This window comes from Taudactylus pleione, unplaced genomic scaffold (assembly GCF_031769625.1).
Source record: "Taudactylus pleione unplaced genomic scaffold, aTauple2 ptg000579l, whole genome shotgun sequence".
Lineage (NCBI taxonomy): Eukaryota > Metazoa > Chordata > Amphibia > Anura > Myobatrachidae > Taudactylus > Taudactylus pleione.
This window is the reverse complement of record NW_028284981.1, coordinates 2,516,200-2,577,147: the sequence shown is the minus strand read 5'-3', so window position 1 is coordinate 2,577,147 and position 60,948 is coordinate 2,516,200. Positions and strand designations below refer to the sequence as shown.

Genomic DNA, 60,948 nt, shown 5'->3' with positions numbered 1-60,948 from the left:
AAACTGCATTTCCAGTACTCCCCCACTAACTAATAACTCATTTGTTTGAATACATAAGCAAACCACTTAATTGTTTTAAAATATTCATAAAATAAATATAGTAGGATGCTGCCTAGGCAGTAAGGTGTTAAAGAGTAGTTGTAAAAAACTGCATCTCAATGAAAGTGTGTCAGGTGGGAGGAAGAGTACACTCTTCCCTTACCAACATGGCCGCCAAACTCCGTCAAGCACGATCACGTGACCCTCTCGCTGCCCATTTGCCAGCACTGCTGGGTGCACCATTGTGACTCTGTGAGTCAGTATAGTTACCGTCATGCCGTGGGACAGTGGTGAGGATGGCGGGCGGCTTCCTCCTGCTGCTACTGGTTGTCCTCGGCTTGGGCTCCGGGTGCTGCTGGGAACTGTCCGCTCTTCACTGCAGCTTCTACTCCTTCTGCGATTGCGGCTTCCGCATAGACCCTAAAGGTAAATGTAGCGTGCATTTTTTTTTTTTTCTACAAACTTTATTCTGACTCTTTTATTTTCTAAACATGAATGAAAATAAGCAACGGGGTGGTATCTCCATTTCAGTTGAGCATTGCTATGTATCACGTGTCTAGTTCTCCCTGTGTTTTCCTAATAAGGCATCCTTTCCATGTAAATCTAATATACAGTATGTCCAGATGCCTAAAGGGCAGATTTATAGAAACTGCCATGGTGGCATATGTCTGGTTTTAGGGAATTTATGGAATTTTTTGCACAGCTACAGATTGCAGCATGCACAGCCATCCTTTGGTAGGTTATAAAGAAGAATTGGAGAGTTTAAAGGCCCCCATACATCAGCAATCATGCAATTTGCAATCGATTGTGTATAATAATCTTTCCTTTTTTCAAACGATTGCAAATTGCACGATTGCTGCAATCAATTGCTGATGTATGGGGGCCTTTAGATTGGCATAATAATGGTGCTGTGCCAGTCCCTAGTCCTTCTTCTTTTTTTTCTTTTTTTTTTTTTTTTTTGTGCAAAATCTGGACACTTGTGAGCTATAACATCACCCTGCAGCATCCCGGCATGATCACCAAGTTACTGAATTAATTATCCTTCTCCCACTTACTGCACCAGGAGGGGGTTGATTAGATTAAGCAAAAGGTCCCACTGTGCGCTGTTGCGGTTATTACGGTACAGTAAGCATTGCTTATTTGTGGTTGCTCCTGTGAGGTGTGGGCGAGAATAAATAAATGTTCCGTACCAGCACTATCCCGCCACACTTCCTGCTTAAATGAATCTCCCTATAGTAGTTGTCCTTTTGTAACTACCCCTGCGTTTATGGAGGTCAGCCTCATAGATCGTCTTCCTTTTTGTCTCCACAGCATTAGAATGTGATCTTGCCTCTAATGTGTTTGGGCAGCACCTGGCAAGGGAGCTGGTGGTGAAGGCCGTGAAAGAGTTTGTGGAGACCGACAACCCCGGGAAGCCTCTTGTGTTCTCTTTCCATGGCTGGAGTGGCACTGGTAAAACCTTTGTGAGCTCCCTGCTGGTAAAACATCTGTACAAAGATGGAAACCGGAGCCCTTACGTTCACCAGTTCTCTCCTATTCTTCACTTCCCTCATGCTCAGTATGTGGATCAGTACAAGGTTAGCAAATTGCCTTATCCGTGTCGCATGTAGAATATTGCAGAAACTATGATGAACAAAATGGCATTTCAAAGTACGAAGAGCTAACACTTCTTTCCAGGTGGCCGCTGATAATTTGTGACCAGGAAGTCTTGCCTTCCGTTCAGTGTATAAAGGAAAGCTGCTCATATAGACAGGACCTTTAGGAGGAGATGTGGGATTCTAGAGTTGGACCATAATTGAATAGACGTTTCCATTCTTCATGTGACAATTCAGTAAAGCCTGGTTACAGATCCAAAGCGTTCGTTCTACGGTCTACTAGGGAAGGTCCAGTACTGAGAGCGGAGGTTAATTGTTGGCAGATCTCGCCTTGGTCTATCACCACTTTTACCAGTCATGTATCATGGGAAGCCAAAGCAATGTATTTAGTAAAAGTTGCTGGAGAGCATGTAAAGACAAATCATTTACAGTTATCTGGAGGTGGGAAAACCACACTTAGATCTACATATGCAGGTTTTACTTGTTCCTGATTGCGGTAATGTTTTGTCCATATTTTTTGGTGGAATTTTTTATATTTTTGTAGCCTCTGTGAAGCTATTTCCGTGCCGGGAATTCTTTCTGTAGGACTACAGGCTGTTACGTAATTCTCCACCACACTAAAGAGGAGCTAGATTGCAATCGCAGTAGATTGGATTTGTAGTGCCTGGTGCACTCGTGTGATGTAAGAATAAGTGTCTCTCAGTGAACATGTTCACCTAGAAGAGAAGCCGCGTCTCTGGTTATAGCTCAAGTGGGATTGCAACTTGAATTTCTTAGTGCATTGTAGGGCAAAAGTGCCAGAATGGAGATGTTGACCATAGTTCAGGGTTCCCATATGCGATCCTCAAGGCTCCCCAACAGTTCAGGTTTTAGAGTGATCCATGGAGGAGCACAGGTGACTTTTAGCACCTCAGTCAATTTGATTTAACCACCTGTGCCCAACCATGGATATCCCTAAAACCTTAACTGTCGGGGAACCTTGAGGCTTTTGGGAACCCTCTGCCTTAGCAACTTGTCAGCTGCTAGCCCGGCGTGCTTTACACCGACTGCGAGTGTCATTTTAAATTTTCACCTCCAACTCTTTGGAAATAAAGTCCTACGTCTCTGATATTTTATTTCACAATAATAATATTAACCCCATGCTCTGTCTGAAGACTTCAACATTTAATGGTCTGGGTCATTCCATGGTAACTCACGTTACAAAGTGACATAACAAACCATTAGCAATTCCTGTATACAGTTTCCGTTTCCAGACTCTGACTCAAAATGAATTTCACATAAATTCCTTTTGCTGTTGATGGCCATGAATATACTTGCTATGTCACTTTGTAACGTGAGTTACCGTGGAATGACCCGTCTCTATGTCTGGGGCAGTGACTGAATCAGCATCTCTTATAAGTAGAGATGAGCCGTTCAGTTTTAGGTTTGTCTCTTCCCACCAAGTTCCGATCTCAGGACGAGGCAAAACGTTGTCATTCTCAGCACAGATGTCCCCAGAAAGCAAAAACATATGTTGTAATATCATTAGATATGAATGCCCTTAGTGCACAAGAACTTATGGTGTAAAGTCCGTCAGATCACACACGAGCCTTGTGTACAAGCACAATCGTACATGGAAAGACCAATCCAACTTCCCTTTATGTTGTTGGTCTTACTAGAATGAAAATGATTGACAGCCTATAAAAGGTGTCTTTATCATGAGTATCACCATGTTGTCTTCTCACTATTATCTGGAAACTCCGGTGTAACAGGTTTTATTAGTGTGGAAAGCTATGAAACATAATGTTGTCATGGGAATATTTGCATGTATATCAAAAAGTTCAAGAACTAACAGCTTTGACTGGTACTTCAATTACTATCCTCCGTGTCAGAGTGGACGTGCAGGTCCTTTGTACTTTTATCATGTCGTAGTGGTTTTTGTGTACAACGAGGCTGCATTCTTCCAGGTCCCCTGAGGTTTACTGCTATTTAATCCATTTTAAGCCCCATTCTCTATTTCCTGTTTGATGACCCTTGTATCGTCATTATGTAGGAGGACCTAAAACAGTGGATCCAGGGCAACCTCACCGCCTGCAGCCGCTCCATATTTCTGTTTGAGGAGATGGATAAGATGCACCCGGGGCTGATTGATGTCATCGTCCCGTTCCTGGGCCCCTCCTGGGTGGTCTTTGGTTCAAACTACAAGAAGGCCATATTTATCTTCATAAGGTAAGTTCGTTATCGCACAATACAGAATTGTATAGCCACACAGTGAGATTGTCATCTTTCTCATATGGGCAGCACAGGGACAATGAGTATCGGTCCTGATCTCCTCAGTGATGGATCCAGAGGGAGGACCATCAGTGCGGTACCACCCTCACCTCATAACACTTCTCACCTGTTCACTACTGCTGGCCGCTGTATAACAGCACAATGGCACATCATGCAGGGAGAGTAAGGAGAGCGGCAGTCACCTCGCTCCCTGCAATTTGTGCTGCTGTACAGCGATCGGCAGTTGTTGGCTGGAGAGAAGTTTTCTGGGATTTGCCGCTGGGTCTCCTCCCACTATAGAAATGTCTGCGAGGAAAGTAAACTACCCCTATGTGTGATATGAGGAGGGGAGCGGCCATTTGTGATTGTAACCAGGGAGGTAATGCCTTTTATTTATTTTTTCAATGATCCGGCTTCTATTGGACTGTAACAAGTAGCCTTTCTCTAGAAGCGTTTATTTTTCAGGTGACCGAAAGAACGTGTCATGAAAACCAGATTATTTTATTTGCATGTACTGGTCATCGTCTCCATTACAGTTGCAGCCCACCCCCCCTCTCCCCTTAGTGCCTGATTTTTATTCCACTCCACGTGTGTAAGCTCTCCATCTGTAAATCCAGGCCTGGAAATTGGGTCTTCTAGGTCTTTGGTATTTTAAAAAAAATATTTCCATAACACCATCTTTCTCCATCATCCACTAGGGATCAATGGAGGGAAACGGTATGAAATACCGACAGTCTGGATCCTGTCTATCAGAATCCCGATGGGGTTAACATACCGACACGTGTTGGTCGGCATGCTAACCCTTCCCCTCTCTACCTACTCCTCCCTCTTTGGTACCTAACCTTGACCTCCCTCCCCTAGTGCCTAAACCTAACCCTCCCCCCAACCCTGTTACTTACCTGCGGCATCCCGGCGGTTGGGATGCTGGCGCCGGTAATGTAAGCATCGGCATCCCGACTGCCGATTATGCCGAACGCATACCCACTGGGGTATAGATGGGTGATGAGCGGAGCCTGGCACTTAAACTATTAATAGTTGGCTCGTCTCTTGGTGAATTTGATGCAAGTCAGAGAGACCATGCAGTTGGGCCCAAAGTTGGATAGGGGAAGGGAGTGATGGGCTGGGTTCCTGAAAGAGACTGCCCACATGTCCTGCTGCTCTTGTTGGCTCTTTGGCACCCGTTCTGTCCTGACCAGTAACATAACAGGCTATCTGTGAGTAAAGCTTGGTGTTATGACTTCTGTTATTCTGGTAAGAGGAAGACCCTGATCCATCAGGGACTGGATCATGTCCTATACGTATAGAGAGACTGTGCCCCTAGTCCAGGCCTACTATACAAGGTTCGTTGAACAACGTGCCAGCCTGACTCTATAGCCAGGTTCCCTCCCCAGCGAGAGATTATCTGGTGTCCAACCATCTATGCGCACACAAGCCTGGAGGAGCAGCACGGGTGCTAGACCCATTTCAATAAATTACCTGACCGGTGATGAGACTACTCCACAGATTTTTTATTTTTTTTTCAAAAATATTTTTATTGAAGTCATCAAATACACTCTGGTACACAAGCAAATATGACAAGAAAACAATGACAGTCACAATTTATAGCATACAGTTCACTTGTGGTTTTGAGGTAATAATTTGGCCACAATTTTCTCTTTTTACCAATCAATAGAAAATTAAGCAGTAATATATCATAGTGACTTCAACCATAATAGAAGAAATGAAGGGGGAAGAAAGAAGATGGGTAGTGGGGGGGGGGGAGTATAAGAAGAGAAGAAAAAAGGAGAAAATAAATAAATAAAAATACTCCACAGAATTAAACACTTTTGCATCATTCCAGGAGGCCTGCTCCCTGGTGGCTATATGGGTATGTAAGATTGGTATAGGCCCAGCATGTACATGCATGTTCATGTGCACGGTTTAGAGCCAGTCTGATCACAGCTAATAATAAAGTAATAGTATCTAGGCTAGAATTTTCAAATATTACTCTACAATAATGATGTAGAGCAGTATAAGGGTTGGGTCCTTTTGCCAAGAACACAATTAAGGCCTCCTACATGGGTAGTGGGCAACATTCAGATGGGAAAGACACATGGAACAGTGTCAAAAGTTGGGATGACACATCCTCATTGGGAGGTCACCTGCTTTACCACTGGGGAAAGACCGAGTGACTTCACCGACCTCCAGCTTTTCTATCAGGGGCCTAGATAGGGTACGGAGCAACACACTGAAAAGATGAGAAAAGGCATTCACCTTACATTGTGTGATGGCTTTAGTGGCTTGAGCGTCAGTCTAGTAAGATTGATTGTCGAGATCACGGATGATTGGTTTGATAAAGACCTTAAATGGGGGAAGCCGGTGGTCTGTCACCCATTAAAAGCAATGTGTGCTATATTATTTTGTGTATTTATTGTTTATAATAACCATTCACTGGTTTATGGGACCTGCTATTAATATTTGCAGTAATTCTGGAGGAGAGGCCATTAATCAGGTAGCGCTGAATTTCTGGAGAGAGCGCAAAGACCGAGAGGAGATCCAGCTGAGTGACGTGGAATCTGCCATCTCTAAAACGGTCATTTCTAACTCTCAGCGTAAGTGTAACTTTTCTGACACAACCATAGATCATTCATAAACGACTGAACTGTATCTACCTTGTTTTTTAGTTTTTCCTTTTGTTTTGTTTTTTTTCATTGAAGCAAAGACACTGCTGACAAGTTGGCAAAACAGAAGCCTATAAATTACACTAATACCCCTTTCAGACATGCCGAGAATCCCGGGAATTTGGACTGCCTCAGCCAAATTCCCGGGTTGCTGCGTATGTCTGAAAGGTACCTACCCGGGAACACGTTCCCAGGTAGCCGACCCTTCAATCGACCAGGGAATGTCCCGGGAAATTAACCTGCTTATGTCTGAATGGTGCTACCTGGGAATTTACTACTCCCGGGCTGCACCAAGCAGGTTTTACATTGATTTGGCAGCGCAGAGCATCCTATAGGACTCTCAACGCTGCTGCTCACCACCCCCAGCGCCGGGGTCACCTGCCGGCGGGTCTCTGCCACAGCGGGCCGCCCGCATTCCCGCTGGACCACCAGGATACATGTAAATAATTTAATAATAAAATAAAATGCCTGTAGTGATTGGTCGGCTGCCTGCTGCATGATGATGACATCATCAGCCAGAGAGGGGATAGGCTAGGAAAGGCAGAGGAGAGGCAGGTAATATTTAAAACTAAAAACCCTGCTTATGTCTGAGAGGGATCTACCTGGGAATTTCCCGGGTAGACACTGTAGTGTGAAAGGGGGGTCTCGACCAAATACCCGTGAATTTGCACAGGAGAAATTCCCAGGTCTGAGCAGTAAATTTCCCGGGTCGTATGTCTGAAAGGGGTATTAGTGAGCATCATATACACTGGTAAATGATATACAATAGACAAAACGTTATGTGCATCCATAGAAACAAAATCAAAGAGACATTGGATAACAATTAAGTACCGGATATATACAATATAAAGACCTATATGTAGCTCAAGGCTTGGATATGAGATAGGCAGGTATACAATATCCGGGTAGTTTTTCCCTCTCTTTATGGGGAATATGTATCAAGCCGGAGGGAGAAGGCCCAAAGCAACCAATCAGCTTCTAACTGTTACTTAACTAGCACAGTCTTTGGTATGACAGTTAAAAGATGATCGGTTGCTCTGGGTGACTACTCCACTTCGGGGCAGATGTACTATAGCAGCACTTATCGTGCCTCTGATCGGGGCGAAGCAGGAGGCAGTAATGCTGGGGTGGGGGAGAGAAACCCCCGCCACCCCCCTCCCCCCTCTGGCGATGCAAGCAAGACCCGCAGCTGATCAGCCTGTGTTTCACCTCCCAGCCGGCCCCACTGCGCGTGCACGAGATCTGGCACATATTCCGAGAACTAATGCGCAGCCTGAGACCCCCACAGAAGCTGCGCGGCTGCTGCAGGTTAACACACATACCGGCTGGTAATGCTTCCGACATGTAAAAATGCGATAAGCCAAAAAAGTGCACTTTATAATAACATCTGAATTATTTTCCGTCGCTGATTAGAGAAATTACTTTTCGCTACATTATCTGCTTTCATACATGAAACTGTCAAATAGGGCTGGTTAAAGTGCATTTGGTACTTAACATCTCTTCTTACATCTCCCCCCTTGTCTCTCCAAGGCATGATAAATCTCCCCTTATAGCTTTCTCTTTACGTATTTTTCGCTCCTATTATTTAACCATAATTGAATTCCCCACTAGTTATACTTTGATTACATTGCTATATGTTTATTTTTTGCAGATGGTTTCTGGCAATCTGAGATCATTAAACAGAACCTCATAGACGTCTTTGTGCCATTTTTGCCGCTGCGTCCCAACCACGTCAGGCAATGCGTGCGAAGCGAGATGGAGCAGCTGGACCTGGCGGCTGACGAAGAGATTGTACGCTCTGTAACAGACAGTCTAGTTTTCTTCCCCGAAGAGGAAAAAGTATTCTCATTGACAGGCTGCAAAACGGTGCCATCGCGGATCAACTATTACTTGTGACCCGCCGCTCTGTGTGCGATTAATAGAGACTTTTTAAAGAATAGACCAGACTCTCATTCCCGGATCAACCTCAGGGTTTCTACCTCGTGGCAAAAATGTGAACAGCCGGCCAGTGTTTACAGAGAATATGGTTTATTAAGGACCGAGTCTTGCAAAGTACAAAGTTCAAATTTGCTTGTATGTCCTTATCCTAGAGCCACGTGGCTAATTACCTGGCTGCTTACATACTGAGGAGGTGGGGGGATAGGGGGATGGATGTGTGTGAACTTCGAGAATCAGTGTATTTAATTTTATTTGCTCCTTAGAGAGCGGACTACTCTTGGGAGAGGCTGGTAATTGCCCTCATGGTCCACTTGCACTTTAAAGATTGAATTTTTCATTCTTTTTTTTTTTATAGATGTTTTAGACCTACTAAAATAAAATCCCAGCTTTAACAAGTTCTTTGAATTTCAAGTTTGGGAACCTGGTGAAAAATAGAGGATTTAGGGGAGAAAATATTATGACTCCTCTGGTGGTTTAGGATCCTTTTGGGAATAGTATTGCTGTAACGTTGCTCGCTCCTTATCTCTCTTCTGCGTAGTCCTTATTGCATCTCGGAATGTAGCAATGGTTCTCTTATAGAAGGGATAGGCTTCAGGGGCCGCATGGAAGGCTCTCAGTGGTTCTCAAACTCTATCCTCAGGACCCTCACACAGGTCGTGTTTTCCAGGTCACCTTGCAGGTGCATTCATTACTCACATTTTAAAAGATCCACAGGTGGAGCTACTTATTTCACTTGGGAATCTGGGAGGAGACCTGGAAAACATGCACTGTTTGGGGTCCTTAGAATTAAGTTTGTGAACTTGTGCTCTAACCTCTTAAAAGGGCCGTAAATTACCCTAAATTTCGGTAGCAAGTTAAAACAACAGCAGAAAAGAGCTTTAGGCAACAATACAGTTATTAGGGGTATTCAATATGGCTGAATTAGTGTAATAATTTGCTCCTTTAAATCACTGTGAGCATTCTTTGTATATATTATAGAGGTTGGTTATATTTTGTCGACATGATTAGAATGTCAACAAACCGTTCCTGCTGGGTCTTTTTTTTTTTTTTTTATAAATGTTGACATTATATCTGGATCCCATGTTACGGTTGTTTGGTTATTTCAGCTGCCTGTCCTGGTCAGTCTGGCTAGAGTAGCTGTACGGGTATGAACTGTGACCTGCAACCTTGGAGCAGACTGCGTAAGGGTGAGATGACCTGAAAGTCCTTTAATTAAGGTGCAGCGCCTATCAATTAAAAAATAAATAAATAAAAAAACAAATGTTACTGATTTACCATTTCACGCAGACATTGAAGGTTATAAACTAGTCTTGCTGAAAACGGACAATCTACACTAAAACAAAACCAACCATACATTAGGGTTGAGTACGGGACCCCGATGGTCAGAATCCCGACACTGGCACCTACTCCACATGTCTACAAACACCTTCACAGGTGGAGGGCGGGACAAGAGCACATGCTGCAGAATGATTGGCTGTGAGGCGTGCACAGTGGAGGTCACCTGACGCGGAAGTAAGCTGCTCCCATTCATACTCGCTTTGATATAAAGCAGATACTAAGTCAGATTGATGACACAGAGCTGGGAACCAAAGTGAAGGCTTGCCAAGCCGATGGCGGCCCATGGACGTGTTGTCCAGCACTAACCTAGGCAATCTGTTTACTCACCTTTTGGATATAACGGCTTTGCTCTTTATTACGTGCATCTACCGTATCCAAGGGCAATGTAAATGGAAAGGAAGAAACAATGGGTAACCGCTCCAATTAAGGATATGTACAAACTAATTAACTGAATGACAACCCTGGCAAGTATCTTCTTTTCTCTTCCAGCACCTGGTATCAGTATTTATTTTATGCTACAGTTTCAAAATCTTTATTTAGCTATGTCCCATTACTAAACTTTGTATCGCGTATAATCTATGAAGATTGGTGTCTGACCTTCTAGTAAAGATAACTATTAGAGAATCAGCTTCCTTATGTCAGGCTAAGCATTATAGTGCACACCTTGCTCATGCACAGTGATACTCTTACAGGAAACTGCAATAGGCAATGGATTAATACTGTTTTATTCCTCCAATAAACATTCATTCAAGGTGAATACTGTGCCGGCAGGTGCCTTACTGTAGTTAGGACCTTCTGCATAATCTCTGCTTATCCAGGGTTTGTCAGTCCTAGCCCAAAGGTCTTCCAATGATGGGGAGTGTCCTTGGTGGGTTTCCCTGGTTGGGGCAGGGGTGGCTTACTGACCCGAGGGGCTGTGGACTGCAAGCGTCCTCGTCTGTTTAGGGCTGCGCGGACCTCTTTTTTCAGCTGCAGTGGATAAAAGCACTCTGTATTCTTATGTAAGCAAGCAAAATGTCCTAAATATACATGTAATATGAGGTGATGTGCCTAGCAGTGCAGATATGATATCTAAGACACAAAATCCAATTAATGACCTCTGTTCCACAGATAACTGGTGATTGATGGCAACCAATCTGATGTTTGCTTTCATTTTATAACTACTAATAAAATGACTCCTGTCCAGTATAACAGGACACCCCCCCCCCACCTTTTTTTTTTTTGCTTTACAAGTGGCATGTGTAATAGTGAGCCCCTATGGGACGTGGACGGTATTGCACAGCCACAGGGAAGCAGATATGTAATACCATTAAACTAACAATTCTAATGAAGCAGAAGGTGCCTGTAGGAAATGGACAACCTCTGCTGGGATCTGTGAGCAGAGTGCAGCGCCCGTTGACGCTGCTTTGTATCACCATCAGCCTGGCTGTCTGAACCCCTCTGCCAGGTCTGGGAAGTCTGCGGTCGATGACGCAGATCCTGGGCTTGGCCCTCCCACAAAACAGAAACGAAACGCCTCCGTTTTGTGGAATGGACCCAGTCGCTGCCCCCCAAACGGCTGCAACCTGTCAATCAGACTATGGCTCAGGGGGCTCTGCGACCGTGATTACTCCTCCCCCCCCCCCCCCCCCCCCCCGGTGATGCGAGCAAGACCCACAGCTGATCAGCCTAGTGTTGATGTGCTGTGTTTCACCTCCCAGCCGTCCCCACTGCGCGTGCGCGAGATCTGGTACATATTCCAAGAACTAATGCGCAGTCTGTGATCCCCACAGAAGCCGCGTGGCTGCTGCATGTTAACACACATACCGGCTGGTAATGCTCCCGATATGTAAACATGTGATAAGCCAAAAAAGTGCACTTTTTAATAACATCTGAATTATTTTCCGTCCCTTATTAGAGAGACCCCTACAGAAGCCACGGAACCTGTAAATTTGATCATGATCATGACAGAGCTATATGCAAGGCACTCATTAGAGTGAAGCTGCATACACACAAAACGATTATTTGAACGATTATCGTTAAACTATATCGTTTAAAAAAATCGTCAAGTCAAACGATGAACAATAATCGTTCATGCGTTCACGCTTGTAGTTCAGTCAGACTTGTCAACTCAACGATTTTCATTAAGGGAATATGCAAAAATCGTTTGTAGTTCAAAAAAATCGTTCATTACACTTTAAAAAAGTCTGACAGATAATCTGACAGAAAATCGTTCATAAAATCGTTGGTAACAAAATCGTTGTGTGTGTATGCAGCTTTACAAGTAAGTTTAAGTATACAGTGCATCCGGAAAGTATTCATAGCACTTCACTTTTCCACATTTTGTTATGTTACAGCCTTATTCCAAAATGGAATACATTCATTTTTCGCCTCAAAATTATACTCACAATACCCCATAATGACAACGTGTAAAAAGTTTTTTTGAGATTGTTGCAAATTTAATTAAAAGAAAAACAAACCTAAGAAATCACATGTACATAAGTATTCACAACCTTTGCGCAATACTTTGTTGATGCACCTGTGGCAGAAATGACAGCCTCAATTATTTTTGAATATGATGCCACAAGCTTGGCACACCTGTCTTTGGGTAGTTTCGCCCATTCCTCTTTGCAGCACCTCTCAAGCTCCATCAGGTTGGATGGGAAGCGTCGGTGCACAGCCATTTTCAGATCTCTCCAGAGATGTTCAATTGGATTCAAGTCTGGGCTGTGGCTGGGCCACTCAAGGACATTCACAGAGTTATCCTGAAGACACTCCTTTGATATCTTGGCTGTGTGCTTAGGGTCGTTGTCCTGCTGAAAGATGAACCGTCGCCCCAGTCTGAGGTCAAGAGCGCTCTGGAGCAGGTTTTCATCCAGGATGTCTCTGTACATTGCTGCATTCATCTTTCCCGCTATCCTGACTAGTCTCCCAGTTCCTGCCGCTGAAAAACATCCCCAATAGGGATGGTATTGGCCTGGCAGTGAGCGGTGCCTGGTTTCCTCCAAACATAACGCCTGGCATTCACGCCAAAGAGGTCAATCTTTGTCTCATCAGACCAGAGAATTTTGTTTCTCATGGTCTGAGAGTCCTTCAGGTGCATTTTGGCAAACTCCAGATGGGCTGCCATGTGCTTTTTACTAAGGAGTGGCTTGTGTCTGGCCACTCTACCATACAGGCCTGATTGGTGGATTGCTGCAGAGATGGTTGTCCTTCTGGAAGGTTCTCCTCTCTCCACAGAGGAATGCTGTAGCTCTGACAGAGTGACCATTGGGTTCTTGGTCACCTCCCTGGCTATGGCCCTTTTCCCCCGTTCGCTCAGTTTAGACGGCCGGCCAACTCTAGGAAGAGTCCTGGTGGTTCCAAACTTCTTCCATTTCCGGATGATGGAGGCCACTGTGCTCATTGGGACCTTCAAAGCAGCAGATATTTTTCTGTACCCTTCCCCAGATTTGTGCCTCGAGATAATCCTGTCTCTGAGGTCTACAGACAATTCCTTGGACTTCATGCTTGGTTTGTGCTCTGACATGCACTGTCAAGTGTGGGACCTTTATATAGACAGGTGTATGCCTTTTCAAAATCATGTCCAATCAACTGAATTTACCACAGGTGGACTCCAATTAAGCTGTAGGAACATCTCAATTATGATCAGTGGAAACCGGATGCACCTGAGCTCAATTTTGAGTTTCATGGCAAAGGCTGTGAATACTTATGTACATGTGATTTCTTAGATTTTTTTTTTTTTTTTTTAAATTACATTTGGAAAAAAATATACCGTATATACTCGAGTATAAGCCGAGTTTTTCAGCACATTTTTTGTGCTGTAAAAGTACCCCCTCGGCTTATACTCGAGTGAAGTGTAGCGCTGACCGGACGGAGTTCGGTCAGTGCTACACAGCACAAACACAGCCGCCGGAGCCGGCAGCTGTGTGTTTGCTGTAATCAGCAGCCGCTGAGAGTCTGTCAGACTCTCATCGGTTGCTGCTACTCCCACTGCGGGAGCCATCTTCCGGCTCCCGCAGTGGGTAATGGGAGAGACGTCATGAGTAATGACGTCTTTCCCATGCAAAGCGGCCGGAGGAGCTGTTAGCGGCGGGACCAGGAGCGGGGGTTTCAGGTAAGTGATTTTTTTTTTATTCTTATTACGTCTCTCTACTGGGCGGCGGGGGGGTTGGGACTACTGGGGGCACTACCAGGGGGCGATTACTACAGGGGGCACTACCAGGGGGGGATTACCACTGGGGGCACTACCAGGAGGGATTACTACTGGGGGCACTACCAGGAGGGATTACTACTGGGGGCACTACCAGCTGCTGCCATTTCCCACCCTAGGCTTATACTCGAGTCAATAAGTTTTCCCAGGTACCTCGGCTTATACTCGAGTATATACGGTATATATATAAAAAAAAAATTTACATGTCATTATGTGGTATTGTGTGCAGATTTTGAGGAGAAAAATTAAGTTATTCCATTTTGGAATAAGGCTGTAACATAACAAAATGTGGAAAAGGTGACGCGCTGTGAATACTATCTGGATGCGCTGTATGTATGACCAAAACCAATTTCTCCTTCATCCACCAGGGGACAATGGAGATGAAGACACTGGGTATAGATGGGTAACAAGTGACTTCTCCCCCTCTGTCCCCAGTTTTAGTATTGTGCCCGAGAGCCGGTCACTTGGGGCTGAGCTCAGCCCACATGTATGACAAAACCAATGTCTACAGGTGCGGTATGACTAATATTGGGAATTGGGGCACCATGTGGCTTCTAATGTATTTTGGGGACACATTGTGGCATATAATGTATCTTGGGGCGCAGTGTAGCATATATTGTAAATTTTCATTGTGTAGTTGACACCCTGATTATATGAGTTCCTGTGTGAACAATTAGAGTATTGCAGTATCTTCGGTGTTATAGTATTCGCATGTATCTACCAGGAAGGGGTGGGGGCCCTGTGTACAGGGCTCCAAAATTTCTGTTGCCGGCCCTGATGTGGTACTGGAATGGCCTGGAACGTGTTCATTGAATGGTTGTAACTATTTGTGTATAGAATCCATGGTTCTCATTGACAGCGAGTGGTTCCCCCCCATGGGTCTCACCTGCCTTTGCCTGTGACCTATGTCTGCAAGCTCTTGGTCAGTCATGCAGACTGCAATGTCCCCCTCTGTCCTAGTTGTGGTTCCGTCCACCTGTTCACGCATAGAATGGCTACAAAGGAAGAAATGGCATTTAATGTATCACAAGTTCTCATCTCCCATCCCTGTCCTACTGGTGTTTTGGTGAAAGGTAACTCACATGCTGTCTTTCCATTTAACCGGAAGATTCACCAGACTCCTCTCTAGGGCGCAGCGAGCGCTGCCGGCCAGTTTGCTGTTTATAATTTCATCCAGTGATTTCCCAGCGAAGAAATTCATCATTGTAGGTGGTGCCTGCCAGGGAACGCACAGGAACGGTAACCTGCTGTAACACTATGTGCAAGTCCAGGGCTAGGACTTTCCTAAGCTACAGCACAGTGGACTCAATTACATCTATGTTCACCATTGTGGAAAATGATTGCCTGCACTTCTCAATGTCAGAGTCTGGACGCAGTGGGACAATTTTTTGCATGCACATCGATCGGTTAGCAATAACGGTGGCAGAGATGATTTATTTGCAAAGCGAGTGTCAGATAATCAGAGTATGGGGCGAGGTGGCGAGAAAAACGTAATGCGTGCTGGGACAGTTTTCTGGGTGAGCTCTAATGAGCCTCCGCAAATATTCGTTCACAGCTGGAGAGGCCCTGGCGACTTATGTGAGGCTCATTCTGAGACAGCCTAGGCTTACTCAGAGGTCCCATGTGCCTCCGAAGTGAGACGCCGGAGGAGGGTGTCCCTGTGCCCAATCAGGCGGCTGAGTCATTAGCATATTTTCGCATGTCCGCTGCATACGGGATCACAGCAGCGACGGGATCGCGTGCGTTCTCTGAATCAGGCTCTCTGTAAGTAATAAGCAGCCGATTCATTCTCAGCTCCCTCATTTTTTTCCTCTGACGTATCCTTTCCTTTTCTAATTAAAAATCTGCTTTATCATATTTATTTGTTTCCAAAGTATTAAAAAAAAAAAGAAAGAAATCTTTGTTACTATTGTTCTTTGAAATACTGGGGAATATACGTTATAGGAATAGTGATATCATCCGTGATAATGGTCCCACGGGAGACTAAAGGACTGATTCTGAGTCTGACGGATCTCTACGTACAGGCGGTGACAATGCGATCTCACGTAGTCACTCTTAACTTGTGGGCGGCTGATGGGAGAGTCCTAGCTGTTGGGCGGCACAGCTTTTCACTTGCAGGCGCATGACTCTCGCATTAGCTAACGGAATCTTGCATAAGATAGTAAATGAGTGTCTGAGTGACCTACCTCATCGCCTTTGGGGTTCAGTAGAATGGATATAACCGCATCTTCCTGCGCGTCTGTGTTGTCCTGCATACTGCGCCTCAGCCGGGCCCTGTGGAGATATAGCTGAGGAAGGAGCGGGTGTTTCCTGATGGCTTCTGAGAAGTGGCGTTCAGCCTGCTGGTACTGCCTGTGAGAGGACAGAGTGCTTAGTGCTTGTGCTGTAACCCATTCACTGCGTAGGCGCCCTGTATCGCCACCCACCTCAGCTGCTGCGCCTGCAATCCCATCTCATCCAGAAGCTTCGCTACGCGAATCCGTATACCCCAATCTCCCTCATCCAACTCAAACGCCTGATGGTAATCTGCCAGGGCAAAGGCCAGCTCGCCCAACTGGAAAAAGCAATCTGTTGAAAAAAGATAGACACAAAATTATATATATATATATATATATATATATATATGTAAATTATAATATAATAACCTGTTAGACTCACTGGGATACACAGGTAACTAGGCAGAGAGGTGATGTGCACAACAACCAATCTTTTTCCTGTTTACCACAGCATTGTCTAAGGCAGAAGTAGGCAACCTGTGAAACAACATATCCCAACATGCCCTGCCACAGCTTTAGCATGCCCTAACAGAGCACCTGTGGCAGGGCATGCTGGGATGTGTAGTTCCACAGCAGCTGGAGTGTCACAGGTTGCCTACCCCTGTTCTATGGCAGTGTTTGGTAACAGGGCAAAATGCTCTGCTTCCGCAGCCTGTTCACAGAGTGGGGGATGGTGAACAAATATTCTCAATGTGATAAAACTAGAGATGTGCGCGGACACCCATGTTTTTAAAATAATGACGTCATTATGGCCTGTTAGCATACAAACGAAGCCAGAGTTCGATTTTTAAATCCGAGTTCCAAACCACAGGAAGATCCGAACCGGGACTCAGTTCGACTCAGTACCCCAAAGTGATTCCGAACTCCGGGCTCTGTTCGACTCGGAACCCCTAAATTTGGTTGTTGTTCTCTGCAAACCAGACTCGTACATCTCTACATAAAACGTGGTGGTAAAGTATATATGAGTACATACTGCCATCATTATAAAATAGTTTACACTGTACTGGTGCAGCCATATGTTTCAGACTAACGCACTGTGCACGCTTGTCCGTTTTGCAGATGGGTCTTGCGATTTTTCACACTGCGCACGTGCCTGGTGAACGCAACCAGGGGCTATTACGGGCGTTTCAGAGTGGTAGGCAGCTCCGTCACATCTCCACTTGCAGCTGAATGGTGTGTAAATGGGCGACGATCCGTATTTAGATCCGAGCAAGCACTGCGGTTAACTGTGCATCATCCCCGGTAGCAACGCCTTTAATGTCTTCGCCCATTTTCCATCACTCACCTCCCCGGTTGATATAAAGCTCCTTCTTGTTCCTCTCCCCCTTCAGAGCTTTGTTCAGTAACAGCACCCCCTCCTGGTAGAAGCCTTTCATGTAGCAATGCACAGCAAAGTTATTGTAGGTGAGCAGTAACTGCCTCTCGGCCTCGGTATACAGCTGCATGCCTTGCCTGCCGTCTCCCCCCTCTGCACTGCAAAGCTGCATGGCCCGTACAAAGTCATCCACCGCTGCACTGAAATCCTTCAGCCTCGTGTACACTGTACCCCTGAAAATTCAAATATGAAACATAAAATATCAGTTGTTCTATACTACCTCCAGGTGCAAGGACTATTAACTGTTATACTGGTCTCATACAGCCATTTGTAGAAACCTGCTTATTTCCCCCAATTTAGTCCTAAATATCGCTGCAAAAAAATTATATTTAGTTCAAAATAAACATACACTTGTATGCACTCAGACTGCACGCCAATTAGAACAGAAACTTTTTGTTGACACTTCAAGGATTTCATAGGTGGAATCACACTCTTATTTAGGAATCGGATAAAATTTGTTTTCTATAAGAGCTAAGCTTTCATTTGGAGAAAAAAAAAAATATATATCCCCCAATATGGATTAGGGCCACGTTTAGCCCGAATGAAAGTAACTTCATGGCACAAAATAGACTCTGTTGCATGTCAGTTGCCCGGCAACTTCTCTAGTTGTCTTTCAGTTGACACCAGAAGACGTCGCTGTTGATGACTAGCTCTCTTCAACGAGTCCTGTACACGCTCTACTGAACGAAGACTCTGTAGGCTCATAAAAAATGCTGTATACTCTGGAAATGTACGTGAAACCATCCTTACATGGTGCGATATACTGTTGTATTGTTGTTCATAAATAAGCAGTAAGTGAATTCCACGGCTTGTACAATCAGCCGGCACACTATACTCTACACTAGCCTCACTCACTATTTTCCAAGTGCTGCAGCCTGGGGAAAGGAACGTAAGTTGGGGGAGGAAGAGGTTTTCCCAAATTAAGTTGATATGACTTCTCCATAAAGGTAACAGAAGCCGGTCTCTCAGTTCCTGGGGAAACTGAAGGTACTGCTGGCCTCCAGGAGCCTGTGGATGTGCAAACATAAATGGTGAATGGTGTTCTGTAAAGTTGTGTTTTGTGGGCTGTTGTCTGCTAGGCTCTCTGTAGAAAACTAGAAAAGCACGTGACTGATATAAGTTGTACTGAATCTGCTGTGTAAAGCTGGGTACACACTGGGCATTAAGGCCCTGATTCAGAGCCGGACGCTCTGACCAGAGCGCTCGCTCTGAATCAGGGCCCACCTCCATAAATATGGAGCGTCCTCCTGGACGCTCGTATAGCTGTGGGTCACCACCCACAGCCTATACGAGCGTGCAGGATGATGGTCGCGATGGTCTTGACCATCGCGACCATCGAAACTGCGAGCAGAAGCCTGCGGTTCAGTTTCTCAACCGCAAGGCCCGGAGTGATTTTGGCTCTATCAGAGCCAAAATCACTCCCACTGACATCACTAGTGATGTCAGTGGGGCCGGCTTCAGACGGTAGGCGTTCCCTTGGGAACGCCTCCGTCTGGCAGCCACGCCCCCGGCTCGCCCACCAAAGGGGGCGTGCTGTCAGTCAACATCGACAGCACACCCCCTTTGATGAGACACTACGAGCGAAGGATAGTCCTTCGCTCGTCGCGTCTCGCGCATGCGCACGACGGAGCTCCCTCCGTCGTGCGCATGCGCAGTGCAGACCATCGACCCACTTGCGAGCGGACAGCCGCTCGCGAGTGGGTCTGAATGACGGCCTAAATCGGTTGCTCAATCGAACTGGCGATAAATCGTGAGTGCGTCGGCGGGTGTGTCCCCCGATATGTCTGTGAACGACATCGTTCACAGACTTATTGCATCTGCAGCACATGGCCGATATATCGGCACATCTGGCTGTGTGTACAGGCTGCAGGGACCGCCAGTGACTGACGGCTTCATTGGGCAGGCAGTTGTGATGTCGGGGAACACACATCGAGCGGCCGATCAGTAAATCTGTATAGCTTACCTGATCGGCCGCTGTCTGCGGATCCACCATAGGCGTATCGTCGGCAAGGTGTGTACCAAGCTTAACTCTATTTGCCCCAGGAGACGGCAAATTAAAAAAGTTAATCCGATTACACATGAAGGAGTCCAGCAATGAAAAGCCACGTCAGTACTAATCTGCACTATTAACATTTAAACTACATACCTGAAAATGTGATACTCTGCTGACGATGGATTGTTCTCTAAGGCGAAAGAGATCTTCTTCACGGCCTCCTGTAGCTTCCCCTGGACAGCGTAGTTCACAGCTTTTATCTTCGCCTCCTCCGCTGTTGTCATCAGTTTCTCTTTTATCCTGAGGGCTTCAGGGTGCTCTGGGTCCAGTGACAGAGCTTTCCATGCATCGTGATAGCTCAGTGTGGCCTGGAGGTTATAAACCATATCTGATGAATCATATTTATGATGCCGAAGGGTCCACAAGCCTTACATATATTTTTACTGCTAAATTGGCAATCGGTAACCTGTCATCCTACAGGGGCCGCTTGGGCAGCCCCCTAATCTTCAAAGGGCCAGACATTACCCTTGATCGCGGTATTCAATTAAAAAAAATACAAAACTAAGGGCCTGATTAAGAGCCGGTCGCTCTGACAGAGCACTCGCTCTGAATCAGGGCCGGTCTTTTTTTTTTTTTTCTTTTTAGAACGGCCTCCTGGCCGCTCGCATAGCTGTGGGTGACCACCCACCGCTATAGCGAGCGGCCATGATGAGGGTCGCGATGGTCAAGACCATTGCGACCATCGGGCTTGCGACGAGACCCTTGTGGTAGGGTCTCGTTGCCGCAAGCCCCAGAGAGGTTTCGGCTCCAACAGAGCCGGAATCTCTCCACTAGCAGAGCCGGCTCCAAACGGTAGGCGTTCTCATTGGAACGCCTCCGTTTGGGCAGCCACCCCCCCGGCCCGCCCACCAAAGGGGGCGTGCTGTCGATGTTGACCCTTTGGTGTGAGACCCGGAGCGACGGATTGCCCGTTGCTATCCGGGTCTCGCACATGCGCACGACGGAGCCGGCTCCGTCGTGCGCATGCGCTCTGGGCCACCATCGACCCGGTTGCGAGAGCTCATCGCTTGCGACCGGGTCTGAATCAGGCCCTAAGTGTAACAAAGAAATATGGCAAAGAAGCAGGAAGGAACTGGGGGGTAGCAGGTGAAGCTTTGGTGACCTGCATGTAGCCAAAGTTGCTCATCATGCTAGTACCGTCATTTTTGTTATCTGTATTTGTTTCAAGGGTTTGGACTGCATTTTGCTAATTGAAAGCTAAATAGGTGAAACTACAAGGAATACCCTTTAATTGGACAGGACCTTAGATGATTATTATTATTATCTTTTATTTTTATGGTGCCACAAGCTTTTCACAGCACTGTACAAGGAATATACTCGTACATAATAACAGTGTAACGTGACATAACAGAAGTACAATACAGTGTAAATTGACAAAACCACGAACAACGTGCAGCGATAAAATGGCAGACTAGTTAGGAGGAGGACACATAAGGGGGGGGGGGGAGGCCAAATCATTATCCTGTGGGGCAAGAGGTGGTAAGTTACAGGGGAGGCAGTCCAGCACTTGATAAGCCTGTACACAAGGTAAAGGCAAACATGCAGTATCAGGACAGCTGGACATTCTTGGAAACCGAAAACAATGAGCACAGGCGGCATGGAAACTGCTAACGGAGAACAAGAGGAGAGAGGGCCCTGCCTGCAGGGCCAGATTAACAATGGGGCGGATGGAGCTACAGCTCCAGGCCTCAACATAAAAATAGGCCCATTGTCATGACAACATGATGTTGACTGGCCATCTGCTCTCCACACAGTCGGCCATAAATCATAAGTAGTAAAATTGGGGTATTTATATTTACCTCACAAAATTAAGCATTTTTTCTCTTTTACATATTTAGGGAGACATTGGGGCTTAGAGTATAGGGGTGTACACGCCCACATGGCACTGGCCACACCCACACAGCACTGGTCACACCTCCTCTGCTTCTCATAATAGGCCCTTGGTCATTTTCAGCTCCAGGCCCATGTGGCCCTCAATCTGGCCCTGCCTGCCTGTCAGAGCTTACCAGTGGCAAATGCAGGATTTCTAGAGGGGGGTTTCCAAATGCTTGATTTTAGAGTGAGTGTGGCCAGTCCATGAAGAGGGCATAATTAGCAATTGTCCAGCTTTAATATGTTACATACAAAGTAAATTGTGTGTCATAATTCCAGCATATACAGGACCAGTGATCGCAGTGAGCCATTAGATGCGGCAGTAGTTCCATCCTGTCTGAGCAGAATGTTTTATTTCAGATGTGGGCACCATTCCTGAGCATTGGAGCCAGTCCGGGAGTCTGAGGGAGCGGCAGAAGAACTCAGCACTGCCCTGGACATATATGTACATATCGGTCTCCTTATGTACTAGATAGTGTATTATTATACAGTATTAATTATTAACCCTATTGATGGTTTATAGCAGTGCACCCCTAGCAGTGCATGTTTTCCACATCTCCTAGTTGGTACACAGATATATAGTATTTATTACTGGCTGACACATTTTTAAAGATCCACAGTTGGTGCCAATCATTTAATTTGTGATACTGAAAAGAACATGCAGCACTAGTAACATTCTATTATATTACTAGTTCTATTGTGGCCATGGTGTGTGCTGGGGAGGGGGGTTTCCAGGCAGACGGAAACCCCCCCCTGCGTTTGCCTATGCTTACATACTAAGGGGAGGGGTGAACAGTTGGCAGGTGAACTGGGATGAAACACACAGTATAATTCAAACCCTCCCAGGCTTTTCTGATTAACCATCTTCCTATATTTTATGAGAATATTATGAATTAATATGGTCTGAGAAGATTATAATGTATATTTATAAATATATAGGGGACGGTCACCAGAAAAAAAAAAAATCTTCAGTATATACCATTATAGCCGCTGTCAAGATGTTACCTTGTTGATGTGATCATATAGCCTGGCACGCACAATGTATAACTCAGGATTGCCTTGTTCCTCTTCCAGCTGTCTGTTGATCAAACGAATGCAGTCTGTATATCTTCCCAAGGCAGCAAGGCAACAGATGCTGTCAGGAAACAGGCAGCAAAAGAGACTGAGAACGGTCAGCGACCACACAGATGGGTTCATTGTGAAAACCAGGTGGATTGCCAAACAGAACTGTGCCAGGCCCCTGAGCCACCAATACCTAGAGACCGGACATCTTGCTGTCTCACCTGTGCATGTGATAATGTCTGTTCTGCGGCTGGATCTCTATAGCGCGCGTAAAAGATTCCAAGGCATCCAGGTGACACATCTGATCAAACAGGCTCTGACCCTGGATGATAATAACAGTAATAGTCATTGGAAAAGATAGTCAAGAAAAAAAAATAAAAAATAGTCTCAGACTCTCCAACATGGCCGCTTCCACCAGGTACAAAATTCTCTGCACCTGGAATTTCCACTCAATTTATGATTGCAGTCACCTGTGCACTAGTGCACGCAGGGGGGGTTTACGAATACCCAGAATCCCCCTCCCTGACAGCCTGAAGAGCAGGCACCATCTACTTAAGCCCTGCGGGTCAATTGGGAAGAGGCAAAGCCAATATGATGTAATTTCATTAGAATCGCATCATTTGGCTCCACCCCCTCCCGATTGACCCGCGAATGGCGCATTTTGTCGCTAGGGGGAGGGTCCTAATGACATGGTGCCAGCTTGCCAGGTCCCATACTAATAAGGTCTATAAACCGCAGCTGCGGAAAGGTAAGTGTGTGTGTAATGTATGTGTTTCATACAGTAGGTATGTGTGTAAGGTATGTCACACCCCCGGTTTCATCTCTCTGGGGTGTGCCCAGCACTCACGGAGATGCCTGGCTGCCCCCTGAGACTTTCCCTGCACTGCCAGATCCCTCTCGGTGACCAGGAGCCGGGGGCGCAGTACAATAACATCACGGTGCAGCGCTCTGCTCCCGGTCACTAAGGAAGAGCCGGGAATTTTAGGGTCATCCCCTCGCAGGATGACACCAGACAACACTGAGTGGTGAGTTTAGCTGCAGCACAAGATAAGTTCTGCAGTGGGAGTGGAGGGTGGTAATGAAGGGGAATGGTAAGCAGATTGGCATATACTTGTTTGCTAGATACACTCAACTGAGACCTTCCTGCAAAAGTCTTCATCAGCAGGACGGGCTATCAGAAGCTTCATCTTCCGGGGGCCGGACGTAAGTAGTCATTTGTCTTGTTACAAACTCAATGTCATCAAATTTGTACTCAGTGGTTGTTTGCGATAGGCAGTTCACACTACGGATTTATTTTATTATTATTTATTACCAGTTATCTATATAGCGCACACATATTCTGCAGCTCTGGACAGAGAATAGCATGTGATAGAGAATATAGATTGTAAACTCCCAGTGGAGCTTACAATCTATATTCCCTATCACATGCTCACACACACAAACACACTAGGGTTAATTTTTGTTGTTGTTGAGAAACCAATAGACTTACCAGTGTATTTTTGGATTGTGGGATGTAACCCCAGTACCCGGAGAAACCCACGCTAAATAGAGTCTATTTTCCAGATAAGAAACCTTCATATGAATGAATATTATACGGACGCATGAGGGAAGTTTACCTGCAGGTAATATGTAAAGGCCAGCAGTTCTATATGCTCCTGAAGTGGGTGAGTGACAGCGCAGGCCTTCTGCAAGTTCAGGGCTGCAGACTGGAAGTCACAGAGCTGGAGAAAAGCCTCTGCTCTCTTCACATACAGCTGTATCTATACAACCATACAACAGGGCTCATTATAGAAGATTATAGTGATAGTGAGAGATAAAATGGGAGACATTGATGATAAACTGTTGCACAGGTAATATGTGCGGTAACCCATAGCAACCGTCACAATCTGTCATTTATCTAGCATCTTTTAGAAAACGAAATCTAGCATCTGATTGGATGTTATTGCTACAGCACATTTTCCTAAATGTACCCCAAAGTCCCGTATACAGGACAAGCTGAATTAATACAACAGCTTTGCCATAAGAAAACCTCTATAGAGAGTAACAGCAATTGTGTTGTGCTGTTATTACATAGATGTACTATACCTTTTCCGGACACAGGTTAATGGCTTTTGAGAATGAGATAACCGCTTTCTCCCATTCACACTGCGACAAGCACTGCAGACCCTGCTCGTAGCTGGAAAGACAAATGTAGAAATATCTGCACGTAAATACGCAGTTACCCGCGGGTTATATAATGTTGAGATATTTAGTCTGTTGTCCATTCTTTAGTACGTTTCATCTACGACCGGCTTTCAAATAGTTTTATGCTGCGCGGGCCCAAATGGCACCTGGATCCCGCACCGCCGCCACGCAGATGGTGTGCTGGGCTCACGGGACCAGAGATCGGTCGCCAGCTCCGGTCTCCGCAGCCTACACACTGCAGCATTGGTCGCCTGGACGGCAGATTGGTCTCCTAGTTTTTAAGCGTGTTTAATAACCAGGAGATCCGACAGGCGACCAGGATCTGGTCTGCGGATCTGTCGGCGGTGGGTACACACTTGTCCAATGCTGGGCAGACCCGTCGGTCGTCGGATCTCTCGAAGACTGGACAAGTGTGTACCCAGCTTAAGGATAATTTGAAGTGTTAGGCTTGTGCCAAATATAGCACATCGGATGGTGGCCAAGAACTTGGTCTCATGATACCATAGAAGGTCCCTCCACCTGTTATGCGAGTGTCCCATAGGCCTTCTGGCAAAATTTAGGAGAGATTTCAAGCAAGTTTTTTCCACACTGGGTTTCTTTTTGCAACACTTCCAAAAAGCACAGATTGGTGAAGAATCCTGGCTATTGTGTCCCCTATATAGTTTTTTGTCATGTAAGACTGTAAAGCCGGGTACACACTAGACGATATGTCAAGCGATCCACATATCGGGCACATCGGCCCGTGTGTACCCGCTATGTCGCTGATAATGCGCGCTCCCGCACGTTGTCAGCGACATCGACCTGCATGTAGGTCCGATGGGCGATATCGTCAGCCGATGCCGTGATCCCCGCCGGGTCCCGTTGTGAACGAGATCGTGCTGGGTACACATCGTTTAGTGTGTACCCAGCATAAGACTGCCAGACTTGTCTTAGGGCTCTTGGGAGTCTACCTAACAAGTAACCTTAGCGCACAGATGACTCTCCATTCCCATACAACGGATGTGTATCAGGAGATAATCGAGTCTTCAGAATCTTTGTACAGTCGTCTTATTATTGGTAGTCTTTGATAACAGTTTCTTGGAATCTTTTTGAATGTTCTTTGATCTTCAGAAGATTTGGCAATGGACCAACCAAAAAACAGACAGATGTTTTTATTTTTAAATCAATTCAAACTATTGAAATCTTTCCCAGAAATTGCCATAAACGGCATCTTAGAAAAGACTTACTGTACAGTCAGCTTGTCTTGCACGATGTCTTCAAATGTGGACCGTCGGTGGGGTTTGCTGTCCAATTCTAAAAAGAGTTGACTAGAGCCAAATATTCTCTTTTGGAATTTCTCCCGGGCTTCCTGGAGTTGCTCCTCGCTCACTGCTGTGGGGAAGACATTTTCTGTCTCCTGTGCGAAAATAGAGGTAATGAAATGACACAATTAACCAGGAAGATACAGAGTAAATCGCTTTGGTTATACAATCCGGCACACTTTCTGGTACACACTGACTTTCTGGTCTTTGGAGACATCTCCACCAGCTTGAACACTGCCTAGGTGTGCAGGCAGAAGGAAATATACTGTGCATAATATAGATTAAACCTCCTACCACTTTAGACTCACGCCTTCCACCTTGGCTTTAAGTAATCATGACAGTGGGAGGCCACGGGAACGGTATTTATTATATGTGGCACTTTTGTACATTTGAAGATCTTTCTTAGTTTTTGCTTGAAGTGCATCTACAAATGCTCTTTTCAACTGGTATGCAACTGGTAGGTACAAAGTGTATCCCACTATATAGGATCGGATGAGACACAACCCTGCAAGCTATGATATATTATAAAATCCAGTGTATTGCAGAGTGAAGGAATGCATGTAAATTTGCCCTCTCCGCGAATAATCCTGCTCTGAAAAAATAAATCTTGTTTTTGTAGTGATCTGGAAAAGTAGGCACACCCGTGCATTTACTCTGTACTTAGCAAGAAACAGGTTTGTTCCACAGGCTAATGAAAACGCCACCTAACTCCCACAGACTGATGCAAATGCCACCTAATCCACAGGCTGATGGAAACGCCACCTAACCCACAGGCTGATGGAAACGTCACCTAACCCACAGACTGATGGAAATGTCACCTAACCGATAGGCTGATGGAAACGCCACCTAACCCACAGGCTGATGGAAACGCCACCTAACCCACAGGCTGATGGAAACGCCACCTAACCCACAGGCTGATGGAAACGCCACCTAACCCACAGGCTGATGGAAGCGGCACCTAACCCACAGGCTGATGGAAACGTCACCTAACCCACAGGCTGATGGAAACGTCACCTAACCGATAGGCTGATGGAAACGCCACCTAACCCACAGGCTGATGGAAACGCCACCTAACCCACAGGCTGATGGAAACGCCACCTAACCCACAGGCTGATGGAAGCGGCACCTAACCCACAGGCTGATGGAAACGGCACCTAACCCACAGGCTGATGGAAACGCCACCTAACCCACAGGCTGATGGAAGCGCCACCTAACCCACAGGCTGATGGAAGCGCCACCTAACCCACAGGCTGATGGAAACGTCACCTAACCCACAGACTGATGGAAATGTCACCTAACCCACAGGCTGATGGAAACGTCACCTAACCCACAGGCTGATGGAAACGTCACCTAACCGATAGGCTGATGGAAACGCCACCTAACCCACAGGCTGATGGAAACGCCACCTAACCCACAGGCTGATGGAAACGCCACCTAACCCACAGGCTGATGGAAGCGGCACCTAACCCACAGGCTGATGGAAACGGCACCTAACCCACAGGCTGATGGAAACGGCACCTAACCCACAGGCTGATGGAAACGCCACCTAACCCACAGGCTGATGGAAGCGCCACCTAACCCACAGGCTGATGGAAGCGCCACCTAACCCACAGGCTGATGGAAACGCCACCTAACCCACAGGCTCATGGAAACGCCACCATCTCTTCTACAAAGGAAAGCACTGTCGAAGCTGGATAATTGGCTGAGACAAGATCAGCTTAAAATTAGATCGAAACGACGCCATCTTGCGAATGGCCGCAAGACACCATCTTTAAAATGACATCTGCAAGACGCCATTTTGCGAATGGCCGCTCAGCGCCATTTTAGCTTAACTCACACTTAAGTACATATGGCGATGCTATTATTAGCATCATGCGATCGCATATTTTACCATACCCCTTACACACATTATTACACACAGTTGCGCTGTTAACATGTCGCACATTAGCGAATGCATAACATCCTGCATGTGAACGCTGTTTATTAGCTTCATGCGTACGCATCTGCCCCAAGTTAACTAGCGTCTTTTCCCAAACCCCTAATACTTACACACTGCACATTCACGTAAAAGGTTCCATAGCTTCAAAATGTAATATTCAGGGTTTATTCATTTTGTACTATTGCTGTGAAATAGAGACTATTTGGTATCTAAGGTTTAATACATGATAAGTAAACCGTGTTTGGTGTTGTACTTATCTGCACTTTCTCAACAGCTTTTCGGTATCATAGGTGTGAAGATCGCAACATGCATTCTCAACTTATGGACCGTAGAGAGTTAAAACACCAAAATGTACTTTGTAAAATGAACAGCTTAGATTTGCATGAGGCGGGAAAACGGAGACAAAATGCTGTCGGAGGCTGGTCTGTGTCCATTTGAATCAACCTGTTAAATGTCCCGTAACAGAAGCACCGTGATGGAGAACCAATGGGATCGCAACAAACCTCTCTATTGTACTGTCTATTTCTGTAAGGGTATATATATATATATATATATATATATATATATGTGTGTGTACTGACTCCAATCTGTAGTCTTCATGCTGATGTTGTTGATAGAGGTTTCTTGTTGATGCCGGTATCTGGTCCCAGAGCGCGTGCATATGTATAACTGTACTTTGGGTCTGTATAATTTCTTTGCGCTAAATTGTATTTAGATCACAGCGTGTAACTATCTGTACTTTGCTTGAATAATAACCTTTGTGCGTTGGAAACACATTTTCTCAAAGTCTGAAGGCATTTATTTACTGTATGACTGCGTACGCAAATAGCATCAATTTTAGAAGGTATAGGCAGGTTTTAGAAGGTATAGGCAGGAGCGTGTAGAGGTATAAATTCAGAATCCTTAGCACTTTGATATAAATCTAGGACGCACCAGCACAAATTACGTTACCTAAGAAGATTTCCGTAGAGCCTCCCCCAATTTGCATTTCGGAAATGAGGCACAGTGATTATGCTTACCTCTTCAGATGCTGGAGGGTGCATTTTGGCGACTGCCTCTGCCATCAAACACCTGAATAATATAAGTAAGTGAGAATATAATTATAGCAAGAACTTAGCACAAACATTTTAAAACAGCAATACAAATAAAATAAAGCTTAACTAGTTGAAGACTGTAGTGGTTTCTCCATTTCACCTATATGGTGCATACACACTAGAATATATGCTCCCTGAGCGATATCGTCTAGTGTGTCCCCGGCAGGGTGTGCTCAATGTCGTTCATGACATTGAGCACACCCGCTGAACGATATCATTACCGATATCATTCAGCGCCAGGTTCTCTCCCCCATTCCATAACATGCAGCAACCTGACAACATCGTCAGGTTGGCCTGCATGTTAACCCGATGAACGATGATGACGACCGACCCGCGGGAACGCACGTCATCGTTATCGTTCGTTTTTGTGTTAAAAATGGACGATAAAGTGGACAACTGAACGATAACGATATCGTTATCGTTCAGTCGTCCACTTTAATCGCCAGTGTGTTCGCACCATTCGCCCTTTCAGCACAATCAACGGGAAGACACATTGGGACTGTTCATTTATGGAAAGATTTTTTTACCTAGATTGTAGTGAAGCCTAAAATATGAATCCAAAACTCTGAAAAAATCTGCTTTGAGAGGAGATACTTAATTACTCATTACCACACGACATTACTAACCTAGGGCCGGATTCAATTAGCTGCGCTGTCGCAGGCTTGAAGCAGTGCCTGGGGCTATTCAATTGCAGCCCACGGTAAGAGTGCAGGCTGCACTTAACGTGGATTTATTTTCGTCCTCTCCCAAGGCTCGAACAGAAAGTTAAGTAGGGCTTTCTGCCCCTATTGTAGCTGCCGTGAACATGTTAACCCATAGCTCCAAGCACTTATCCCGGAATCTATGGGTTAACGCGTGTTAGCTACACAAGGAAAAGAGCTTGTAATTGAATAGCTCTGGGCATGAAAGTCTGAGGCTACAACCCTTGTCCTCACGTGGTAAAGAGCTAATTGAATCCCAACACTTGGGCCCAACGTTCCTCCATCACATCAAATTAGAGAAAGTGTTATATTAGCTTTACGGACTGATAGATTTGGGCCTCTGTCTAGATGAGTGCATACAATGTAACATACTGGGCTCTTAGAATATAATGACTTTAGGGGAGATTTATCAAGCCTTCTAAGTGGACACGTCGGTACGTTGCCAACAGCAACCAATCAGATTCTGTCTATCATTTATCTAGTGAGAGCTACATTCTAATTGGTTGCCATGAGTTTGGGAAATAAAAAAATACATTAAGCAATAGATGCAGATGCTTATGTGGCGGGTGTAGTAGGTATTTCCGCCGGCCGCAGAGCCAGAGCATTTTGTACCTAATGGAACGGGTCATGTTGGAGGGTAGGAATTTATATACACACTATTAATAAAAAAGCAGAGTAGGGCCACATGTGGTTCTGCAGCTGATGTGAAACTACAAGTCCCAGTATGACCTGTCAGGCTCTGAAAAGGTATTCTTGGACTGGTAGTTGCACTTGGGGGGCCACACGGTGATTGCAGCGCATCTAGGGTGTTGCAGAGCACTCGCAGCAGATGTCTGTGACTAGTACATAAATGAATGAACCGGCTAAACATACGAATGAGAAAAAAATAATAATAATATGGATAAAATAAGATAAAAAAAATAAAACAAACGTAGATAATATATAACATAGGAAATAAACATGACTGTTCTCTGTCACACCCTGCAGCGCTAGTCTGTTACCTCTGGGCCTGGCCCGGGCCGCGTCCCGTTGCCATGGAGAGCACATGGGGGTGGAATTGGTTGCTATAGGCAGGGCACCGGGTGCTACGGTCTGCGGCTGGGCTCAAAATGCTGGTTTCCAAATGCAAGACCTTAAGCTTTAAGATCCTCAGCTTTGAGCACCACCTGGTGGGCAAATACTTGTCACCACAGAGCCGTGTAATGTCCAGGCCATCAGTATATACCCCTCATGTTATACATATTATATGATCTATCTGAGTAGGTCTCTAGACTATGGTTACCACAGTGAGCAGCCAGTAGACCAGAATCAGTAAGGGCAAGGTTGCCCGGAAACAGCATGGCGCCCAGGGGACAGCCTTCTGTCACAGCGCTGTCCCGGAAGTAACGTCTGCCCGGCATGTGCTGGGAAAGGATCATGCAGTCACTGAGAACGCTGCTGTCTGTCCGCTTTGGCCGCTGCATGAGTCACGTCAGTGACCGCCCGGGGGATCAGCTCCTGATGGTGAGAACGGTCAGGTGCTTTTTACCCTGAGCGGTGTATGGTGGCCGATACTTCAGTATAACACAGCAGCCACATTATGGGTAGAGGCCTGAATGGGGATCTATCCCCTTCCGTAGAGAAGGCCGGTAACTAGGACAGCCTGCCAATCACCGGCGTACAGCGCTAGGGAAACTTCTTTTAATTACTCCCCTTTAAAATTAATCGGTCGGCCATTTTGTTGGAGATCCACTTGACATTGTACACTCTTGACTCCAACAATATGGATCCTGTAATGGGGACATTTTGTTTTTAAGATTATATATAGATATATATATATATCTACATGCAAAGCTATAGAGAGGTAAGATGTCACAGATGATAAACTAGGTACCTATTCAGTATTATCTATGTCAGTGTTGGCTAACCTTGACACTCCAGCTGTTATGGAACTACATAACCCAGCATGCACTGCTGCAGTTTTGCTATTAGGGCATGCTAAAACTGTGGCAGGGCATGCTGGGATATATAGTTCCACAACAGCTGGAGTGTCAAGGTTAGCCAACACTGATCTATGTAATCCAGTCTTCAGACTGAACCCTGCTTCACTGAGCCTGAGCTTTCCACTTTCTTTGAATGATTTTGTTAGTGTTTAATGCAAATAATAATACTGGATCTTTACAAGGTAACACTTCCTGACTCATTAATATTTTGAACACTATCATTTAAAAAATAATTATATTCCAGGTTAACATGTTTGAAAAATTGGGGCACGGGTTGTCACACAGTACACACTGCCTTAGGGTTTTATTTGTTCGAAAAGTAGAATGTTAAAAAATCTAATCAAGCCTTGGAGGGAGATAAAGTGGAGAGGTTGCCCATAGCAACCACTGAGGCTCAGCTACTACCTGTCATTTTAAGGGTGTGGATTGAAAGATCTACAGTAAAAAGATAGACACCAGATGTTAGACAATAGGTCTACAGGGACAAAAGGTTGACACACTGAATGTCAACATGTAAGAAGGTCAACAGTTTCAAAAGGTTGACACGCCAATGGTCGACACATTTTTATTTTTTTCTAACCCTAATCTTCACACTAACCCTCCCCTTGGTGCCTATCCCTAACCTCCACTCCTGGTGCCTGACCATAACCGTCCCGGTAAGTGCCCAACCCTAACTGTCGGGGTAAGTGCCTAAACCTAACCCCAATAAAAAGTGTTGACCATTTGTACCTGTCGACCTTCTTACATGTCGACCTCTTGTCCTTGTCGACCTATTGACTGTCTAAAATCTGGTGTCTATCTAGACATTGTCAACCTTTTTACTGTAGATCTGTAGACCGGATCCCCATTGTACATGCTGTGCTGGATGAATTACAGAAGCTGATGGGTTGCGTTGGTCAAAGATAAATATTCCCTAAGCTACCAGTATTATACATTAATACTATCTCTTTCTAATTCTCTGCAGCACCAGACAGTGGAGAAAACAGAGCTTATATGTCTAGAGAAAAATAGACAATATAAATGCAGATAGAAGAGCTTACAAACGAGAAATATTTTATATAAGAGGGGTTACAAATTCTCTTTCTTGCTACTTATTTTGTCAGCATTTTAAAAATAAAATATTTGAAGGTTATTGCAGGAGCTACTGTTTTGGGTTGGGTACTGCATGCTGGCATCTGAATCCCAATGCCCGCATCCCGACAGGGTTAGGATACCGACACCTGTTGGTCAGTATCTTAACCCTCTCTTCCTGTTACCTAAACATAATCTCACCCCTCTAGTGCCTAAACCTAACCTACCCGCATCCTAAACCTAACTCTCCTCCCTTAGTTCCTAACCCTAACCCCTTACCCCAGTACTTACCGTCGAGATGCCGGCATTCTAAGCGCCCGCAGCCCACTGTTTTATGTGCAGCCTTCCATCAATGGGCTGCTGACTATATAAATGGTGTGATCGTAATACTTACCACGTCTATATTATGCACAGTCCGGGATCATCTTGGTATTATTGATTTTCTGTGTCTAGGTGGTAGGGCTGGGGAACCATGGCATGCCTGGCACTAGGCACAGTGTTGGCATAGCAGCCATTAATCTGCTGGCACGGAGGCTCAATGTTGCGGATCAGTGGAAAACAGACAGGCGGATCGGAGCTGATCTGGTCACTGCCCAGCTGGATGGCGCACAGCTAGTGTTACTCAAACCCCGCCAGTTTATGAACGTTAATGGGAGAAGTGTGGCCAATGCAGGTGAGGTATAGATTTCCACCCCTCCCCCTTTTAAACCAATATTGTAGATGGACATGAAGTACTTTGAGTTTTAGTCAGTGACATAAAAAAAAAGGTGTCGGTTAGAATGAGAAAAAATTACTATAATTTGCCCAAGGACACCATTTAAAAAAGGGATGGGAAAATTCCTGCCCGGGGGCTGTATAAGGCACCTGTAATCATTTGGTCTGGCCCTCAGAGTTTTTTTTTCTGCTAGTCTCATTTGGCTAGCAGGGTGCAGCCAGAATCTATGCAGCAGTGCCAACTGTAGCGTCCTTAGGATGCTTCAGACAGTCACACCGCTGCCCTACAGCTCCCCGGAGCATCCTCAGGATGCTCCGGGCATTGCTGTAATCACCGGCGATTGTAGCCCCGCCTCTTGTGACATCACACGGAGGGGGCGTGGCCTGCACTGGGCCCACAAATAATGTGTTTTATATATATATATATATATATATATCTATCTATATATATATATATATCAAAATGGCAAATAAAAAAGTATGGTGGTCGCTCACATCAGCTTAATGATATTGCTCAGGTGCTTGTAAAGGGCGGGGTTTACACTGAACCACAGAAAAAAAGGGATATTCCCTCCAGCACACTGCAGCAATATCAACAAAAATACTTGAACCCTACATGATAATAGAAATTCAGAAGTATTAGTTGCATACATTTGCAAATATATGATTAAGCGCCGGGCCAGCGTCAAGGCTCCTCTATACCGGTGTCCCTAACATTAAGGGGTTCATGTCCGAGGCGCAGGGCACCCCCAAAAGAATCCAGCCAAGGACCAACCCCAGGGCATCACACGAAAAAGGGAAAAAAAAAGGTGGTAGTGAAGTGTAAAGTATAGATGTGTTAATATAATGAGAGAGAATTAAAATTACATAAATATTAAACAATATATATCAAAATGGCCCTCGGCAGAAAAAAGGTTCCCCACCCCTGATTTAAAACTTCCTACATACATTGCAGCACTACCACCATTCTATCCTGCTATATATCTATGAGGACACTTTGAAAATTTTAGGCCTAAGATTAAAATTTCCTTGTCTGCAAATGCAAAAGGTATTATCTATAAGATTTGAACACATCCTGCCTCCATCTTTTTTTATTTTTCACTACAATGTCAAATGTATGATGCCAGTAAAACCATCGGGCCTTATGTTATTTGAAAAATTATGTATAAATTAGATTTTAATCTCTCCTTGTAGTATATGAGTTTGTTTGTGGCCTTCCTCTCTAAACTGCACCTAGATAGAGCAGAATGCATCCCGTACAGAGCATTGTAAAGCCGCGTACACACTAGACGATATTTTGAATGATAACATTATCGTTCAAAATATTGGCTAGTGTGTTTGTGAAAAACGACCAAGCGATGCGCGCTCCCGCTGGTCGCTTACGATAACCCCAGTCGGCTGTACAGTACATGCACCCCAATCTGGGGTTATAGTCAGTGATGCCATGCTGCTGAATGCAGTGTGTATACACTTGCCGATGCCGGGCCCGCCGATGACGACATTGCCGCATACATACATCGTGTAGTGTGTATGCGGCTTAAGGCAGTGGTGCAAAAATAAAAAAAATATGGTGGCTTTCTGTGTGGAACCTTTATAGAAAAACAAGTGTAAGAATATCTTATATTAGTAAATTGGACCAGGCATTGGGCCTGATTCAGACCCGCTCGCAAGCGGGTCGATGGCCAGGCAGTGCGCACTGCGCGTGCCCCGCAGCGAGTGAGAAATCACTACAAGACGGGGCGGCTGTCGATGTTAATTGACAGCTCACCCCGTTTTGTAGGCAGGGAGGGGGGGGGGTGGCTGGCCAAACGGAGGCGTTCCCGAAGGCACGCCTGATATTTGGGGCAGTGATGTCAGTAGTGAGCTTCCCGAAGGCACGCCTGACATTTGGGGGAGTGATGTCAGTAGTGAGCTTCCTGCTCTATTAGAGCGGGAAGCTCACTGGGGCTTGCGGGAACGAGACCCTACCACAAGGGTCTCGTCGCAAGCGCGATGATCGCGACCATCACCTGGCCGCTCGCAAAAGCTGTGGGTGGTCACCCACAGCTTAGCGAGTGGCCTGGAGGCCGGACAAAAAAAAACAAAACGGCCGCCCAGATTCAGAGCGAGCGCTCACAAAGAGCGTCTGGCTCTGAATCAGGGCCATATTCCAGCTCACTTCAGCCTGCCCCATCCTGGGTCTCCCAGCTGTGCTCACCAGTCCTACTGTTCTCTTCTGGTGACATGTCCCGTCTTCATCGCTGCGGAGAGAGCCATTGGCGTGGGTACACGACCCGATATCACCGCAAATGACGGAACAGGTTATCCTTGTTTATTTTATAAAGCTGCGTTTGATGCCATAATATTCCTGCATCAGTTTGACAGGAGCCTTAGATCACTGCTGTGCGATGTTGGCAATATTTAGATACTCAGATTGGCTACAATTGACAAAAATGGACAAACAGGAGTTGTCTGGATTTAAATAATCTGTGCTGCCCTTAACATTCCTGTGCTGTGATTGGCTACAGGTTGTTCCAGCTCCGCCCATTTTATTTTCTTATGCCCCAGTTTTGAAGAACCCAAGCAGAGTCACAACCTAACCTACAAGCTACAACAAATGGTAGACTTAGGGGTCAATCGTATTAGCCGCGTTGATCTCTCCGGCGCGAGTCATCGCGGCAATGGCCACACTTCGCGGCAGCCTGGATTCGCTGAATTTTGCTCGCAGCCCTATGCGAATTCAGGCTCATATCGGGGTGCGAGGTGCCGGTCCGTTGCTGCCGTTTTAACGCCGTTAGCAAAGGCAACTCGCACCCTTCGCACATAATAGAATTAACCCCTTAGGGTATCCTTCCCTTATAAATAATCTTCGGTAAAGTTATGGAACACGATATTTGATATTATGTACGGTAATAAATTGATTGTACAAGACTGCTTCCATGTTATTTATCATGTCATTTATGTTGTTAATTCAGCTGGGAAGTTCCACCTGACCCCTGAGAATATCTACCTCATGCACGACGAGCTGGACAAACCTCTGGGGAAGGTGTCTCTGAAGCTCGGAGGCAGCGCAAGGTGACTGCAAAGAAAGTATATATTATGCATATTAGAGGATTCTGTAGCGCTACATTATTATTATTATATTTTATTTATAGGGCGCCACAAGTGGTCCGCAGCGCCGAACATACAGTAAAGGATACACAGAACATTACATTACAATACAGTAACCAAAATATAAACAGAACACAAGTAACAATTAGCAACACAATTCTCCATACACAGTACAGCTCTGAAGGTGAAGGCTGTCATTGAAGTGCTAGAGAAGAAGGCTGTGAGACAGTGGGGAGGAGGACCCTGCTCCTAGGAGCTTACAATCTACATAGCTTTAATTGAGAAACGCTGTTTCCCTGTCACACGAGTGCTTCAAAGTTCTTAAGCTGCTAAAATGTTCAACCTGGAGCTTCAGACTGCAGCATTTTTCTGTCTGAATTTCTAAAATGCTCTTGTGACACCAGCTGAAACCATTGTGCAGACCACTATAGTTAATGTAAACTTCTTTTGTTTCTGTGACATAAGCTCTACTGTAAGAGCAGCCTCAGTGACATCACTGGTTCTAATAGGCTGTATTATCAGGAATATATGTATCTCTCTGTATGTGGAGGTGACACGGTGCACTGTAAGCGCAGCTATCTCAGAGCCTGAATTACAGAACATGGAAATAATTTTTTTTTCAATGTATTAAACATTAGATTAAAAAGTTACTGCTGCTGCTTCCTCATGTTTCATGACAACTTTTATGATATTATCTAAACATATTTCCTAAATGTAAGGGTGAAAGAACAATAGTTCTGTCGCCAATGCTCATCTCTGCTCTATTACTCACCAGGCAGCGGGCCAATCAGAGGTGGATGCAAAGCTTCGCGGGGCGGAGTCAGGCAGGAAGGGAAAAAAAAAACCATTGCAGGTTCTGTGCCATCGATGACGGAGAACCATTGGATCTTTGTTATTGATGGCAAAATCATGATCCATTGGTGATTAACCATTGTAGGTCGATAGTCCTCTCTAGTCTGAAGTTATTCTAAAACGTAATCCCAAATTAGGATTTGGGTGTTAATTTCTCAAAACTAGTAATGTAATGTAATGTTATGAATGTGCCTCTGTGTTTCAGGGGCCACAATGGTGTCCGTTCCTGCATTGAGTATCTGAGATCAGATGTAAGTTTATAAACCATATCATCCTCAAGCACGCATTCCTTTTTATTGTGCAAGGCTGTCATCAAAATGAATATTTTTTGCAGAAGATGATTAGGCTGTTGATTGGCATCGGGCGTCCAGATGACAGTTCCTCGGTGACGACATACGTACTTGGGCGCTTTCCAAGACCCGAACAGGAGCTGCTATCTCAAGTTCTGGAGCGGGGTGTGGAGTTGTTGCTAGCACATATTAAGCAGACAACAAGGACTGACCCAACGGCCTGTACTAAGATGGTGGAACATAGAGGATGAGCTTAGCCAGTTGCCAATAGAGAACAGGCAATCGCTGGTCTAAGGCCACATGTGCCGACATCAGGTCTCGTCTGTGTTTGCACTTTTACAGTGAATGTGGTGAACCGGGAACATTGCAGAGCGTACAGTTGTTTGTATTGCTGTGTTGGTGTGACTGCAAGTCAGGCACCATAATGGAGAAGGACATGTCTAACAGTATCTGGTATGTTATCTACACTCCGGTCTAATGCAGTGCATAGGAGATGCCTGAGCCTGAATTGCAACTAGATCTGAGACCTGCTATGGGGTATATTTACTAAAGTGTGTTTTTTTAGAATTGGATATGTTGCCCATAGCAACCAATCAGATTCTACTTAACATTTATCCAGCACCTTCTAGAAGACCATAGCTAAAATATGAATGGTTGCTATGGGCAACAACTCCACTTCTAAAAAAGGCACTTTAGTAAATATACCCCTGTGTGTTTAGTCTGTCATACTTTGTGAATCCACAGAATAAGCCACACCTACTCATGACTGATTATAAAATAGATCACTGTGGACAGGTCCACTATACAGTATAAAGACCAATTATACTTATTACATAAGATTTACTTCAAAATACTACATACAGATATATTTATTACCCATTAAATAAATTGAGATTTATAACTACCTCCCACTACTTTGCTTTTAGTTGACATTTGCAGTACTGCAGAAATTCTATTGTGGTTGTAAGAATCTGCAAATACAGAGGCAGAACAAATTAAACGGAGCAGGGGACGAGACCATACAGGTCAAACAAAATATTGTGAATTAGATTCTAGAAACTGGGTCAAATAAAAACTAGGTATAACTCAAAACGAAATTACCAGAAGATGGATAAACAAAACAGAGAGAGACCAGATAATAACAATACAATAGCACAGTTGGTGCAGTGGTTAGCATTACTGCCGCACAGCAGCGAGGGCAAGAGTTAAATTCCCGGTACTATCAGGGTGGTTTTGCCTTTTAAATTATTGCCGCTTTAAAATCTCGAGCCTGTTTTGCGCTTGTGGCTGTTACATAAGGCCCATAGGGGTTTATGTAATAGGGTGTGAGTTGCGTGAAGCAGAGACATTTTGGCTGCAGATTTAAAGCAGCAATAATTTACAAGGCCAAGCAAACATGGTTTTGCTTTTTCAATTATTTCCGCTTTAAGGCCCTCATTCAGAGCCGTACGCTCTGAGCAGAGCGCACGCTCTGAATGAGGGCCGGGCTCCATTTTCATGGAGCGTCCTCCTGGACGCTCGTATAGCTGTGGGTCACCACCCACAGGCTATACGAGCGTGCATTGTGATGGTCGCGATGGTCGAGACCATCGCGACCATCGAATTTGCGAGCCGGAGCCTGCGGTTGAGGTTTTCAACCGCAAGCTCCGGAGTGATTTTGGCTCTATCAGAGCCAAAATCACTCCCACTGACATCACTAGTGATGTCAGTGGGCCGGCTTCTGATGGGAGGCGTTCCCGTGGGAACGCCCCCATCAGGGAGGCATGCCCCCGGCACGCCCACCAAAGGGGGCGTGCTGTCAATCAACATTGACAGCACGCCCCCTTTGATCGGACACAACGAGCGAAGGACTTTCCTTCGCTCGTCGCGTCTGGCGCATGCGCACGACGGAGCTCCCTCCGTCGTGCGCATGCTCAGTCCAGAACATCGACCCACTTGCGAGCGGACAGCCGCTCGCGAGTGGGTCTGAATCGGGCCCTAAATCTGCAGCTGAGATTGCCCAAATCTTGCTGATTCTAACAACTACCATCCTGTTACATAACCCCCATAGACTGCTAGCGAATAATTCCATGGGAGTCCAGGCAGCAGATCTCGAGAGAGTATCCCTTTAAGATAGCGCCACTGTCATTTTAACCTGGCGCCGGCTGCGAGTCAATCGGAGCTCGCGGACTAGCAGCTGCTGCTGATTGGCTGCTGGTCTGCGAGTTCCTATTGGCTTGCGGCCGGCATCTATTTGAATGACGGCGCTGGTTTTTTATCTGCAGGGCGGATGTGCTGCGGCCAATCCCTGACAGCCTGTCGGGGGGTCCCTGGGGACCCAGACACTTTTTAAAAGTGAGTCCCCTGTCTGCAATCCCGAGTAAAATACGCGCTATATCGCGTATTTGCGATCACTATGAGAACTACTAACACAATCAACGTTTACAATAAAGAGTTGGGACTATTATTACAGGATGCCATAGAAACATGCTCCCGAATAAAGAAGATTTTGAATGCTTGCATAGTAAGAACACTATTGCTTGACAAAAATTAATAAGCTGTTCGCTAACCTTCGTGGTAGACAAAGCTATTTAAAAGACACAGCGCAGGTAATAAAACATCCCGTGTCCGAAGCATTGGGGCTCATGGATGAAGCAGTTAAGAGTGGAGAAGTTGACCATAGCAACCAATCAGCTTTGAGGTAGCATTTATAATGTACATTCTATAAAGTGATAGGTGGAAGCTGATTGGTTGCTATGGGCAGGGTCGTAACTAGGAGTGTGCGGATGGTGCCGCACAAATGTGGTGGAGCCGGCACTGGGAGCCTTAGAACCCTGTTACGGAACCGGCTATGGGCAACCTCTCTGCTCTTTTCACTGATAAAAGTAATTGAAATTTATTTTCAGAAATAAAAGTATTAAATACATCCTGTAATGATCCTGATAAATATATTGCTGGATATATTTCTAAATAACATTTTAAAAGCCTTTAATTTGCAAATGACGTAAAGGATTTCATCCTCACTAGTGGGAGAGATTAAAGCTTCAGCCTGTTGTCTGCTTAGTGGACCTCATTCAGACCCGCTCGCAAGCGCTGAGCGCTCGCAAGCGGGTCTATGTTTAGGCCCTGCGCACGCGCAGAAGCCGCACTGCGCGTGCGCAAGCCCCGGAGCGAGAGAGAAATTATCTAGCTCCGCAGCTCACTACAAAAGGGGCGGCTGTCGATGGTGATCGACAGCTCGCCCCGTTTTGTAGGCGTGGCGGGGGGGTGGTTTCACAAACGGAGGCGTTCCTTAAGGAACGCATGCCGTTTTGTGGGCGGCCGCACTGACAGCAGCGATGTCAGTGGGGAGATCGAGCAGGAAGCTCCCTGGGGCTTGCGGTTGCCGAGACCCAACCTCAAGGTCTCTCGTCGCAAGCCCCAATGGTCTTGACCATCGCGACCATCAACCTGGTCGGTCGCTAAAGCTGTGGGTGGTAACCCACAGCTTAGCTAGCGACCAGAAGGCCGCACTTCAAAAGAGAAGCGGCCGTCCACATTCAGAACGAGCGCTCGCATTTTGCGAGCGCCTCTGAATGAGGGCCAGTGTGGGTGAAAGAAGTGAAGCCCAGATATATTACTTATTATTGGATAGTTTTGCACTCATTTATTTTACAGTATATAGATAAGCAAGCTAGTCATTATTTCGCCATAAGAAGAGTATTGTTGGCAGGTATTGATGGGATTCTTGGTAATGTACTTTTCCTGTTTGTTTCTTCCTGTCTTGGCCTAGGCAGGTCCTGGAAGCACATAAAGAAAGTATATTTGTTGTGTATATTATACATTAAAGATAACATAACTTGCTGCTGAAAGACTGGAAGATACTTACATTTTCTACGGCAGATTTAGCTTGGATAGGACCAAGTCTTGTGGTTCTAGAGAGCGTTCCTACTTTGCTGTGCACAGCATTAGAGACGTCTTGTCTGGGCACTAGTCCCAGATCTCCTATTCGGTAGTGAGGAGTAACTCCAGGACCCTTCAAGACAGGTGACGCCATCTGCCTAGAAAAGACATCAGTTATTCCATTTTAGCTATTTCCCAGGATAGACAATGCGACCTAGTGAGAGTGGGTCTCCTTTGCTTGTAGGAATGATGCAGGGGCTTACAGTATGTCATAGGGTGCGAGCTGGTGCCGCTGTGAAAATTCATGCGAGTGTTCCCCTATTTTTAAAGCGGCAATCATTTTAAGTTTGGTTTTGTTTTTAAAATGATTGCTGCTTTAAGAATACGGGAATACTCGCATCAATTTCCGCAGCGGCACAAGCTCGCACCCTATTTACATAAGCCCTGCAGACTTTGCGGTCATTACTATTTATTGTGTACCTGTAGCTGTTAGATGACATGCTATTCTCCATATACTGGGCCTCTCTGCTCTGGAAGTCATTTAAGGAAGGGCCCAGGCCCAGGCTGGCTGCGCTGTTTAATAACAACAGGAGCTTCTGCAACATCTGATTGCGTCTAGCTAGTATAGTAACTTCCGGGTCTTCCAGCTCGTCATCCTCCTGCAGCGACACAACCAATGGCAATATAAGGATACGAGTATTTTACAGGAATATTACATCTTGTACACACCAGAGTAGCACACATTTATATTGGTGTGATGTGCAGGGGGTTTGTCAGTGTAGCCTGGTTCCATGCTTGCTGTGACTGGGAACGTCTACAAGCTGCTGCAATGGTTTAGGAGAGGGCAGAGCATGACACACAGGTAGAACCAGCTCGTTAATATTTCAATGACCCCAACAAATGAGGAGCTAGTTGTCTCTTTGGCGGCTGTGTTGGCTCTTTTTCTCCTGCAACTTTCACACCGCAATAATACACAACCAGTAAAGCTGTGTGTGATAGTAGTACCAACAGCCAGGAGATCAAATACCCTCTCATGTACTAGAGTGAAGTAAGATGTTGTGGATAGACCCTAATAGACATTAGTAGGCCGGTAAATATCATATTAATCTGCATTCCTTAATTAGGGACTAGGGAAAATGTAATGATAGATGAGACCGGTACCTAACAGTAGCGGACTACAAGGTTCTGTAGTTATGCTGGTTGTTTGGCCATTTGAGTATGACCTCAGCGATGGAGTGCACAACCTCTTTTATTCACATTGGGAGCGTGGAGTCATCTAATCCCCTGCTGCTGAATGTAGTGTGTACACAGGAGCTCATTCAGACCCGGACGCTAAGCAGCGCTCTCACGCAGCTAAAAGGGGTCGGCTATGCAAATGCGATCGCACTGTCTGGTGAAAAGACGCCCTGTATGGCTTAGAGAGCGACGGTAGTGAGCGCATGCCGATATAAAGACGCCCACTTTTCTTTCATAGCACACGTCATCTCCAGGAAGTGTGTGATTAATCGGTAACATCGAGAGCCATCGGAGCTGCACGCAGCGATTGAGGTAGACCCTACCCCACCGCAAGCACTGCGATCACTGCAGGCTGACATACAACCAAGTGACGTGTACAATGACGCCTCCATGCTAATTATGCACACCAATAAGACGCCGTTTTGATGGCCTGACACGCCTGCGGTCGCAGCACCACTCCCCCGTTCACAAGCACCTTCCCCTGTTACCACCGACAAACGGCGCTGTCACTCAAAGTAGCGTCCAGTCTGTGTACTACGAGCACACGATTCCCAGCCGCAGTACTTTGAATGCACAAATGTGCGATAATCGCCCATAGTGTGCGTTTGCAGCTTAGCGAACGGGTCTGAATCAGGCCCACAGTTCATAAGCGGTTTCTTCTATTTTTACTACTTATGATGAGATTAGGGGGGTATATTTACTAAAGATCGGATTTTCAAAGCTACAAATTCTCCCGGGGCCTTGAGGGCTGGATTCAAAAGAGCAATGGTAATACACGCTAAATCAGGTTTGTTTTGTGTGCATTACTGTTGCCCTTTTAAATCCAGCCCTCAAGGCCGCCAAGAATCTGTAGCTTTGAAAAAAAGCGATCTTTAGTGAATATACGCCTTGCTGTAAAATTAGAGATTAATTTAGGTTTCCAGGAAGTAACATAACTGCTTGAACTAATGTTAAGGAATCTGTTTAAGGCTTCAAGGTACGGATAATGATTTAGGGTTTTGTGTTTTTCTTTTTATTTGACCTAGATGATCTTATATTTATTTGTGTTTTAAGCAACTCACTATTATCCCTGTGTGAAAAACATTGTTCTCTGTGATTTTAGGGTTTCCTTGTCGTACGTCAATAATTGCGATGGCTATGGACTATCTGCACCTCATTACCAGGAGCTTTGGGCCATTAAGTTTTATTATTTTATTTTTTTCTTTAAATTAATTTGATCTCTGTTGTGTTCGGAATGGAGCACACACAAAGGAAATGCAGCCCGCCTAGGGACCACCGATTCCTGTGGTAGTGCACGTTCTCGGTTTACACCCATCAACAGCAAGACTGAGCATAACCAACACAAAAATAGTTTCAACATGTAAACAAATATTTATATTCAAACTACTTTCAAAAATACTTCTAGGGCGGGTTATTGTTTTCTGCAAAATGTTTTTATTATACTGGGGGATGTGCGTTGTGTACAACCTCGTACCATGAGGATGTCCTTCAGCGCAAAAGCCGCCTGACTCAAGACCGTCTCTACCATTTCCCTGTTGTTCTTCTCATCTTCTAGCTGCCCGCTCGCCTTGTTGTTCTCCTCCACCAGTCTGTTGACCTCCTCTGCCAGAGATGACACCCGCTGTCTAGAGAAAGCACACACCAGCTTCACTGTGATAATACCTAACACGTAAAAGCCATCCGTGCATATATGTGACGTTAACGTGATATATGCTCATGTCCGTCAGCTCCCCCGCCCTACCTGACTATCCCTGTACATGTTAAAGACCTTATTCATAGTATTAGTCTGTGTACATGGCCCAACATCTCTCATGGACCTCACCTCAGCACTTGTGCCTCCTCCTGAAGGGACAGATGTTCCATGTGCAATTGTGTCATCTCATGCTCCTTGTGGGCAGCCAGGTCCAAAATCTCCTCTTGTTTTTGGCATTTTTCTGTCAGCATACGGATCACCTAACATGCCACAAGGTCAGAGTAAGAGAAATTATCATCCCGTATGCCATGGTATATCTTTCCTTGTAACATTTTGGGGCTTTGTCCTGAGTGCATTTCTGACTTCACCCACGGTCACTCTCCCAGTTATACTCTGAGATCTCCAATAACCTTCTACTGTCCCCTCCTGGGACATTACCTTCTCCCAAGCACAACCCTGTATCCTTGGAAGGATATCTCACAAGTTCAGACTCCCTTCAATATTCAAAATCATTAGCTGTTCCCTAAAGACCATCAGTTAGACTTACGGCTACACTGACTCCTATTCAGGGGAGCTGACGGGGAAGAGGGGGAAAGATTTGTTGTACAAAGTACGCAGGTTCTAGAAGAGTTCCGGGGTTTCCCCAATGAATGGCACAACCACAACACTTCAGCATGCCCCCTCTTGGCCACTCCCCCCTGCCTCCCTTTATTGAGACCCGCCCAAAGCTCTCGGTGGCCCAGCTCCTACTTGCCTCCTAGCATCTGTTGCTGTCACTGTTCCGTATCCATATCTAGGGTGTGGTATAAAAGATCGACAATGTAAAGGTCAACACCCGATGGTCGACAATCAATAGGTCGATGGCGACAAAAGGATGATAGGTTCAAATAGTGTACACTTTTTTTTTTGTAATTTAACCTGAACCCTCCCCCCTAGTGCCTAACCGTAACCATCCCCTCAGGCAGCATAACCCCCCTCCCCCAAGTGCATAATCTTAACCCTAACCATTTTTGTGTCGACCATTTGAACCTGTCGACCTTCTGCACTGTCAAGCTTTTGTTCATGTCGACCAGCTGACTGTCTACGTTTACGCTGTCGATGTTCTATCCGGATACCCGCTATCTTATGTCTCTAGTGCAGGCCTGGCCAACCTGTGGCTCTCCAGCTGTTGTGAAACTACACGTACCATCATTCCCTGCCACAGTTTTAGCATTCCCTAACAGCAAAACTGTGGCAAGGCATGCTGGGACTTGTAGCTTCTCAACAGCTGAAGAGCCGCAGGTTGGCCTGGCCTGCTCTAGTGCTTCATATAGCTTTTAATTTGTAAGCGCCTTACAAAGCCAACCATTGCCGTTACCTTTTTGTTTCTACATGTTATTGAATAGAATTTGTTAATAGCATGGTCTCCCTGCTGTACAGTCTGATTCATTCTAATCTTGCCCAGATTAACACACTCCTAAGAACATGGGAGGTTCTGAGCTTATACAGTCGATCTGTCACACAGAGTGGAGGCAGCTGTACTAATATTCATGAGAATACAGCTTACCAATTCAGTAGGAGGCAGTATCTGATAAGTCAGGACTCATGGATATTGCTCAGGTCATCCCTGTCCCTGGATTATAGCAAATCGATAGGCTAAATACTGATTCAGCCCAATTTATGCTTTAAATGATTGTAAGGTCCTCTATTAGTTGACAGAGGCTCACGTAGGGATCACTGATCCTTTAGAAGAAATGCACTGGGAATGCCTATGAGATTTCTTTTTAGAACAGGCGACGCGTTTTACTTTTCCCTGTCCATATGCCATTACATGGCAAAACATGTTGTACATGCTCACCTCTTGTGTATTTCTCCATAGGGATCGATGATCCCTATGTTAGTCCTCATCCTCTGCTCAACAAACACAATGGAGTAGAGGCGGTTGAAACTTTTAAATCGGGTTCCCGACCAATATTTTAAACTCCTATCTATTCACATCAATGGCCTGATATGTAATCTATAGACAAATGTCCATCCAAGGCTCGGGTCACCTTTTTGTTGCTCAGATTGTTTTTCACTAACTCTTTCTCATTCTCCTCCAGCATCTCCAGTTGTTTCCCCAGCTCACGTTGCTGTTCCTTCAGGTAGTCGTTCTCCTGCATCAGCTCCAAGCTCCTGTTGGACATCTTGGTGAGCTGAGAGCCGATGGACGCGTTCTCGCGGATCGTGCGCTTTGTGGTCTCTGCCATCTGGCTGTTTGACACTCTGCGGAACTCATCTGCCACAGAATTGACCCTCTGCACCATTTCCTTCTTTAGCCTGCGGGGAGAGGAATGTGTCAGTCCAAAAAGAAAAGGACTGCGCCGGGTTTTGTCAGTTATCTACTCAGATTCATTAACGTGTAAGGCAAGAGATTTCCTGGCCTATTCATCAGCCCTTATGGATCCGTTACACAAACGGAGCCACTAGTTTCCGCAGATATTCTGTAAGGGGCCCATTTTATTATTCGGTGCCCAATGTGGCCGCCCCCTACTCGGCAGTGTTTGGCATTTGCTTGCAAGAACTGACTCCATCTACATATGACGCTAGTTCCTGGTGGCCTGGTTCTTCCTATTGGAAGAAGTTCAGGAGTGTGAAGAGGGATCTATATGGATTCCTGTGCCTCTCTGTGTACGTGAGAATTTAGGGCCTGATTCAGAAATGGACGCTAATGCGATTTCGTACGCATCGCAGCTGCAAAAATATGTTCAAACTGACAGACACGCCGGCGTTTTTCAGACCACCCCCAAACGCTGACCGCCTGTCACTCACATTGCGATGGATTCCACTGTGCGTCCGTAGTCGCAAAGTGATCGATGTGCATGCGCAGTGCAGCTTATATGCATGCGTGATGGCAAACAATCGCTGCATCTGTAATCGCCATTGCGTCCAGCTCTGAGTCAGGACCTTAGTTCATTCATGCGCCCTTACACTGCTAGTAACTGTATCTAGAACTCGGGACAGCTGTCCTGCTACCAGAGCAATGCTGAATTGCTCCAGTACTTAGGTATCCATCGCTGTAACTCGCCATGAGTTGGATACTGAATTATCGGGAGTCAATGAGGCCTTGATGGTGAAAAGACCCTACAACAGGCTGTTTTACCCAAGAATTTCAAATGGTTTTAATTGGCATTAATATTACTGACATTTTATCCCAGCATGGGAACCCGCACATTGGGCCTGATTCAGACCCGCTCGCTAGATGCGGCCGCTCGCTCCCAGCGTATGGAAATTCAGCTAAGTGACGTCAAGGCAGCGGCTCGCACGGCAAGGCATAAGTATGCCCACTATGTCTTGGCGAGCGATCAGTTTGTGTTTTACAGACGTCCATCAGCCTATCTTTAGCCGCCCACTAGCGTAAGTCATCCCCAGGAAGTATATACAACCATCGCTACATCGGGTTCCATTGGATCTGACCGCAGCGCTTGCAGTTGACTGTACCCTACCGCAAGCACATCAGTGTATTATTCAACCAGGTGACGTGTACTATGACGCTGCCTGTTAATTATGCATGCCCCAGAAACGGCGTGAAAACACTCTGGCACGCCTGCGTCCGCAACGCCTCTCCCCCGTTACTACTGGCCTGCCCCTGTTACCGCCCACAAACGGCCTCTCCTGTCACTCATTCCACTGGGCTGTCTTTGCAGGGCGAGCGAGCACATTCCGATCGCTTGTACTAGTTTGCGCACTGCGAACTACACGCATGCGCACACTAGCGAACATCTTCTGCAGCAAGCCGATGCTTGTTAGTGAGCAGGTCTGAATCAGGTCCATTGTTCACAAGGCACTGTGTCGGCACGCCATTCATCACTGGGTACTAGAGCGAAGATTGGTCACGCCCCATCCTTAGCCACACCCCCTCCTTTGCCTAGTATCTGTCTGATGTCTTTGTGGCCTTGCCCTTAGATCTAATCTTGGCTGTCATGGAGCCTGAGGGTATGTTGGGAGTTTCTATTATTGAGGTCAGAAAGCTTGCCAAGTAATTCGCTATCATCGAAAGAAAGCTATAAAACCACAGGGTGCTAGCAAATTAATATGTATACTTATGCTGATATTTGGAAAATATTTTTGATAATAGAAAAAACAGAAAAGTGATACAGTTATTGGTATAGATCATGCAGGAGCCCCCTAGCCAGTGCTGTCACTCAGGGGGAGATTTATTAAAACTTGGAGAGTGATATAGTGGAGAGAGGGTCTCATTCAGACCCGCTCGCGAGCGCAGGACGCTCGCAAGCGTGTCGATGGTACCCAAATGCGCATGACGGAGGCTGCTCCGTCGTGCGCATGTGCGAGACCCGGCGAGCAACGGGGAAGCCGTCGCTCGGGGTCTCGCACCAAAGGGGACGTGTTGTCGATGGTGAGTGACAGCACGCCCCCTTTGGTGGGCGTGCCGGGGCGTGGCTGCCCAGACGGAGGCGTTCCCATGGGAACGCCTACCGTCTGGGTCCGGCCCCACTGACATCACCAGTGATGTCAGTGGGAGTGCTTTTGGCTCTGATAGAGCCAAAAGCACTCCAGGGCTTGCAGCAGCGAGACCCTACCGCAGGGTCTCGTCGCAAGCCCGATGGTCGCGATGGTCTTGACCATCGCAACCATCATTATGGACGCTCGCATAAGCTGTGGGTGGTAACCCACAGCTATGCGAGCGTCCAGGAGGACGCACCAAACAAAAAAAAAAAAAACGCCCTGATTCAGAGCGGGCGCTCGTTCAGAGCGTCCGGCTCTGAATCAGGCCCAGAGATCTCATTTTAAAGGTTGTGTTTGAAAGATGACAGGAGCTGGTTGGTTGGTACTTTATATCTCTCTAAGGTTTGATACATCTCCCCCTGTGTCCCTTGTCCCATAGCACTGACCTGTCCTTATCCAGCACAGCCTTCTTCTCCAGCTTGTACATGGTATCTTTGTGCTCTTCTTCCTGTTTCCTTAACGTCTCCTCGAGTGCAGCAAACTTGTCCATCAGTTCTTCTTTCTGTTCCCTGAACTCTTCCAAGGAGGCCAGCTTACCCGCTGTCATTAGGGGGGAATAGGTCAGTTGTGCAGCCCACAGGTTATCCCTGGGCATTACATCATACCAGCCCTTTCACAGTGTGATCATATCTGCTTCTGCTTTTCCCATTTATTTTCCAAAAGCAACAATCTAAGTTGATCAAGATGAGCTAAAGGCATTTTTCAGGCATCAATTATTAGCTAAAAAAGACCAGAATGTTGACATATAAAATGTATAAATTGTCACACTTGTCCACATTAGGGTTAGGCTACAAGGGGGGAGCTAGGCACTAGGGGAGGTTATAGTCAGGGCTGTTAAGAGGCGGCCCGAGACCCATTACTGACGAGGGGAGGGGAGCGCTGTGAGCGCCTCAGCCCGGCGCAAATCTGGGGGGCACAATCAGTGTGATCGCTCCCACCCACAGCAGCAGTCTCCCTGGTCTCCCACTGCAGCCCAGCACGCAGCAGTGTGTGCTGGGCTGCTGATAGGTAAGAGGGAGCTGCACCGGGCCCCTCCAAAAAGCCTGGGTAATTAGTATACAGTGCTAAATATCCCCAGTTCTGTCCGCAACACGGACTTGAGTTCAACTCTGAAAAAAATGTATCTGTTGAAATTAATGAAGGTGGTTGGCCCTAACATGACAGTAGGAATTTGATAGGGAAAATTATTGTGCTAAGCATCGGGGCTGTAGGAGATCTTTTGGGCCTCTGTAGGTAGGCGGCGGGGTCAAGTATGTGGGCAGTGGCAAATACCATCTTGGGGCCATTGTAGGCACTGGGCAAAGCAATGCCTTGGGGCCCTAACCCACCCATTCACGGGAAGAAATTAATAAAAAAAAACTTACCCCTCCTGCAGTCCCGCAACGTCCTTCCACATGTTTCCATACAGTGAATGGCTGTCAGTACTCTAGCCATCCACCAATCAGCATGCTGACAGCCATTCACTGTGGTTGCAGGCTGGGAGGCAGGTAGAGAATGCTGCACTCTGATTGGTGAATAGCTTCAGCCATCCACCAGTCTGCATGCTGACAGCCATTCACTGTCTGGTTGCAGGCTGGGAGGCAGGTAGAGAATGCTGCACTCTGATTGGTGAATAGTCAGCCATCCACCAGTCAGCATGCTGACAGCCATTTACTGTCTGGCTCCAGGCTGGGAGGCAGGTAGAGAATGCTGCCTGGCCACACTGTCACACTGTATATAATTCTCAATCAGAGCAGCCGGGGAGCATCGCTCTCTGACTGCCTCTCAGCCGTATGCAATATGCACAGAGCGAGCTACCGTAAACTCCATGTAGTTCATAGGGCAGCCGGCTGAGAGGCAGTCAGAGAACGTTGCTCTCCGGCCGCTCTGATTGTGAATTACATACAATCAGAGCAGCAGATGTTATCTTATGGAAAGTCTGAAGGGAATTATGCAAACTATTGAATTCCCCATTACTTTATTGGTGTAGTGGCCCTGATTCAGAGCCGGTCGCTCTGACAGAGCACTCGCTCTGAATCAGGGCCGGCCTTTTTTTTTTTTTTTTAAACGGCCTCCTGGCCACTCGCATAGCTGTGGGTGACCACCCACAGCTATAGCAAGCGGCCATGATGATGGTCAAGACCATCGCGACCATCGGACTTGCGACGAGACCCTTGTGGTAGGGTCTCGTTGCCGCAAGCCCCAGAGAGGTTTCGGCTCTAACAGAGCCGGAGCCTACCGTTTGGGGCCGGCCCCAAACGGTAGGCGGCTCCGTCGTGCGCATGCACTCTGGGCCACCATCGACCCGGTTGCGAGCGCTTAGTGCTTCCGACCGGGTCTGAATCAGGCCCAGTGTTCCCTGTTTCCCTGCAGTTACATGGGGGCTTAGCTCTATATCATCTAGTGCGGGGCAGGTGATTGGAGGAGTGGGGTATAATGAGAGAGTGTGGGTGTATCTCAGTAGTATTTCAATACTGCAAGTGTCAGACCTACAGCAACTTTCCTGCATACTACAAGGAGATGTCTCCACTGCTGCCCCGCACAGCACAGGGGAAGGGACCAGTGGTCGCACAGGCACCCCCAGCACATCTTCCTATAATCGTGGGGCTCTGGGCTGCTGCCCCGTGTACCATACGTTAAGACGGCCCTGGGCATTGCTGCTTTATCCAGGCAGGCCCAAACCCCAAGACAGGCCCATGTGCTTTGCATCCAGCCCCCCTTCCCCTCTCTGTGCTTAGCATCCATATATACTGCGGTTAGTAAGTTAACTCTGGGCCTGATTCAGACCCAGTCGCAAGCGCTGAGCACTCGCAACCGGGTCGATGTTTGCCCACTGGGCATGCGCACGACGGAGCCGGCTCCGTTGTGCGCATGCACGAGACCCGGCTAGCGACGGGCGCTCCGTCGCTCCGGGTCTCGCACCAAAGGGGGCGAGCTGTCGATGGTGAGTGACAGCTCGCCCCGTTTGGTAGGCGAGGAGTTCCCAAGCGAACGCCTACCGTTTGTGGGCGGCCCCACTGACATCACCAGTGATGTCAGTGAGAGAGCTTCTGGCTCTATTAGAGCCAGAAGCTCTCTGGGGCTTGCCGCCACGAGACCCTACCACAAGGGTCTCGTCACAAGCCCGATGGTTGCAATGGTCTTGACCATCGCGACCATCATCCTGGCCGCTCGCTATAGCTGTGGGTGGTCAAGAGGCCGCACTAAAAAAAAAAAAACGCCCAGATTCAGAGGGAGCGCTCTTTCAGAGTGTCCGTCTCTGAATCAGGGCCTCTGTTGCCAGCAGCTCTGAGAGTCTGCAGCAGGCCCATTGCATAAATATATACAGAGATATGACCATGGGTGACTAAGTGCTGTGCAAGGTTCCTTTAGAAACACAGTTGCCATGTTCCTTAAAAAGTCAAGTAACAGAGGGACCAGGGCTGGATTAAGGGCCACATGGGCCTGGAGTTGAAAATGTTCAAGGGCCTATTATAAGAAGCGGAGGGGCTGTGACCAGTTCTGTGTGGGTGTGGCCAGTTTAATGTGGGTGTGGCCAGAGCCATGTGGGCGTGTACACCTGCACTATCATCTCCAATGTCTCCCTATAGATGTAAAAGTATAGAATTGCAACATTTTCTGAGGAAAAGTAAAATACGATTTTAAAACGTATTATTTATGGTACAACGGGTGACTAGCTGGTGGCTGCCTATCATTATGCTGTTGTGATGATGGGCCTATTTTTATGGGGGGGGCCTGGGGCTGTAGCTCCAGCTCCATCCACCCCATTGTTAATCTGGCCCTGAGAGGGACACCGGTACAAGCATATGTAGAATTTCCTTGAACAAAGTGTTTCCTTCAGTTAAAGGTACAGCGAATATAAATGATAGCTAAATAGTTATCCGCGAAAGTGAGCGCACCCCAACTAACTCTGTGTGCCTGGAGCTAGACAAGGACAAGTTCTTCCAAACTTAAACTTCATAGGGGCATATTCCATTGGTTGCGAGAATAGCAAAAAATCTGCACCTGTGAGGTTTCTCCTGCAGGTGCGGGTTTTTTCTTTTATTACACACCGGGAGGTTTTAATTCTCACACCTCCCGAGCAAGTGCGATTTTTTTCTTAAAATCGTTAATTTTAGAAAAAATTTGCGGGACCTGCTCTGGCACCCAAGCGGAACCCCCCCGCTGTGGACTAATTAAGCAATTGGAAGTTTCCAATTAGCTTATTTAGTCTTATTTCATCCAGCGTCAGGTCACGGACTACAGCAGCGGTGAGTATGTCAGTGTGTGAGTGTGTGTGTGTGTATCCCCCCCCAATGTATGTGTGGCTCCCTGGAATGGGCGCTGGGAGAACTACATCTCCCAGTAGCCCTTGCCCCTCCCACCAGCCCATGGAGCCTCCCAGCAGCCCCCTCTCCAGTAAGAAGATAGAGGGGAGGCCACCGGGAACTGCGGAGACCACTTTTTTTAAATTGGATACCGCGGGTATCGGGAGCGACCATACCCGCGATATTCCAAAATTAGGCACAAGGGATTTTACCTCGCTAAACCTTGCGCCCAATTGAATCTGCCCCATAGTATGCGTCAAAAATATTTCCAATGGCTGTCCGTGACAGGTTGTGTTATTTTCTGCACTTGCATCAATAAACATTCCCTCAGGAAGATGAGAAAAATGAACACCTGGGGGAAACCTTTCATGTATCTGTATTGTATTGTGGGGCACCCACAAATTGCTTGAAGATTTTGCCAGCCATATATCACCACCGCAATTCCCGATCCCCCCGACGCCAATCTAATCCGATTAAAAGCGCAGATCAACAGTCATTAATGATCAGCGACCCGTCTGTTAAATTCTGCATATTAAAATTTTCCGACTCACCGATCCCGATCGTTTTTGGTTGGGATCGGCAAATCGGGGAAATTCAAGCGTCAGGGGAACGGGGTATTGCGCAAATCAGTCACAGATGTATGGGCTGCTTAATTCTAAGATTATAAAAAATTTTCAGACGTCTATAGCTCCCATCACAGAGAAAAATAGTTAGCGCAAACTTTCATTAAGCATTACCTAACATCATGTTCTCTGAGGTAAGATGGTCCTTCGTTTTCTGGAACTCGTGACGCAGTTGAGACAGCTGCGCCACATAAGCGTCTCTCTCGTCGTCTTTGGCCTGCTGGAGGCCAGCCAGCTGGTCTTTGAGGTCCAGTATTTCATCCGTGCGCTGATCCAGTGTGCGCTTGAGAAACGACACAATCTCATTTTTGTCACTGGAGACCTGGTTATACTGCGCCTGGTGCAGGTTCTCCCTAGCAGAAACTTCATCCCATTTTCTTTGATATCTGTGTTCGTAGGGAAATAGATTAGAATAAAATGGATGGAGTGTATTTTATATAGTATTAAACAGCTTTACTAGAGCTACAAAAATATTTGAAACGGATCAATGTGGATATTTTAAGAAATTTTTCTGAACGCCATATACTACTCGATCATACATTTTAGACATTTATGCATATTTAGGGGTTCGTGCTGAGGGCCTGATGCAGACCCGGTCGCTATGAGCGTACGCTCGCTCGATGTGTATGCAAATATTTGAAAGTGACGCAGCGGGGAGCGATCGCTCGCCAAGGCATAAGCACGCCCATCTTACCTGTACGAGCGTTCGCTTTGTGTATGCAGACTCCCCTTAGCGAATGTAGAGACGCCCACTGCCCTACGTCATCTCCTGGAAGATTGTGAAAACATTGGTACATCGACCACTATCGGATGTGAAGGCAGTGCTTGTGGTAGCTTTTTTCTACCGCAAGCATTGGGAGGAAAACAGAGTAAAAAAAATGTCTGGTGACGTGTACTATGACGCTGCCTGTTAATTATGCACGCCTCTAAAACGGCGTTGAAACACTCAGGCACGCCTGCGTTCGCACCTCCACTGCCCCGTTTTTACTGGCCTGCCCCTGTTACCACCCACAAACGGCCTCTCCTGTCCCTCACTCTGCTGGGCTGGCTTTGCTGTACGAGCGAGGGATCAGCGAACGCACTGTGTAGTTTGCGCAGATTAGCAACCATCGGCAATAGCGAGCGCACTGCGGATAGCATCCGGGTCTGAATCAGGCCCTGAGTACGCTAATTTGTACTGCATCTGCCCACATAAAGAGGCGCGTGCTTACATCTGTATACAGATTGGTACCTGTGCCTCCGTGTGCTTGGAGAGGCAGAACGGACAGGGAGGGGCATAGTGAAGGGGCATAGTGTAAATATATTCTGATGATGGTCACCCAAGACCGAGTCAGAGATGTACACTAATGCATTCGCAACTACAAGCTTTTACGGATTGCAGTCGCTACAATATGCTAATGCCTTCCAAAGCTTAACCGAGCATAGGGACACCCACTGCTGCCATCTCTTATCTGTCCGACGATATGCAACAGCGTAAACATCAGTCACGCCCCATGTAAGTCACGTCTGACCAGCTGCAAACACTGCAGCTCTCCTGACGAGCGCTCTCATGCTGCAAAAGAGTTCGCAATAGCTAATTTATGCACGCCTATGAATCGGCGTTTAAACGGTCAGACACGCCTACGTTTTTCTAAACCCCCTCCCCCCCGTTACCACCATCAAGCGTTGACTACCTGTCACTCTATTTGCGAGTGGTTCTTATGTACCAGAGTAACCGCAATGCAATCGCTGAGCGCGCACAGTGCGGCTTTTGTGCATCTGCATACGCAAGCAATCACTCGATCTGTGAAAATATGGCCTTCGTATAAATCTCTGAATCTGGCCCTATACTGCAATGTTATACATGTGGATGTCTATCAGTGTGGTGCTATAGGTCACTGTGTTACTGTTATTATTGTGTTAGGCTACTTGAAAATCTCAAATAATCACCGTGGATGTACGGGGAGCAATGATCCCCACCTATTGGTGAGAGGGGTAGCTTCCCTGTCCCTGTTTTAAAATAGGGCATACATAGGCCAGAGGACAGCTGCTGCAGAACCTCTTGGACAGAGCTACCTTTCAGCCTGGGCAGCAGCTAGACATGATCTTTAAGTTTCTCAGACTGTGGTGGAACTACAAGTCCCAAAATGCCCTGCAGCTAGCAAGTCTCCAGCCGTGCTCACCTCTCCACCCGGTCCTCCAGGTCCCGGATCTGCAGCAGGTAATACTCCTTGCTGTCCTGGGACACCGGCTCCGCTGTCGCCTGTCCCCCCGGTTTCACCTCCTTCCCGGCGGCGGCGGCGCTGCCCTTCCCCTTCTTCTTCTTGGGTGCCATCTTCGTGCGATCCCCGGTGCCCAGGACGCTCAGGCTAATGTTAACGGGCGGGCGTCCCGTTACTAAGCAACGGGGAGGAGGCGGCTCCGCTGATACCGCTGGGCGGCAGTGACAGAGCGAAGTGGGCGTGCCCAGTAGTAATGGGCGGCCCCCACACCCTGTTCTGTCAGAGGGCGGCAGTGCTGCTGGATTTCCCCATACACCCCCCACATACATACACTCAATGTGCCATGCTGGCAGCCGGCGGGTCACGTGTCCGTCATGCTAAACACACCTGGCTGGCGTGTTCTGTACAATGTTACCCAGGCAACTGGGACAGGCTCACATATGTTACCAGTTATTATACTGCATACGCTAAACGAAGTTAGATACATGTAAATATACTGTAACTGCATCTGCCACGTTGTAAAGGCCCCCATACATCAGCAAACTGAAAACCACAATTGAACAATTTGAAGATTTATTGCCCGATCTTAGGATTTCCCAATCGAGCAATCTGCACTCATTCACTACAGATCTTTTTCAGTGATTTGCAGATCGATTGCAGCAAACACAGATATAGCAATCTTGAAAGGCCCATCATTTTGCTAGAAACGGTCTGCAAATCTGCTGATCATGTCCATACACTAGCAATCTACAGCCTCAATCGATATGTGAAATCCAACATGTTGGACAATCTGATTAAACAATTCCAATCACTTTTTGGTTGCAATCTGCGATCTGTGAAGCCCATACATTGCAGATTTTTATACACAATCGATTGCAAATTGCACGATTGCTGCAATCCATCTCTGATGTATGGGGGCCTTTAGTTCCTCTCCCTTTCCCTCCCTCTTGCTATGGGCTGGATTCAATTAGACGCAAATAGGGGTATTCAATATGGGTGCGATAACATCGTTTTTTGCGTTAATATCGCACTTTTGTAACTTTTTTGCGTTAATATCACTGGTTTTAGTTTTACACCGTATTCAATTTCAAAGACTGATCGCAGTTTTGAAAAAGTCTGCTAAAAAACGGTGATAACTTTTCACCATTGAATAGGTGTCAAAAAAAAGTGCAGAATTGGGGTTTAGTGGTGCAGGCTTAAAAAAAATAGCCTGCACCCCTGAGATTGACATTTACAAAAGAACTGTGTCAAAAAAAGTTTAAAAAAAAAAACATAGGGACACCCCAAAAAATTTATGTAAAAATTGGGGTGCAAAAAAAAAAAAAAAAAAAGGGAAAAAATTGTTAAAGAATAGGGAAATAGGTTCAGGGCTATTCTGCATGTATGCGGCAGATGTTTTCTAGAATAGAATTATAGCGGCAGGTGCACAAATGCAGAATTTTTAAAAACTTACTTTAGGGACATCAAAATATGCTAGTACCCATTTTCATGTACCCCAAATTTGATGGGACCACTTAAAAAAACGAAAAAAATAACCTAAGTGCTCTTCTGCATCACTTCTTCAATGTCGGGAAAAAACACCTGCTGCGGCTATTTAAATCCCCGACTTTCATTTAAAGGCTAAAACGGGGGTACCCATAGTGATCCCCCATGTTCTTACAACTTTAGGGGGGTCTTACAATTATTTTTAAGGAAAAATTCGTAACTTTACGCAAATCCAACTTCGGAGTTTCCCGTTTTCATTAATTTGATATTGAATACGGGGATAAGCGGGAGCGCGCACCATACCTTTACGCAGAAAAAAACTCCGATATGAAACGTTAACTTCGCCAGGGAAGTTAACCTTTCATATTGAATACCCCTCAAAGACTTTTCACAGGTTCGAAAAGTCTTTGAAAAAAAACGGGGATAGCTTTTCACCATTGAATAGGTGGCGAAAAAAAGTGCAGAATTGGGGTTTAGGGGTGCAGGCTTAAAAAAAAATTGCCTGCACCCCTGGGAATGACACTTTAAAATAAACTGTGTCAAAAAAAGTTTAAAAGAAAAGGGACACCCCAAAAAAATAATTGAAAATTTGGGATAAAAAAAAAAAAGGAAAAAAATTGTTTAAAAATAGGGAAATAGGTTCAGGGCTATTCTGCAAGTATGCGGCAGGTGTTTTCTAGACCAGGCTATTAGCGGCAGGTGCATATTTGCAGAATTTTTAAATAAAGACTTTAGGGACTTAAAAATATGCTAGTACCCATTTTGATGTACCCCAAATTTGATGGGACCACTTAAAAAAACGAAAAAAAAAAACCTAAGTGCTCTTCTGCATTACTTCTTCAATGTCGGGAAAAAAACACCTGCAGCCGCTATTTAAAACCCTGACTTTCATTTGCAGGCTAAAACGGGGGTACCCATAGTGATTCCCCCATGTTTTTACAGTTTTAGGGGGGTCCTACAATTTATTCCAGGTAAATTTCATGTTTTTTCACCGATCCTACTCCGTCGGGTCCCATTGTCGTAGCTTTCAAATTGAATACGGGAATAAAGCGGGCGCGCGCTCGATACTTTATCCCAGGAAAATCTCCGATGTGGAGCGAAAAGTCTAGCACGGACTTTTCACTCCCATATTGAATACCCCTGGTAATCGGCAAAAAAGTTTCGCATATGGCCGCTTTTCGCCTGTTTGCGTCTAATCTACAAATTCAATTCCAGGAGGTTTTCGCCTAAGTGGAAACTCAATGCACTGAAACAGGTGGAATAGTTTCTCCAATGAATGGCAGGCGGAAAAAAATGCAAAATCTCTATTTTAGGTGTAAATGTGGGGAATTGATACAGAACCCTTTGGACACCCCCCAAAGGACAAATCAGCAAAAAATAAAAAATAATTACCCCAGAACACCCCAAAAAAGAGATATTGGGGTGAAACTGAAAAAAGTAGGGGGACAAAGAATAAAAACTAGCGAAATAGGTTTCTTGGGGGGCTGTATGGATGGGGCAGGTGTTTTTAGGATTGCAGGTGCATGCAGCAAGTTGATTTTTCACATTTTTTTAAAAGTGCACTTTAGAGACACAAAAATATGCTAGCACCCATTTTCACGTACCCCAAATTAGAGTGGACTAATTATTTTAACCAAAAAATATTGTTTTCTATCATTCTTTACCACTTTTACAAATATGCTTCTAGAAAGTATTTAACACAATTTAAGGCATACATGCTGACTTTTAATCTGCCCTCCCCAGGAGAAGCCTGGGGAGAGGCAGAAATTGGGCATTGATGGGGGCGGGGCTGGACATTTGCGTCATTAGGCCCCGCCCCCTCACGGTGAAAATCCAGAGAATCACGCATATTTTAATAGGGGTTGGGGCCAAATTACAAATATATAATTGTGCCATTAAGCCCCGCCCCCTAACGACAGAACGCAGATTTCAGGTAAGTTTCTCCCCATTCTGCCTACACTGCCAGGAGTGCAGGAGGTTACCCGAAAAAACGGGAGCCTCCTGCGACTTTCGGGAGTGTAGGCATGTATGACTTAAGGACATATTTATTAGGGCTAATAGTAAACATCTGAAATGAGTTACAGTGTCAGTGCGTCTTATTTTGGGGTACAAACTGATCCCCCAACGTATTCAGTACTTTCCGTCTGTTATGCATTCGCCTATTTGCGTTTTTTGCCTATTCTGTAATTGAATTGGGCGAAACGCGGGAACTCGCATGCCGCAAATTCGCGTCCCAAACAGGCAAATGCAGCGGAAAGTACAATAGGCGAAAAGTCTCAGCCTATGGCTGATTTTGCATACAGCGCATGACCAGAAGTGAATTTGCTAATTTTTTAGTACACCCGCCTAATTTTGCGTCGGACGCAACTTGGCCGGATCTGTCTTTCCGTGAAATGGGGAGTTTCGGGGCATGAACAGGCGGTGACATTGTGATCACACGGAAAACCACCCTAACTTGTGGGCATATCTAAAGCTCAGTGCGACTCTGAGTTGTGCGTAAGGGCTAGGGTAGACGGCTGTTTCTGATGGATCTCTTGCAGCTAGCATGGGGCAGGTGCAAGGAGACAGATATGATGGCGGTTGTGGCGGTAGCGTAAAATCAATGTGCGGCACTGGGTTCTGCCTGCACGTGCACAATCCCCCGCATTAACTGAACGGATACCCTTTATTAGCATAAAGTAGTAAATCAGTCTAATGCCGCTGCCCGCAACTACAGCTACTTTGAGTGCTGGCGAAGAGCTTAACAGTTGTGTAATAGCCATCACTTCACTGCTATTTGTTTCACATATTGGATATATGCGCATATGACATAATTAACGACATCACAGAAAAGGAGGCCGAAACCAGGAGCCAGATGCTGGGAGCGACTTAAGGACACGCCGGCACCTCTCGGCATCCGGGTGTCCCTGTAGCAGTGACGTGCGGTGAGGTCAATGTCTGGGGAAGCTCACATGGAGATGGGTCTGAGTGCTGGGAGCCTGTCTCATCCCATAATCACTAACTCTCCCCTCACTACACTAAGCTTCAGTGTCCATTGATTCTCCTACCTGCATCACTGTGTCTTCTCTTGCTTCTGCTGACTGAGCTCCAATCTCTAAACACTGCAGTGCACTTCCTGGTCACATGACACATCCAAGTTTTCCATCAGTGCTCAAGGCACGCCCCCACCCCATACTCAGAGGCATGCCTCTATTAGCTCTTTCTGTGCAG

The 60,948-nt window shown here is 46.1% G+C and overlaps 4 protein-coding genes across 5 annotated transcripts; 2 read left to right on the top strand and 2 right to left on the bottom strand.

Annotated features, from left to right (window-relative positions):
• The first annotated feature begins 249 nt into the window (after positions 1-249).
• On the top strand, positions 250-8,880 carry TOR2A (torsin family 2 member A). The gene is made up of 5 exons (XM_088453366.1): positions 250-465; positions 1,351-1,616; positions 3,667-3,842; positions 6,348-6,475; positions 8,196-8,880. The coding sequence occupies exons 1-5, from the start codon at positions 336-338 to the stop codon at positions 8,438-8,440; spliced, it is 945 nt and encodes a 314-aa protein (XP_088309492.1). The 5' UTR covers positions 250-335; the 3' UTR covers positions 8,441-8,880.
• Positions 8,881-10,540: 1,660 nt separating this feature from the next.
• On the bottom strand, positions 10,541-31,059 carry TTC16 (tetratricopeptide repeat domain 16). Of its 2 annotated transcripts, XM_088453364.1 has the most exons (14): positions 30,871-31,059; positions 29,094-29,145; positions 26,061-26,230; positions 24,736-24,826; positions 24,267-24,410; positions 22,872-22,972; positions 22,594-22,723; positions 19,810-20,024; positions 17,574-17,836; positions 16,439-16,580; positions 16,199-16,364; positions 15,095-15,228; positions 14,899-15,007; positions 10,541-10,789 (listed from the first exon to the last, which is right to left on the bottom strand). In XM_088453364.1, the coding sequence occupies exons 1-14, from the start codon at positions 30,903-30,905 to the stop codon at positions 10,631-10,633; spliced, it is 1,911 nt and encodes a 636-aa protein (XP_088309490.1). In that variant the 5' UTR covers positions 30,906-31,059; the 3' UTR covers positions 10,541-10,630. The 2 variants fall into 2 exon arrangements, with proteins under 2 accessions (XP_088309490.1, XP_088309491.1); XM_088453365.1 differs by lacking the exon at positions 24,267-24,410.
• On the top strand, positions 31,007-38,772 carry PTRH1 (peptidyl-tRNA hydrolase 1 homolog). Its single transcript, XM_088453367.1, has 5 exons — positions 31,007-31,372; positions 33,376-33,595; positions 36,591-36,690; positions 37,784-37,829; positions 37,913-38,772. The coding sequence occupies exons 1-5, from the start codon at positions 31,268-31,270 to the stop codon at positions 38,117-38,119; spliced, it is 678 nt and encodes a 225-aa protein (XP_088309493.1). The 5' UTR covers positions 31,007-31,267; the 3' UTR covers positions 38,120-38,772.
• Positions 38,773-41,459: 2,687 nt separating this feature from the next.
• CFAP157 (cilia and flagella associated protein 157) lies at positions 41,460-56,400 on the bottom strand. The gene is made up of 9 exons (XM_088453488.1): positions 56,215-56,400; positions 54,167-54,438; positions 49,530-49,683; positions 46,689-46,956; positions 44,788-44,918; positions 44,440-44,590; positions 42,210-42,388; positions 41,716-41,887; positions 41,460-41,626 (listed from the first exon to the last, which is right to left on the bottom strand). The coding sequence occupies exons 1-9, from the start codon at positions 56,364-56,366 to the stop codon at positions 41,528-41,530; spliced, it is 1,578 nt and encodes a 525-aa protein (XP_088309614.1). The 5' UTR covers positions 56,367-56,400; the 3' UTR covers positions 41,460-41,527.
• Between the last annotated feature and the right edge of the window lie 4,548 nt (positions 56,401-60,948).

Coding starts and splice junctions, on each gene's coding strand:
- TOR2A (XM_088453366.1), top strand. CDS start 336: ATGGCGGGCGGCTTCCTCCTGCTGCTACTGGTTGTCCTCGGCTTGGGC. Junction 1,617..3,666: donor AGTATGTGGATCAGTACAAG/GTTAGCAAATTG, acceptor GTCATTATGTAG/GAGGACCTAAAACAGTGGAT. Junction 3,843..6,347: donor GCCATATTTATCTTCATAAG/GTAAGTTCGTTA, acceptor TAATATTTGCAG/TAATTCTGGAGGAGAGGCCA.
- TTC16 (XM_088453364.1), bottom strand. CDS start 30,905: ATGGCAACGGGACGCGGCCCGGGCCAGGCCCAGAG. Junction 16,581..17,573: donor GCTTTATATCAACCGGGGAG/GTGAGTGATGGA, acceptor TTTTTTCAACAG/ATTGCTTTTTCCAGTTGGGC. Junction 16,365..16,438: donor TTGCAGGCGCAGCAGCTGAG/GTGGGTGGCGAT, acceptor GTCCTCTCACAG/GCAGTACCAGCAGGCTGAAC.
- PTRH1 (XM_088453367.1), top strand. CDS start 31,268: ATGTGCTGGGAAAGGATCATGCAGTCACTGAGAACGCTGCTGTCTGTC. Junction 36,691..37,783: donor AAGCTCGGAGGCAGCGCAAG/GTGACTGCAAAG, acceptor TCTGTGTTTCAG/GGGCCACAATGGTGTCCGTT. Junction 37,830..37,912: donor TTGAGTATCTGAGATCAGAT/GTAAGTTTATAA, acceptor TATTTTTTGCAG/AAGATGATTAGGCTGTTGAT.
- CFAP157 (XM_088453488.1), bottom strand. CDS start 56,366: ATGGCACCCAAGAAGAAGAAGGGGAAGGGCAGCGCCGCCGCCGCCGGG. Junction 46,957..49,529: donor GCTGTGCTGGATAAGGACAG/GTCAGTGCTATG, acceptor CTCTCCCCGCAG/GCTAAAGAAGGAAATGGTGC. Junction 41,888..42,209: donor ATGTCATCTAACAGCTACAG/GTACACAATAAA, acceptor TGTCTTTTCTAG/GCAGATGGCGTCACCTGTCT.